The 69,431-nt window shown below is 55.0% G+C and overlaps 2 protein-coding genes across 7 annotated transcripts; one reads left to right on the top strand and one right to left on the bottom strand.

Moving 5' to 3' along the window:
• Positions 1 to 26,524: 26,524 nt before the first annotated feature.
• On the bottom strand, positions 26,525 to 56,355 carry AXIN2 (axin 2). Of its 6 annotated transcripts, none has more exons than XM_029211923.1 (11): positions 56,261 to 56,355; positions 52,802 to 53,737; positions 44,173 to 44,304; positions 36,768 to 36,870; positions 34,439 to 34,579; positions 33,824 to 34,350; positions 33,448 to 33,645; positions 32,954 to 33,178; positions 32,454 to 32,549; positions 31,118 to 31,285; positions 26,525 to 27,746 (listed from the first exon to the last, which is right to left on the bottom strand). In XM_029211923.1, the coding sequence occupies exons 2-11, from the start codon at positions 53,614 to 53,616 to the stop codon at positions 27,620 to 27,622; spliced, it is 2,532 nt and encodes an 843-aa protein (XP_029067756.1). In that variant the 5' UTR covers positions 53,617 to 53,737; positions 56,261 to 56,355; the 3' UTR covers positions 26,525 to 27,619. The 6 variants fall into 6 exon arrangements, with proteins under 6 accessions (XP_029067756.1, XP_029067759.1, XP_029067755.1 ...); XM_029211926.1 differs by lacking the exon at positions 56,261 to 56,355 and adding an exon at positions 55,627 to 55,967 and having other exon boundaries at positions 52,802 to 53,733; XM_029211922.1 differs by lacking the exon at positions 56,261 to 56,355 and adding an exon at positions 55,627 to 55,967.
• On the top strand, positions 54,393 to 56,328 carry LOC114889542 (collagen alpha-1(I) chain-like). Its single transcript, XM_029212896.1, has 3 exons — positions 54,393 to 54,451; positions 54,521 to 55,179; positions 55,334 to 56,328. The coding sequence occupies exons 1-3, from the start codon at positions 54,393 to 54,395 to the stop codon at positions 56,326 to 56,328; spliced, it is 1,713 nt and encodes a 570-aa protein (XP_029068729.1).
• Positions 56,356 to 69,431: the final 13,076 nt, after the last annotated feature.

The raw sequence follows: 69,431 nt of genomic DNA on the forward strand, positions 1-69,431 counted from the left end.
AAGATGACTGTGGGGGCTCCCCGCCACGTGACCAGCCGCCCACACTGAGTTATCGTGGGAATGACGCAAACACCAGTCTCTGCCCCGAGCGGGAACACGTGTCCGTGGTGTGACCTGCTGCAAGCGCCCCGTCGGGGGCCTCACACTCTACCGAGAACAGAGGGGCGCGAGAGGCCCAGGCTTCACCCGCAGTGAGCGGTGTTTTAAAAAGGAGCAATCAGGGCTTCCCTGGCGGCGCAGTGGCTGAGAGTCCGCCTGCCGATGCAGGGGACGCGGGTTCGTGCCCCGGTCCGGGAGGATCCCACATGCCGCGGAGCGGCTGGGCCCGTGAGCCATGGCCACTGAGCCTGCGCGTCCGGAGCCTGTGCTCCGCAACGGGAGAGGCCACAGCGGTGAGAGGCCCGTGTACTGCAAAATAGTTAAATAAAAAATGGAGCAACAAAACCAATTAAATAAGCCCGAATCACCAGCAGGGGGTCAGTGTGAGTTCTAGGGGCAAAAACTCAGAAGGTCAAATCCCAACAGCCTCTCAGGTCTCTGTGACCTCAGTTGAGTTGTTTAAAGACGCTGAGCCTCCGTTTTCTCATCTGAAAATGGGCTCATGACAGGACTGTCCTCACTGGCCGGCGTGAAGCTCAGAAACGAGTGTCAAGCGCTGAGCACAACGCAGGCGTCAGGAGCGCAGTTGCACGGAGCGGCACGGAGAAGAGGAGGGTGGGAACGACAGGCACTGCTACCGGGGGCTCAGTGAGTGGTTGGGAAGACGAGGCAGGGCCCAGGGGCTTCGGGGGATGCTGCCCCACGCGTCAGGGTACCCACCTCCTGATTTGGTCTTTGAGTCAATCAGTGGCCTTCTCCAGCCCACTGAAAGAGTCCCCCCAGCCCCTCCCTGCTTCACCGCATCTGGACGGCCTTTCTCTTCCTCTGGGGCAGGGACCTCGTCTCATTCACATCCCCCAGATCCTGGTCCAAAACCAGCACTGTGGCCAGGAAGCACCCACTGCGTGCGTGTTAACGTAAAGTGAGACCCATGTAGACAGCTCATACGTACCACCTAAGCTGAGTGCTTCGTCATAGACGGAGGTCAGCTGAGGCCCCTGCAGGTTACGGGCCCAGCCCAGGACCGCCCACCCGTTCGTTCATCAGCAGAGCCAGCCTTGGCATGAGCCCCCTGACGCCTGGCTGCAGCCTCACCCACCAGCTTTTGAGGTCCGCACTGGAAGGGTTCTGCTGGCCGTATGCCCCGGCACCCAGAAACCCAAGCATGGTGGGTTGTCAGGAGGACGGAAGGATGGGGTTTACCGTGAAGGAGACCAGAGCTCAGTGGGAAAGGATCTACTGTCCTCTGAGCAAGAGAAACAGAAGAGAGAATTCTAGAGAACCCAGAAGTTCAGAACAAGAATGAAACGTTCGAGTCTTGGTAAATGCTGCGTGTCGCCATCCGGGCCGGGACTTTTGAGGCCTCAGGGGTTTTCCAGGGGCAGGTGGGGGGTGGGAGGGGGGACAGGAGTGTGTGGGAAGGAGGGGGTCCCGGTAGGGAGGCCTCCAGGCTCCCTCCACCCCTGCGCTAACTTTAATCTGAGGGCGCTGCCTTTATCGGTTTTATTTGTGTATATTTCTGGGTACAATTTCCTTTGAACAAAGGGATCTGTGACTCAAAGAATGTTTGAAAACCACTTACTATTTCCAGTACAAGATCAAGGCGAAGAGCAATCAGGAATGGCTGGGAGAGACGGGGCAGGCTTCCAGGAGGGAGAGTTGGAATTCAGACAAGGAGAGGGGCCCTGGGTCAGGCCGATGACGATAGGATGGAGTGTGGGGACCAGCCAGGTGACCGTGGGATAGCCAGGGGCCTTCTCGGATAAGAGCAAGAGGCGTGTTGATAAACAGCCAAGTGGGGAGGGTTAGAAGGGCTGGGGTGAGGGCTGCCCCACTCTCTCTTTTGTTAGGTACCCCAAGTAGCAGGCCCAGGTTTTAAGGTCTAGGGCAGCAATTCCTGAAACCTGGTTCTAGAACGTTCTAGGCATCTCCCACCATCTTCATGAAGTCTACAGCACATGGTGTCATTGGAGAACTTCCAGCAGAGCCCAGTGCTCAGAAATATCCTCCCTCCCCTGCTGTGTCTGACCCCCTTGCTCCTGGGTTTCACGGCCTCTGGTTTCAAAGGCGTTGATCCATGTTCACATACAAACATCCAACCCAGCAGTGGTACGCTTGGGTATTCAACCCAGAGACGTGAGACTCACGTTCACCCAAAAACCTGCACCCGGAAGTCCCTAGCAGATGTGTTTGTACCAATGCAAAACTGGAAACCACCCAAATGTCCTTCAGTGGGTGAGCTGTGGTACATCCATTGCCTGGAATACAACTCGGTGATAAAAAGGAATGAATAATTGATGTGCAAACATCTTGGATGGATCTCTAGGGAATTATGCTGAATAGAAAACCCCCAGTTTTAATAGGTTACATGCTGTGATTCCGTTTACATGACACTCTTGATATAACAAAGTTACAGAGATGGGGAACAGATCACTGGTTGACAGGAGTTAGGTATGGGGAAGAGGGTTAGCCTGCTATAAAGGGGTCAGGGGAACACCAGAAAGACTTGTGCTCCAACAGGAGCAGTCCTGTGTCTTGATGGAGCTGGTGGCTATACCAACCTACACATGTGATAAAAGTGCATAGAACTACACATGCACAAAATGAATGCATGTGAAACTGGCAAAATCTGAATAAGCTTTAAGAATTGTACCAATGTCACTTTTCTCATTTTGATATTGCACTATAGTTATCCAAGGTGTGGTCATTGGGGAAAACTGGGTGAAGGGTACACAGGACCTCCTGTGGATTCCTTTCTTTCTTTCTCTTTCTTTTTCTTTCTTTCTTTCTTCTTTCTTTTTCTTTCTTTCTTTCTTCTTTCTTTCTTTTCTTTTTTTTTGCAAGTTCTTCTGGATCTGTAATTATTTCAAAGTAGGAAGTTAAACAAACAAAAACCCCAAATATCACTGGGAGGGGTCTCTTGTGCTTCAGTTAAGTTGTTGGAAATCGGTCAGATCTTCGACAGCAGAGGAGGTGGCAGGGAAGGGAGGGCTGCTGAACCTCAGCCAGCATCTCAACTGTTTGCCCTGGCTCCAAAGCAAGTGTCAGGTTGCAAAATTAAAGCCAAACAGAACAACACCAACAGGATGTATCCTTGAAAAAGAAAGGTCCAGTGGTGTGCTGGGGCAGGCTGGTTGCACTTCTCCATTTCATGTTCCTTGAGTCATGCTGTGGCTTAAAATCAGCCATGGTGGGAGTATTTACACCACAGAAATTGGCAAACACTACAAATCAGGTTTGTTTTGTTTTTAATGCAGGAAGCCAGTTGTTAAATATTCGCCAGCACCCCGCTGAGAATACCTGGCCAGAACTGTCTTAGACATGAAAGGACACGTATCAGCAACTACAGAGAGGCCCTGAGGCAGGGTGTCCAGGACTGGTTAGTGTGGTCAGCTGAATAACGGCCCTCTGAATATAGCTCCATCTGTGACTGTTGTAGTCATGTGAGCTATGTGAACTGCCACTGGACACTTCATCCTCTGAACCCCCGTTTCCCTTTCTGGAAATAGGTATGGTGCTAATGCTGGCTGCCCTGCCTACTGATGGCTTACTGGAATGAGATAAGAGGTGTAGAAATGAAAGGGCTTCGTGAACAGGCGGAGGCTCTGCTCCAAAATAGACCATCAGTACCCGATGCTCTGCCGGTCCCACGCAGCTGGTGTGTTTACGAGTGTGTCCCTGAAGATTAAGGGCAGGGGCAGATACTCCCCGCTGACGTTAAAAGCCACCCTCTAGAGACCCTAGGTATAAACTCACCGAAGAGGCCATAATGCAGGTGTAACCTATTTGGTCTACGTGACGCTGGCAAATCGTCTCCTGTCTCCAGACTCAGTTTCCCCACGTGCCAAATAAAGGCGTTAGTTGGCTGACGTACTTCTGTGAGTGCCGAGAGACACAAACCATGACGTCTACACTCGCAACCCCGTCTGAGCACCACTGAATTGTCCCTGCGAGCACTGCGTTCTGCCCTTAACCTGCTTCAGCTCCAGTGTCCTCACAACAACCTATTTCACAGGTGAGGCATGAGAGGCTCAGAGAAGTTAACGTTCCCGACGCCGCGGGTCACAGAGCACTGGGCCAGGACTTGAACTTGGGCCTACTTGCTCTGACACCTATGTGACTTCCACTTTCCAAACTTGCCATGAGATATGTTCGTGTTGTTTTGTAGGGAAACCAGATATATTTTCAAAACACTTGAGAGGGTCAAGACTGTGGTCATATAACAGGGTGAAGAGTGAATCCCCCCGACGAACAACACCCTGTACATAAACTGCATCTACAAACCAGGCCTTTCCAGGGGGAGGGGGAGGGGCCTCGGGGAGGACGGACAGACACCCAGTGGCTCCTGCCAGGCCGGTGAAAGACACAGAGGTGGAAGAAGAAAGAGTAGGAAAGAGGTTTCTTCCCCGCTCAAGTTAGAAAGCGGGGAGAGACAGAGACAGAGCTCGAAAACCACTGGAAGTTCCCTCCTGTCAACCTCTCCCCGTCTTAATTAAGCAGCCAGTCACCCCCCCACCCCGCTCAAAACTGCTTTGCACTCAGCACGAGCCGCTGCCCAGCAGGCCCCAGCTAAGCCTTCGAAGTCCAACTGCCTCAGGAAATGCCAGCAGCCCACAGGTGTGGGCAGGGAGGCCCTTCCCGCTCTCCTGCACCAGGCAGAACAGCCGCGAGGTGGCCCGAGAAGCTGCGAGAACATTCCCCAGACCCTCCCCCACGTGCTGGGACCCCCAATAGCATCCCACCGACTGTGACCACCCCTAGGGGGAAATGCATTGACCAGGGAAGCCCAGCCTACACCTGCGTGCACCCACATGGGTAAAACTCAAACAAAACCACCTATACTTAGCACTATGATGTGCAACGCACACGTGTTTTCTACCTTCTTCTTTTAATGCTGGTGGCAGCCTTTGACATTCATTTTACTGCTCATGGATGGCTTTTGAGTTTCTTTTTTTTTTTTTTGGCTGCATTGGGTCTTCCTTGCAGCACACGGGCTTTCTCTAGTTGAGGCGAGCGGGGGCTACTCTTTGATGTGGTGCGCAGGCTTCTCACTGCGGTGGCTTCTCTTGTTGCAGAGCACGGGCTCTAGGCACGTGGGCTTCAGTAGTTGTGGTGCACGGGCTTAGTTGCTCCGCGGCATGTGGGATCTTCCTGGACCAGGGCTCGAACCCGTGTCCCCTGCATTGGCAGGCGGATTCTTAACCACTGCGCCACCAGGGAAGCCCCTTGAGTCTCATTTTTGAAAACCCAGCCCACTGGATGGAGGCACCAAGTCCTCTCTTTCTTTTCTTTTCTTTTTTTTTTTTTGGTTAAATATAATTTTTATTTTTAAAAAATTCAACAGCTATATTTATTTTAAAATTGCACCTAAGTTTGATTCTAAAAAAATGTTTCAGTTATGTGTACTTCCTTTTAACAAGCCAATCTGTAACTTTTTTTAAAAACTTATGTATACATTCTTTTTTTATACATTCTTTTCCGTTATGGTTCATCCCAGGAGATTGAATCTAGTCCCCTGTGCTCTACATTAGGACTTGCTGTTTCTCCATCCTGTATATAATAGCTTACATCTGCTGACCCCAAACTCCCACTCCATCCCTCCCCCCCCCCCTCCCCCTTGGCAACCACCAGTCTGTTCTCTGTGTCTGTGAGTCTGTTTCTGCTTCATAGACAGGTTCACTTGTGCCATATTTTAGGTTCCACATATAGGAGGCACCCAGGCCTTTCAAGAAGGCCTGGCCCGGTCCCCAGGCTCACCGCTCCATTCCAGGGGCCCCGTGCTCCTGCAAACCCTGGCGGTTCCTGAATGTCTCCAGTCCTTCCACACGTCCGGGCCTCTGCCCACGCTCGTTGCTGAGCCTGGATGCCCGTCCTTCTGTCTGCTGATGTGTCCTACAGTTGCGACCACCTTGATGAAGGCTTTCCTGAAGTTCTCATTTGTGCCATGGGCCGTGTGCAAGCGCCTCTGTTCTCCACTGATCACACGAGGTGTGGTCATCCTATGGGGCCCAGGCGTGAGCCCTCTGGGACCTGTTCCCCCTGCCTGGCCAGCATCCCACAGATCAAAGTTTCTCCGTTAACATTTGTGAATGAGAGAGAGTGGCGGGTTGCAGAGGGAGGGCCGGAGGGGTAGGATTCGGACCTCCTCCAACGGCAGGCCCAGCTCCTAAGGAAGGAGAGCAGGATTTATGGGTTCATCGCTGTGTCACGGACAGCGCCCACCTCTGTCTCCAGGTGGGGGCATGATTCATCCTGCAGGTAAAATGTTTAAGAAAACCCTTAGAGATGCTTTGACAAACCTTCTTAGAAGAGAAAAGCACAACCCCTTGACTTAATCCAGAAAGGCAGGAATGAGGTAGAGATAGGGAGATTTGGGGGCAGGGGGCAGTGGGAGAGAAGAGAGAGGGGGCCCCATTTCTAGAGCAGTGATGCCTGACCTTGAATCTAGAGCCCCTCCCCCATGCCCACCCAGCAGAAAGACCCAGCCTTTAGTGTCAGTGGTCCTTCAGGGGACAGAAGGGAGATGGAAGGGAGACCTTCCCCACCGGCACGTGACGATAATAATAGGACCCGTCTCACAGGGTTTTGTGAGGACCCAGCGCGTTAACAGAAATAAAGCACTTAGAAAATGGCCTAGCATGGAGAAAGTGTTCCGTTCCTTGTATTTCATCATCACATCAGCACTTCAAAGCGAATATTATTATTCCCAGTTTATAGAGAAGGAAACTAAAGCGGGAAGTTCTCCAGGAGAATCAGCTCAAGGAGAAGTACATCACAGAATCAACTCAGCGAAGAGTATTTCGTGAGCCTCTCTCACATGAAGGGCCCTGGGAGCGTTCCAGGAAACTAAAGGTCCTCCCTGCCCTGAAGGGCAGAGAAAACCCTGAGGGGAGGAAGGGGCTCGTGGCTGTCAGGGAGAGCTTGGCAGGAGCGACCACACCTGGAAAGTTCTAATCAGGGTGTGTGATTAGGTGGAGAGAAAAAACCATCAACAGCTCAGAGGCGGGGAGATGCTTTAGTTAGATTTACCTCCTCCACCCTCCAGCCCTGCACGAGAAGGTGCTAATTACAGAAAATAAAATCGCTTTGCGTGAGAGCAGGTCACAGGACCCATTTATCATGGGCCCCAAAGCAGGCTTTTGATCTCCAAGTGAGGATGCTACCCCACCTCACTCCACCAGGGTGGAAAAAAGTATCCACCCTCCATCCTCACCATTAAAGGTAAAGCCCTTCAACCTTGGGGGCACATTAGAATCCCCTGGGGGAGTCCCACTTCCCACCTCAATTAAGTCTGAATCCCCGGGGGTGGTGCCCAGGTATCAGCAGGGCTGATACCCATGGCTGCTCCAAAAGCAAGTTTGCAGCTCTGTTTCTTTGGCTTATTATTATTAATTATTATCTTTAATGGAAGTGGCCAGAGCCTCTTTCCAGGTGAAGAACAGAAAGCAGGGAAGAACTGGCTTCTCCTTGTGACCTGTGTCCAAACCTCTTTTTCTCTTGCTGAGGGATTCTTCCCGGCAACCTCCAAGCAACGGGCCGAGAGATGCTGCCCTGCGTTTTCGGTCCTCAGCTACAGGACGAAGAACGCTTAGAGGCTTAGTAAGAGGCTGCTCAGCACTCTGGCCCCTGGGCTAGTAAGATCTAGAGTGAGAATCCGGTGGCCCCTTCTAGGACAGAGCAAGCCCAGAACAGGGCTGGAGGACTGCAAAGGCGGCAGCATCTCTGCCACTACCTGCTGCCCACCTGTCCCAACCTGCAAGGGAAGCCTCAGCAAAACACGGGGCTGCAGGATACAGCAGCCTCAGGCAGCGGGCCACACCCCGAACCCCATCCCTTAAATCCACTTGAATTCGACTGGTTGGTGGGAATCTCTGTCAACGGACTATCTCCCAAGGCCCCTGCTCCCCGAGCTTTGTTCCTCAGGGACGCGACTGCAAGCTCGTCTGAAGTGATCCTTACCCCCTCGTGTTGGGGGTGGGAGGCTAGGCAGTGAGCGCTGAAAAAGACTTGGGTCACGTGAATGAGGCGAGGGGTGGAGGGGACATTGCGCCCACCTTTTCACTCTCTCCAGGAGATGCTGTGTGGCAGGTGGACCTCTCTGAGCCCTAGCGTGGGACCTGTCAGTCACGCCTTCTCACCCCTGCGGTTTCCACAGTTCACTCTTACCTGGGTTCTCTGCGTTTACCTTTGTGAACATTTGTGTCTCTCCGGGGTCATCCTGCCGGAACCCACATCTCCTCCCACCTCCCTTGCTCTTTCGGGGTTTTCACCTTCTGCTCCCGCCCAGTCCTTCCGCTGGACTGGTCCCATCGGATGACTTCCCAGACCTAGTCCACTCCTTTTGCCCAACGTCTCACGGCCTTGGGTATTTCTGACCACACAATGTAGCTGTGGTGACGATCTTGATAGATGGATGGACAGACAGATAGATAGATAGTTGATAGATAAATAGATGGTAGGTAGATGATAAATAAATGATAGATAGATAATAGATGGATGGATAGATGGATATAGGTAGATAGAAAGATAGCTAGCTAGCTAGTTAGATAGATAGATAATAGATAGATGGTAGGTAGATGATAGATAGATGATAAGTGATTGATAGATAACAGATGGATGGATAGATAGATATAGGTAGATAGAAAAATAGATGGTAGATAGATGATAAATAAATGCTTGATTGATAGATAACAGGTGGATGGATAGATAGATATAGGTAGATAGAAATATAGATGATAGATAGAGATAGATAGATATAGGTAGATAGATAGATAATAGATGGATGGATAAATAGGTATAGGTAGATAGAAAGATAGATGATAGACAGGTAGATAGATAATAGATGGATGGATAAATAGGTATGGGTAGATAGAAAGACAGATGATAGATAGATAATAGATGGATGGATAAATAGGTATAGGTAGATAGAAAGATAGATAGATATACATAGATAGATGATAGATAGATAGATATAGATATCACCTAGTGCTTAAAGCATGTTTGCTCTTTTTCCGCCATTTCTGCCTCCCCTCTTGAGGGTTTATGGTGCTGGGTTTACCTGGGGGGCTGGTGCTGTGTGGGTCAGCAGTGGCTGGAGGGGGCTACAGGCAGGAAGGTGTTCAGAGACGACAAATCACTGGTCTGAGGCCCCATGGAAGTGGCCATTCCCAGCCTTCTGGGGCCGCCATCCCTGGGGTGGAGAGAGTTAGTGAGATGGTCCCTGCCTCACCTTCCCATAGAAGCAGCACGACCAGGAGGTGGGACGCTCTTGCGACGGAAGTAGCTACAGCCCCGGCTTCTCCCGCGGCTGCGCTAATAAGGAGGCAATCTTTCTTTTCCTCTGTCCTTTGAAGATTTGGGTCTAATTTGCAAGGGAGCTGCTAGCCTGATTGTTCCATTTTAAGGACGTGTAGCCCTGGAGGAAAACACCAACTAAGGAAATGGATTATCTTACAGAGGCAGACAAAGGAAAGAGAAGAAATGGCGAAATTTATAATTTTTTAAAATTTGGTAAGAGAAACAGGAAAAATATTTGTGATAGTTATGAGGTCAGGTAGGGAAGCATTTCTAAGCATACACATATTAAGAACATATAGGACTTCCCTGGTGGCACAGTGGTTAAGAATCCGCCTGCCAATGCAGGGGCACAGGTTTGAGCCCTGGTCCAGGAAGATCCCACACGCCGCAGAGCAGCTAAGCCTGTGCGCCACAACTACTGAGCCTGCACTCTAGAGCCCATGAGCCACAACTACTGAGCCCACGTACCTAGAGCCCACGAACCACAACCACTGAGCCCATAAGCCACAACTACTGAAGCCTGTGTGCCTAGAGCCCGTGCTCTGCAACAAGAGAAGCCACCACAATGAGAAGCCCACACACCACAACGAAGAGTAGCCCCCGATTGCCGCTGCTAGAGAAAGCCTGTGCACAGCAATGAACACCCAACGCAGCCAAAAAGAAAATAAATAAATAAATAAATAAACATACATATTTAAAAAAAAGAACATATAATGGAAGGAGTGAAAGATTTGAATACTTTTTTTAAATGTAAAATTTCTCTGTGTGAAACAGAACAATTTCTATGGGTAAAAAGAAAAATGTGTACAATTATATATTATATAGGTTAACAAACAAAATATTAGAACATATATGACAAAGTAAATGCCCTTCACATATAAAGAGCTCTTAAAAGTGAATAAGGAAAAAATGGAAAATTCCAGTTAAAGAAAAGTTCAATGAACATGTAATTTACAAATGAAGACATACAAGAATACAAAGTATATCCTGTCTAGTAATAAAAAAATACAAACTAAAATAACAGTGAAATTCTATTTTTTTCACTTAAATAAATACTCAGTGTTGCTAAGAGTATGGGAAACAGGAATTCTGATTCAAAGCTACCAAAAATATAAATACATTTCTGGGGGCAGTTTGCTAATATGAATTAAACTCTTCACATCCCTTCACTTAGTCACTCTCACTTTTAGGAAGGTCGCTTAAGAAAATAAATATGAAGATTTGCATATGAAGATGTTAATCACAGAGTTCTTCATGATGATTTTATTTATTTATTTATTTAATTATTTAATTTTATTTTATTTATTTATTTTTTTTGCGGTACGCGGGCCTCTCACTGCTGTGGCCTCTCCCGTCGCGGAGCACGGGCTCCAGACGCACAGGCTCAGCAGCCATGGCTCACGGGCCCAGCCGCTCCGCGGCATGTGGGATCTTCCCGGAACGGGGCGCGAACCCACGTCCCCTGCATTGGCAGGCGGACTCTCAATCACTGCGCCACCAGGGAAGCCCCTTATTTATTTTTTAAAAATTTGTATTGGAGTATAGTTGATTTACAATGTTGTGTTGGTTTCAGGTGTACAGCAAAGTGAATCAGTTATACTTATATGTCCACTCTTTTTTAGATTCTTTTCCCATATAGGCCATTACAGAGTATTGAGTAGAGTTCCCTGTGTTCTACAGTAGGTCCATAAAGATCTTAACATTAAGAACAACCTAAATGTCTGAAAATAGGAAATTGATTTAATATAGTTTAGCATAAATATATTGGATAAAATACAATACAGCCAACAAAACCCTATTTTCAAAGAATATTTAGGGATACACAAAAATGCTCACAATATAATATTAAATTTTTAAAAAGGCAGGCTACATTGACTTCCCTGGTGTTCCAGTGGTAAAGAATCCACCTTCCAATGCAGGGGACACATTTCCCTGGTCAGGGAACTAAGATCCCACATGCTGCAGAGCAACTAAGCCCATGCGCCACAGCTACAGAGAAGCCCACACACCACAACAAAGATCTCACGTGCTGCAACTAAGACCCGACACAACAAGAAATAAATTAAATAAATAAATAATACATCTTTTTTAAAAAATTGAAAAGTAAATTAAAAAGGCAGGCTACGCACTTTGTATGCATTCGAAGGCAAATATGCCTTTTTAAAAAAACAAACAAAAAACAAGCTAAAGGAGTCTGGGAAGCTCTGTGTATCCCTGAGCCAAGCACGGGGCCAGATAAACTGAGTGAGTGAGTGTTCCACCTGGACCCCTTACCCACGTCTTTTTCAGGGGAGGAATAGCCCCGTGATCAGCAGCTCACCAGAGTCACATGGAGTCGGGCAAGGAGATTCCCCATGGGAGGGACTTGGGGAATACAGATATAGCCATCCTGCCTACAATGACATTGACTGTGATGATGGCAGTGGCGAGAGGAGGAGGGGCTAGAGGGGCACTGAAGGTATGCCACCTGCCGTGCTGGGGTTCCCAGGGGCAGTCTAAGCATGTACTTGGTCACTGACAAAGCCGGGCACCAAAAACTAATTTTTAAATGTTTCCCAAAAGCTTTGAACTAGAGAAAGACCAGAAATGATTGATTTCTTTATATTTATTTTGTAGCTATTATATTGAATTTGCCCTTGAGTATTGTTTTTCTTTTGAATTAAATAGGGCAGGGAGAGGAGTGGGGCTCGTCTGGCCCTCATTATCACTCTGTGTCACCACCAGACTGCTGGGAGGGGTCTGATCTCCAGCCCACCCAGAGGAGGGGGGCTACTGGCTGCAGGACTGTGGCCCCTCCTGCCTGGGAAATGGAAGGCTGGAACCAGAGACAAGGTCAGGAGAGCCTGCTGGTGGGCACCAAGGCTCCCAGACCAGAACTCAGCACAGACCCTACTCAGTGCATAAGACAACTGTGCACCTAGAAGATATTCAGGAAGCTAAGAGAAATGAGTGAGTTCTGCAAGAGCACAGGATATGAGGTCCAAATTAATACTCAATTATTGAGACTTCCCTGTGGTCCAGTGGTTAAGACTTCACCTTCCAATGCAAGGCGTGAGGGTTTGATCCTCGGTCGGGGAGCTAAGATCCCACATGCCTTGCAGCCAAAAAACTAAAACATAAAACAGAAGCAGTATTGTAACAAATTCAATAAAGACTTTAAAAATGGTCCACACCAAAAAATCTTAAAAAAAAACACCTCAGTTATTATCTATAGACTATCAAAGAACAATTGGAAAGTAACATTTTAAAATGCCATTTATAATAGCATTTAAAAAAAAACCAAGAAATACCTAGGAGTATATTTAACAAAATATATCCAAAATATGAATGTTTTGAAAACAACAAAGCATTACTGAGAAAAATTAAAGACCTTAACAAATGGTAAATTATGCTGTGTTCATGGGTTGGACGACTCAGAGTTTTTAAGATGTTAGTTTTACCCAAACTGATCTATGGATTCAACTCAGTCCCAATCAAAATCCCAGAGTCTCTGGTCAGAAATTGACAAGCTGATTATAAAATGTGTATAGAAATGTAAAGGACCTAAACTAGTCAAAAATATTTGAAAGAAGAATAAATTGGAAAGACATACCATCTGATTCCAAGACATTATAAAGCTACAGTAACCAAGACAGTGTGGGACTGGCATTAAAGAAAGACAAATTTATCAATAGAACAGACTAGAGAATCCAAAAATACACCCACAAATTTATGGTCAGTTGATTTTTCAATGAGTATGCTGGAAAAGCAACAACAGGGAAAGGAGAGCTTTGGAAAAACTGGGGATCCACATGAGAAAAAAAGAAGTGAAACGTAAATCTAAACTTACACCATAGACAAAAATTAACCCAACGTCAATCAGAGAGCTAAACTTTATAAAAGCTAAACCATAAAAATTTTTGGAGGAAAAAGTCTCTTTGACTTTGGCATAGGCAAAGATTTTTTTTAGAAAAAACACAAAACGCACTATCAAAAAAGGATAAATGGGTCTTCCCTGGTGGCGCAGTGGTTGAGAGTCCGCCTGCCGATGTAGGGGACGCGGGTTCGTGCTCCGGTCCGGGAAGATCCCACATGCCGTGGAGCAGCTGGGCCCGTGAGCCATGGCCACTGAGCCTGCGCGTCCGGAGCCTGTGCTCCGCAACGGGAGAGGCCACAACAGTGAGAGGCCCGTGTACCGAAAAAAAAAAAAAAAAAAGAATAAATGGATGTTTGACTTCATCAAAGTAAATACCTGGTCTTCAAAGATATTTCTTATTTTTCATTAAAGAATTGAAAACGAAAGCCACAGACTGGTAGAAAATATTTGAAATACAAACATCTGACAAAGGACTTGTATCCAGAATATATGAAGAACTCTTATAACTCAATAATAAGAAAACAAATGACCTAATTTTAAAAATAGATAAAGATGCTATCAGATATTTCCCCAAAGAAGATGCATTAATAACCAATAAGCAGACTAAAAGCTGATCAATGTCATTAGTTGTCAGAGAAATACGATGGGATATACTATACAGGCACTAGAAGACTGAGAATTAAAAAGCCTTATCACTCCAAATGGTAGAGAAGACATGGAACTCTCACACATTTTCATCCATTGTTAGTAGAAATATAAAATGACAAGACCACTGTGGAAAACAGTTTGGCCTTCTCTTATATGGTTAAAAACATACTTATATAAACTAACGCAACATTTTAAATCAACTATAATTCAATATAAAATAAAATTTTTGAAAAAGGGAGATTTAAAAAAACATATACAACTCAATGATTTCACTCCTTACTTAAGTGAAAACATATGTTCACACAACTTATCAATGGATATTGAAAGGAGACTTACGCATAATGTCCTCACACTGACAACAACTCAAATGTCCATCAACAAGTGAATGGACACACAAGTTGTGGTACATCCATACAATGACTAAGACTCAGCAATAAAAAGAACGAACTAGACACATAACAGGGATAAGCCCTCAAAACTACCATGGGCAAAACAAGCGGACACAAAAGAGTACTTACTGGATGATTCATTTATCTGAAATTCTGGAATTGTCAACTGTGGATGATTTTGTGCTCCCAGGGGACATTTAGAAATATCTGGAAACATTTTTGGTCTGTCTCAAGTAGGTGTATGCTACTGGCATCTGGTGAGTAGAGGCCAGGGTGTGCTAAACATCTTAAAATGCAAAGAATTATCTGACCCCAAATGCCCAAAGAAACCCGGGCAAAACCAACCTATAGTGACAGAAAGTGGATTGCTGATTGCTCCTGGCTGGGCAGTGGGAGAGGGAAGATTGACTGCAAAGAGGAAAGAGAATGTTTTATATCTTGATTGCAGTAAACAGAAGCATTTCATTTTATGCAAATTATACCTCAATAAAACTGATTTTAAAAAATGACCCTTAATACTACCTTGAAATACTTTTCTGTTGTTCTCATGCACCAGGTCACTAAAAATGCATGGTTCTAAGTGTAAAGTACCCTGAGCAATCTCTTAGTTCTGAAGATAACCCTCCCATCCTACAAAACTGAACCTATGTTTCCTAACTAGAATTTGAGGAGGGTGAAACCAGGAGGAGAAGCAAGAACAAAGACGTCTGCGGTCAATCCATAGTATTATAATGTTCGATTATTACACACACACATAGATGCAGATATGGACACATACACACATCCATTTCCGCAAATGCCGTTTGCATGGTGCCTGACATCAGGAAAATACATGTGTTAATAACCTTTGCTGCACCCCCACATTCTTTATGCTTTGATCTCTCCATCCATGGATGTTTTCATAAAGCCAAAAGACGCTTTAACCTTTTGGTGAGGGTGCAGGCTTTGGGAATGGAGGCAGGTGAGGACAAAGCAGTTCTATGATAATCATCTTAGAAACATTCATTTTGGAACCCTTTTCCGTGGTGTCCTGGGACCAGCTCACATAGGCTTGTGAAAGCTGACCTCAGGTTTCAGTCTCAAAGCAACCGTGGTGGGAGCATTTACACCATGGAAACTGGCCGATGCTACAAATCGGGGTTGACTCCCCGGAGAGCTGGTCGTTACACGTCTGCTGGCACGCCACTGCCTCTGACTCAGAAAGAAATGAAATTCATACCAAAAAGAGGATGCCCACGGGGTGTGAACATGGACATTGCGGTTTGGAATTTTTTGCCTCTTAGGTCATAAAGACAGTTGCAACTGCGCTGAAGATCCATCTTCCTGTAAGACAGAGGGTGGGAGTGGGAGGTAGGGAGGAGCCTGGACCACATTCCATGCAGAGGTTTAAATGAAAATTGTCCTTGGTAGCATGGGGGCTCCTGGTTAAGCAGAACACCGTGTTTATTTTACAAACCTGTTCTTTGTACTGCACTGAAGCTGGATGCAGCACAGATTTGGGTGGGATCTTGGCCGTGACCTCAACGCGAGGGCAGAGAAGCCCTCATTTAGGGAGGGTCCCACCCCAGCCTCTGCTCACTGTGTTTTCCGACGGTTCATGATCCTGCAGTGAGGCCGAGGAGACAGGATTGCTCGAGGGGCCACACGGTGAGCCCCAGGCAGAGCTGAGGCGTCCTGCGGGGCTTCTGGGGCCTGACTCACTGTCTTTTTTTCCACGCGAGTAAGGCCAGGAAGGAGAGAGCATCCCCAGGGAGCAGCTTCTGGGGAGCTGTGGCTCTGCCTCTGGCTTTCTGGGTGCCAGCCTGGCCCACGCGGAGAAATTCATTTCTTCCTGGTGCGGGGAGCAGCGAGATGACCAGACGAGATCCCAAGTCCGGGCAGTCAGTGGCAGCCAATGGAGGCCTTGGGGGCGGGATCCATGCAGTCCTGTGGCTTGAGGGCCCTCCTAGCATGCATTTAAATCACCTTGAAAATGGGACCTCTATTTTTTTTTTCATCAAGGAGCAGTTTGGTGTCCCGGCAAGATACCGGCCCATGTCCCTGGGCTTGGAAATCAGACCTGGAAAGCTGAAGACCTTCCTGCCCTTCCGAGGGCAGATGCCAGTGCCAGGTCCCCTCCGTCATGCTGGGACACAAGGAGGAGCGGAGGGGGGCGGAGACGCCCACCACCAGCAGCCCCGCTGGGCCACCAGAGCTGGGCACAGAGTCTAGGCTGCCCCCCTGGCCTCCTAAAGGACCCTCGGCTACTTGGGCTCCCATGGGACCTGGGATGGGGGGTGGGGAGTCTTCAGCTCCGTCCCCACCCTCCCAGCAGAACAGGATGGCAGGGCAACCTGCTCTCCTGCGTGAAACTGTTGGAGAAGACCCCCCAACCTCTCTGCCGCTGTCTGCCTCTGATAGCGGGATCTTAAAAACTTGATAAAAAAAAAAGAAGAAGAAAGCAAGCATAAAGGATTGCAGGGGGGCAGGGGAGGCAGTTTGAGGAGTGGGGAGACCCTAGGTAGAAATCAATGAAGCCTTGAAATCTTCTGCACTGGAAAAGCCTGCACTTCTCTGTTGTCTTTGGGAAGCCGCGGAATGGCTGGGAAACTGTTTTTAATAAACAAGAGTTCAAACGCTGAGGCTCCATCACCAACAGTCACGTCTTAAACTCTAAACTTTACATGAAAACTCTCGCAGTCCCTTTGAACTGGCCTCCCCTCTCCGGCAAGCATTCCAGTGTTTATGCATTTTTCGAGATTGCTGGCAGGATCTCAGGGCGCTTTGAATACTTTCTCTCTCTTTAGCAATCGTCTGCTTTCAGAACCCATTAATGCTCCACTCAGCAACATCAAGGTATTGCTTTGAAGTCCCTTCTGGCTACAGGCCTCTCACACTCTTTGGTTACTGTGCAATCAAATAATTAAATGGATTCTCAGGGAAAAAAAAAATCATTCTTTTCCTTGGTAATTAAACACTCCGGGTTGGACAGGAGTGCCGGCTTGCCAAGGAAGTGAGGCTCTGTAAAGACGTGGAGCCCAGCAGTCTTTTCTCGTGGTCCCTGGGGAGAAAAATAATCACAAGCACTCAGCTCGGTTCTCACTTCCCTTCTGCACAAGCAGCTTCCCTGGGCTCCGGGCTCTGGTCTCAGGACCTCCCTTCCAGGGCTGGGGGCGAGGGGGTCCCCGCCGGGAGGCTCCCTTTGGGGGTGGGGGATGGCTGGGGTTGTGGGAGGGGCATCTAGAGGCCAAAATGGGCCTGTGAGAGATGGTAGGTGCAGGAGGGCAGGGACCGGGGCTGCCCCAAACCCCCTGTGAGTACTGGGAGGGGGAGACAGAAAGAGGAAGGGGAGAGGGGAGGGGGAGGGGGAGGGGAGGAGGGGGAGGGGAAGCAGGGCACGGGGGCAGAAGAAAGCTGCTGCCACCGGTTCTGTGTCTCCATCTTCCATGTCTCCATCTTCTGTCTCCATCACCTGTCTTCCAGCCTCCACCAGGGTTAGCTTCTCCCAGAACCATCAACCCCCCACCTTTGATGGGGGTAGAGCCCCAACCTGGAAGACCCCAAGGTCCCCTTCATCACCTGCTCCACCTCTAGACCCTCCATTCTCACTTCTGTCCCACCTTCTGGCCTTGGCCAAAGTGGTCCGCTCTCCCATGACCACCCTCCCACTCTTTTCCTGATCAATTCCTAAGCCCCAGTGAGTCTCAGCCCCGAAGTGACCTTCCTCTGGGGAGGCCAAGCCAGGGTGTCCTCCTCTACGTCTCCAGACAAGCTTCGTTCAGGCGACAGCTCACCCTGAATTACATCAGAGCCAGGCCCTCCTCTAGGGCAGGGACCATGTCTTCACTGTCTGTGTCCCCCACCCCAGTACAGGTACAGAGTGGTTCTCACTAGGTGCCAGCGATGCTGGCGATGAGAAGGTTCAGCAGAAAAGAGCCAGAGTGGGCTTAGGTCCCAAGAGTCACTTTAAAAAAAGGACATTACATACCCTAAGCCTCTGGTTGCAAGCATCTAAACGTGGCATCCTCTAGAACTTGAACTTGAGATATCTCTTCATCACTCCATCCTGTTTCTCAGAGTGGCAAGCGTCCCCCCCTCCAACCTCTCTCTCCCCATTTCGGACCATGTGGTGTGTGTTCTTGGTCTTGAGAACACATCCGCCCACTCCAGGGGCAGGAGCTGTACTATTAGAAGCCTTCTGGTTGAGCAAAACAAAACCCAAGTCAAATTGAGTTAAGACAGAAAAGGGATGACAGGATTTATTGACTCACAAGGCCAAGTTTGGGGGCCGTTGAATCTGAGGATACAAGTGATGTCATGGAAGTTGGTCAGTCTTTCTCTCTGCCCCCCATCCCTTTCTCTGTGGCTCTGAGTTCTTCTTTGTTGGTTTCAACCCTGGGGGTGGGGTTGGGTCACTCTGCACACTGTGGTCTCCAGGAGCTCAAGGATTCAGCGCCCATTGCAGAAGCCCCAGCAGAAGGAGAGCATTCTCTGAATTCCTGGCACGAGCCCGTGTCTGACTCTTACTGGATCCACATTAGTCACGTGTCCGTCCTCGAACCCGTCATGATAGCCAGAGGGATGGAATGTATTAATTGGCCAGATCCTGTGCCGTTTGTATAGCTGAGGGGTGTTCCCCAAAGGAAAACCAAGGTACTATTATCAGGAGACAAAAACATGGACGCGGAGCCAGCTAAAATAACAGCGGGGACAAATGCAAGAAAAACATCTCACCGGTGTCATTTATGGAGATTCTCCAAGGAAGTGGGGCCCAAAGGGTGGAAATCAGCCGGGATCAGAAACAAGACGTCATCAGGTGTGGTACAAAGTGGGAGACGCAGAGCGGTGGAGCCCGGCAAGCAGCTGACGAATCAAGCAGGTGTGATCCAGAAGAAGGACCTCCCAACAGGTAAGGGGCGGGGCGAGGCAGGCAGGAACCGCAAGCCGTCCCTTCCCCGTCCAAAAGTGAATTCCACAATTCCTGGGGAGTCAGGAGCCTCTGCTGGGCTTAGCCTACCGCCTGCCTCCGAGCAGGAGAGCCTGTGAGAGGGGCTCTCGTTGGAAGAGGAGGTCCAGGTGGCCGGTCTTCACAGTGACCAGGGAGGTCTGCAGAATGGCCACAAAGTTTGCTTGCAGCAATACAAGTCTTCACACATGTAGGGATTTATCCTCAAAAACTGGGAGATGCTCAGAATACTGAGCAAGAGATCATGCCATATATTGGAAGGAAATGCACGAAAGTATTATCAATTGGTGTCTATGGGTAGTGGGATTATAGATGGATTTGGAGGGTCTTTTCTTGTCATTCTATGTATTTTTCAAAATTTCTACCATGACTATTTATTTCTGTGGTTAGCAAAAAAAAAAAAAAGAAAACATTTAAAGGACAAATCTCTAAGTAACTCATATCAAATGTTCTATAAGCCAGGCTTTTACTATCATAATCCACTCTCCCATTTAATTCATTTTCTCACCATCTCTCTGTCCCTTGCCCTGGGACCGGCTATCCCTCAGTCTGGATAATTGGCCTCCGGCTGACAGGGAAGCAGGTGGCCCGAGCAGCCTTGCCCCCTAAAGCAAGGCTGGGAGGCGTCTCTGCTTCTCCAGGTGGCCTGGCGCTGCCGAGGGGACAGGGCTCAGATGCACAGCAGCTGCGCCCCTCCCCCAGCTCACGCCCCTCCCCGTTCTCTCACCCCCTGGGCGTTTTCGGGCGGGAGGAATGGACAGCTAAGGCCTGCAGCCGTCTCATGTCTGCCAAGCAGTGGGTGTCATCTGGCGGCCCTTCCGCCCAAACCTTTTATGTTGACAAACCGTGTCCATCAGAGGACTAATTGCGCCTTGCTGTCTCCAGCCCGGCCAAGGGCTCCACAATGATTCACAAACCATCTACACAACTGATGATCGCAAAAGACTTCACCTCCGTGGAAACAGATGCCCGAGCACCCACTGCCTGGTTGAGGATGGGAGCTGAGGCTCGTTTTACCGATGCAGGCCCCTGCCAGGACAGAAACCATCCCCTAAAAGTAAGACTCCCCTGCCACCAGCTCTACCTACCCCCATCCCTCCCAGCTGGCCCCCAGCAACCAGGGAGCCGACCGTTTCCCTTGGGAAAAATACAGTCACCCAGGCCCGTGCCAAGCTCAGAATCCCAGGGAGGAAGAGACGTGGAAAGCCCATCTAGTCTCGGGCGCAGCCTTCGGGCCTAAAGCTGACCACTGACGTCGTCTTCTCAACCTGACAATCTGTGGAGACAGAAATTCCGCAATTTCTCCCAAGGGTTTTATATCTTGGTAGCCAAGAGGGTTTTTTGGAAAGATGGCGGCATCCTGCTTTTCGTCCTGTTGTGCCTTCCAGGAGAACAGAGGGAAAACGCCCAGATCCTGGCTTCATTTTCGGATGGTCAAGGATTCGGACAACCTGGATTTTCCAGCGTGACCCAGGCTGAGTGGAGATGAAAATCACAGGTGTGTGTAGTAGTCGGGATAGAGCGTGTGGACGAAAAGCCGGCAGTCTGCTGGGGTCTGTGACAGCAGGCAGGCTGGGAAGATGCAGTTACCAAGTTGACGGGCGGGCGGGGGAAGTGTGGAGGTCTTTCACGCCGTCAGGAGGAAGTTTCTCCTTGAGACGATGCTTCAAGTTTTTCTCTTTGAAAGATGTGTGCTTTTCTTTTTCTGTTAGGACAAAATGGTAGGTGTCCCCATTCTATCGGTTGGGAGACAGCCATCACTCTAGGTATTTGTTATGGGTTGAAGTGTGTCCCCCCTACGGGGAAGTCCTAATACTCGGTACCTCAGAATGGCACCTCACTTGGAAATAGGGTCTTTGCAAATGCAGTCAGATTAAGATGCGGTGATGAAGGTGGGCCCTAACCTAAAATGACTGGTTTCCTGATCAAAATGGGACATTTGGGCTTAGTCACAGACAAGTACAGAGGAAGGGCTGTGTGAAAAGACACAGGAAGATCGCCATGTGAAGACTGGGCTCATGCAACCACCAGTCAGGAGCACCTGGGGCCACCAGAAGCTGGGAGAGGCAATGAAGCCCACTTCCCTCCAGGTTTCAAGGGGAGTCTGGTGCTGCTGCCACCTTGATTGGGGACTTCCAGCCTCCAGAACTGTGAGAGGATACATTCTGCTGTTCTCGACTACCCAGTTTGTGGTATTTTGTTACCGCACCCCAGACTAATGTAGCGTTTTAACATAAAGTAAACCCTGATACAGGGTAGGAGATGCTTAGAAATTTGGTGAACTCAGTAACAGGCCAGGCTGAGCCTGTGGTCATGACTTCCAAAGCTCCGCAGAGCTCACCTGCCCAGGCAGTGTTCCTGGGTCCACTGCTATGATCCTACACGTCCTGCACGCACCACACACCCGCGAGCTGGTGGCCGGATGCCACCAAGGGGAGTCGGGCATCTCTCCCAGCTCCAAGCCCCTCGGGGACCAGGGAGCCAAGAACGGGCGCCCACGAGGCTGCAACAAGCCCTGTGTCTCCACCACTTGGAAGTCAGCCGACGAGCCAGAGGGAAGATACCTCTGCCTCCTACTGAGAGAAACAAAGTGGTGGAGCCCACTTCACATCCAGACCCAGAGGCATTGGGAGAATGCGGTGCTCAGCTTTCCAGCCTCTGCCGTAAAAGAGAGCACGTCAGCAGCAAAATGGGAGGAGGACCAGGTGAGAAATTCACAGCACCCATCACAACTGGACTTGCCAGGTTAAACGCCCGACGCCCCGCTACCTTTGAATTTCAGATACGTTTTTAGTATAAGCATATCCCGACTGTTGTGTGAGATATACTTACACCAAAAAATTATTCATTGTTTATCTGAGATTTAACTGGCGTCCTCTACTTTTATTTGCTAAATCTGGCAAACCCAAACACAACGCTGTAGGGAGCCGACCCCCGGCTTCCTCTTGTTGGTAAGATCACTTGGAGAGGGTAGGAGACAAAGCCAACCCTCAACTTCCTGACCATTGGACTGTCCTCTGATCCTCTCCGTGCACCACGTCTGACACGTCCGGGGCTCCCGATGACATAATTGGCGCCAAAGCTGAGTTTGGGAAAACGGAGCGAAGTTGGATATGGGGTTCAGGAGGGTGGTGTGGTCATGGGATGTCTGGATGAACTTGCCTTCGCACTTTCTCTATCACTCCGGGTGACCTTCTATCCGTAAAGTTCTTGCACATTGAGGTCTGAGCCACAGGCCTTGCTCTTCAAGTGGCTTATAGCTCAGGGGAGGAAAAAGAAAAAAATAGCCGATGTGAGCACAGGCTGAGCGAGCTCTGGGGTTCTGAGACGGAAGGCTGGGGAAGGGGGGAGCAACGGCAGGGGGACAGGGCTTCATTACAGGCAAGAGGAAGAAGGAAGAGGGCTGAGCAGTCAGGCCTGAACCCAGACGGCAGGGGACAATAGCAGCCGACGTGTACGAGACCCTTATCGTGGGCCAGACTCTCTCCTGAAAACCGTGCACACCTCAGCAACTGCCATCAGCACCCTGAAGGACGTTCGTGACTCTCGTTTTACAAAGAGGCAAAGCCAAGTAGAGGGAAATTCATTGCTCACGACTACCCAGCTCGCAAGTGGTAATCACGGCAGAGAGACGGGCTGGGCTCAGATTAAGGCCAGCCTCGACTATCCAGGCTTGAGAGGGAAATTGAAGCCACAAACCCGGCTTGAGTGTCGCCCGTGAGCCAGTCACTGGGGAGTCACAGTCAAGGGTTCACAGACAGGATGTGGCCAAAGCCCTAAAAAGGACCTTCCGGGCTTCCCTGGTGGCGCAGTGGTCAAGAGTCCGCCTGCCGATGCAGGGGACGTGGGTTCGTGTCCCGGTCCGGGAAGATCCCATGTGCTGCGGAGCGGCTGGGCTTGTGAGCCATGGCCGCTGAGCCTGTGTGTCCGGAGCCTGTGCTCCGCAGCGGGAGAGGCCACAACAGTGAGAGGCCCGTGTACCACAAAAAAAAAAAAAAAAAAAAGGTAAAAAAAGAGGAACTTTTTTTTTTTCACGAAAGAAAACAAACAAACCAACAACCGCAAAAAACCCAGTCTTACTTGATTATTCAGATATACTGGACTATTTTCTTTGGGGTGATTTCCAATTTCCTTCCTTTTGACAATACGATTACGGTCCCTGAGGTTGGGGGAGAAGAAGACGGGATCCTTTTCCCCAAACCCCACATCTCCACGTGAACCGTCCCCCTCCGTGAGGGTCCGCACAGATTTCCCAGGTACCGTGTAGGGTCAGACTTGATAAAAGAAAAGTTTAAAGACGCACTGGGGCCAAAGCGAGGCTCCGGCTGAAAAGTCTCAGTTTCCGACTCCAGCAGCCTGCCAGTGCCTTGCCCCCCACTTCTAGGTTCTGTGCCAGGGCAGGAGAAGCCGGACGCGCGCCCAGATGTTGCAGCAGGAAGAGGGGCAGGGCTGGAATTTCCACGCCAGGAGCTAACTCACCCAGGGAGCGAGGACGGAGCTGTAATAGCTCCAACAAGCGCAGCCCAGAGTGGACTCAGCCCCGTGGTCCGTGTTGCCCCTCTGACGAGCTGGTCAGCAATTAATCAGGAAAATGAGGCCGGAGCGCCTAGGAAATGAAGATGAGGTTGGTGAGCCCGATTTACAGCTGGGGTTTTGAGAGGGAAGGTGGAAGAGGACCAGAGAGGTGAGGCTCCATCGCAACCAGGCCCCCCCGGGGCGTGGACGGGGGGCTGGGGGCGGATCTTGGTGGGGGCAGCTGTGTCTCACCAGCCCCCTGCTGAGACCGGAGGGCCCGGAGGAGGCAGGGCTTGCGTTTTAGCTTTTTCTTTCGAATATTCTAGTAAAGCCATAGACCCTCTCGTCAGAGGAAGGCGCAGGTGATTCTGCAAACAATGTCAAGCGTTCGGGGATCCCAGAAGCCCATCCCCGCCAGGTGAGGAGCCCCAGACGGTGAAAACAAGAAGCAGAGGTACGGGGCCCCTGCGAAGAGGTACAAGCACGAGTGGTCACCTCATCTGGTTTCTGTCCCACAGATGCTGCTGGGAAGGTGCCCACGGTCCCCCAGGAGGTGGTGGCACCGGGACTTGGGTTCAGGTTTGTCCGAACCCCAAGCCCGTGTTAGACCTCATTACTCTCATGAGATGAACCCAAAGGCCTGAAGACCAAAAGCCCTAACCCCCCACGCCCCCCCAGGCACAATGGCTTGAGCCTCTTCATCCTTCCGGATTGGACAGAGCCTTACGATTCTGGGAGTGGGTCTGGGATACCCCGGTATGAGCCCCCATTCCAGCAGGAGGGGAAGGGTGCAGCCACCTGCATCCTGAGGACCAAGGTCACCGAATCCTGCAGCCCGGACTCTCTCAGACTCTCTCGCCAGCTCCCCTGGCAGCCGCCCCGTCACACCGCCACGCGAGGCTGCGCAGTGCAAGCCGGCCCCGCCCCCATCCCCCGCGGCCCCCATCCCCTGCCTTCCTCTGCCTCTTCGGCCCTGAACCAGCTTACAGAGGAGCAAAAAGTCAACCAGATCCGCCACAGACCCCGCTCCTGAGAAGTGAAGTCCAGCTGCCATCACAGACACTTTTTCTTAAATTTTATTGTAGTTGATTTTCAATGTTATGTTAATTTCTGCTGTACAGCAAAGTGATTCAGTTATACACAGATATTCACTCTTATAATATATTCTTTTCCATTGTGGTTTATCAGAGGATGTCGAATATAGTTCCCTGTGCTCTACAGGAGGAGCTTCTTGTTTCTCCATCCTGTATACAATAGTTTGCATCTGCTAACCCCAAACCTCCCACTCCATCCCTCCCCCACCCCCTCCCCCTTGGCAACGGCAAGTCTGTCCTCTGTGAGTCTCTTCCTGTTCCGTAGATGAGTTCATCGTGTCTTATTTTAGATTCCACGTATAAGTGATATATGGTATTTGCCCTTCTGAGTTACTTCACTTAGTATGACAATCTCTAGGTCCATCCGTGTTGCTGCAATGGCATGATTTCATTCTTTCGTATGGCTGGTTAGTATCCCACTGTCTAGATCTGTACCACATCTTCTTCATCCGTTCATCTGCACATCTGTACGGCGGACATTTAGGTTGTTTCCATGTCTTGGCTATTGTGAGTCACGCTGCTATGAACACTGGGGTGCAGGTATCTTTCTGAATTATAGTTTTGTCCAGGTATATGCCCAGGAGTGGGATTGCTGGATCATATGGCAACTCTATTCTTAGTTTTCTGAGGAACCTCCATACTGTTCTCCATAATGGTTGCACCAATTTACATTCCCACCAACAGTGTAGGAGGGTTCCCTTTTCTCCACACCATCTCCAGCATTTATTATTTGTAGACTTTTTTAAAGATTAAATTTTTTTTATTTTGAAGTATCCTTGATTTACAATGTTGCGTTTCAGATGTACAGTGAAGTGATTGTCATATATACTTTTTCAGATTCTTTTACATTATAGGTTATTACAAGACAGTGAGCAGAGTTCCCTGTGCCATACAGTAGGTCCTTGTTTTTTTATCTATCTTATATATAGTCGTGTGTATCTGCTAACCCCAAACTCCTAATTTATCCCTCGCTCCCCCACCTTTTCCTCTTTGGACATTTATTTCAAAAAGGGTTCATCATAGGACTCCTTTACATGGACTTGCCCTCCGGGATCTGAAATGCAGCCCAGCCCTGAGTGCTCTGAGCACGGGGACGGGACATGTGTTTGTTGGATGAACAATGGCCACACGAAACAAACTGTTGGTGAACAGTGCACTCTTCTCACTGAACCGTCTGGTCTACCCAGCCATTGGGAGGATGGCTGAGTAGCACCGAGATCAAGGTTCACTGACCCCCACTGGGCATTCACGACCTGCACACCATTTTCAGTGGCTTTTCACCCCCGAGACACCTATGAAAACACAAGTACTCCTGGGAGGACCCCATCCCAGCTCCTCACCTGTACCTACCTGGCCAGATGGCAGGCATCTGCCTGGGAGGAAGAGGCTGAATCCAGGTGGCAGACGGGGGGAGGACATCAGAGGAGATGTTGTCCACACCTGTTCCACGACGAGAAAATCCTCAGCCGGTCAGCAACCAGGTGATTTTCAAGAAATCGTTTTTCGAAACACCAGTAGGGTAAGAAGAGCTCCAGGTCAGATAGAAATGGGCTTGAGCAAAGTGGGAAAAATCAAGCGAAGAATGTTCACGTACAAAAGGGTGCCTCTAACCCACTTCCACCCCAGGGGATTCAAAGACGAGACCGATATTTTGAAAAATATAAAATTTTAATAAAGGCTACATCTCTTAATTACAATAATTATTGTACCAAGTAATTTTCCTTAAATGAACTCTTTATAATGCATAATTTACAGTACAAGTAGAACAAGATGCCATGGCAAAAGTCACCGAGTACAAGACTTGTAATAAAAAGGCATAAAATATATTTATACATAAACCCCTTTCAAAAAACAAGGGAAAGCTGGAGCCCTCAATATAGGGCGACACACGGCATGGACACCGTGCAGGTACAGGTACTGTACGGATTCAAGGTCAAGCACTAGAGATAGTGGATTAATACTCTTTTCCGTACAATATATACAGACGTATGGTACAAGGAACGATGGCAAAGAGAATGCACAGATTAAGTTAATGTAAAAACCCGAACGTCACGATGAAGGTGTCTGGAGGAAAGGTGCAGCTAGGTCTTCCCACAACTGTTCGCTTCTTTGCCGGGCAGGGCGCAAGGGGAGGGGGTAGTTTCCAGAATGGCTGGGGTCCAAAGACTACTTTTAAAAGACTCCCAAGGAGTTGTCATCTCAAGAAAAGCACGAGTCGAACCACATGGCTCCAGAAGGCCTCAGCCGTCGGGTGCTGGGCCCTGATGGGGAGCTCCAGGAAGTCACAGGGTGAACCTGGGGCCCCAGGGAGGCTCCCCCTCCTCCACAGTGAACCATCCTGTCCGACAGGAGGGCCCCCAAATCAAACCTCAAGACCTTTATGACAAAATAGAGCAGCGCTGGGGAAAAAAGATGCACCAATTTCTGTGTGTGTCAACGGCAGGACACCATTGTTTAAGAGTCTACGTTCACTTGGAGAAACGCACGGCACAGCTTAAATCCTCTTTCCGTGAAACAGAACCACGAAAACTTCCTCTCTCCCCCTTCCGTGTTTAAAGCAGCATATCCACAAACTGGGGGCGGGGGAGTCGACTGTCCAATAAATAGCAGGAAGGATTCCTGTCCAGGTGAGCTACACACAGTCTCTCCTAGCTGATGGATCTGGAGCCCTAGGAAGTCATAGGTTATGCACGGTGGTCTCTCCAATACCGTCAGCGTCTACAAGAGCCAGGAGCCGTCCTGTCCGAGGCCGGTGGCCCGAGCCAGACGCCGAGGCTCAGTCGATCCTCTCCACCTTCCCCAGGATCCGGCCCTCGTACGTGGGCAGCACCACCTCGTCGTCCCAGACCTCCTCAAACACGGCTCCACACGCGAACTCGTTGCTCGCTTTTTTGAAGTAATACCTTAAAAGGAAAACCCAACACGCGGCTTGGTAAAGCTGCATTTTCTACTGGGTTTGAGAGGAGAGTCTGTCAGCGCTGGGGGCGAAGGGGTCTGAGAATGCCGCTACCGCGGGCGGCAGGGAAGTCTCCGCCCGGGTGTCTGCTTCGTGCGGCTGGTGGGAGGGCAAAGCCAGGCAGGGACCCCGGAGGCGGCGGCGGCTGGGCACCCCCAGCTGCCAACAATGCAGAGGCCCAGCACCGTCGCCCGACACACACGGTGAGAGGTACCCTTTGCAGAGGACGGCTGCTTCTTTCTCCCCATTTTTGGGGGGAGGGGCGGGAGAGCGCAAGGCGTGCCTGGAGGGGTGGGTCCCTCAAAGAGACCCCCGACTCAGCCCCCCGACCCGGTAGGAGCCTGCGGAAGGCTGGCACCTCTCAGGCTCCCTGCCCTCCAGCGCCCAAGGGCCAGCCCTCCCGGCTGGTGTCGGGCACAGATCGGGCTGGCGGGGCCAGGACAGGCTGCTTCCCCTGTGGTCACCGCAGGAGGCGGGCAGCCCACTGCTTCCCGGGGTTGCAGCCACCGAGAACCCCGCTGCTCTCCCCTCTGCCCGGCCCCTTCCCTCCCCTCCTCCAGGGCAAACGCTAAAGGCCCCTATTCTGCCCGCTGATTAAAAAAGCTCCTTCCATCCCACCCCGGCTTCTTGCTTGAAGCCTGTTTAGCTGTAAGGACGCAAACGACCAGCCTGTCCCAGGAGAGTCATGTGTGAAAACTGCTGTCCCGCTCGGCCAGGCCCACCCGAGACCCTTCCCAGGACACGAAGCCAAGGCCTATCCCTCCCCGTCCCAGGCCAGGGAGACCCCTCAGACGCTATAAACTCGCCCCTGCAAGCTGTCATCTTCAGCCAATAAAAGCCACTCGTGGAGGGAGGGTCACGGTCCCCTGGGGGGAGGGTAATAGCTTCCCCCAAAAAAAAAAAAAGTAATTGTGTCTCAGGGTTACAGTGGTTTTCTGTTTTTGTCTTTTCTCCTTAAAAAGTTTTTTTCAATTCCCCTTGGTCAGAGCTAAATTTTTTTCCTCTTTAATGAAGGCCAGCCAAGTACTTTCATACGAGATAAGGCTAAACCCAGTGAAACAGCTGCATTTAGTCAAGGGTCTGGGTTTCTGGCGTTCCCGGCTGGGCTAAGGCATCGGGGTGACCGCCCAGCTCGAGGGGGTCAGCGGAGAAGACGCTCTGGCACGAGGAGGGCAGAGTCCCGGGGGGCCCGATGAGAGCTGGGGGAGGGGCGCCGTGCACAGGAGACCCTGGGCAGCGGGGGGAGTTCTTTCTAAATGAGAGGCTCCAATGCCTACGCCACCCCGGGCAGGCCTCGGGCCCAGCATGGGGGCTCTCCCGGCCCCTCTGAGCAGAGACACGCAGTGAGTGACCTTGTTCCTGACTGCGACCTCCTCCCCGGCCCTCCCCTGCGCCCCCAGACTTCAAAGGCACTGAGCTGCCCTCAGCTTCTCCTCCACTGCGACCTGCTTTGTGGCAAACTCTGCTTCCTTCTGCCATCTGGCACGTCTGCAGGGGCTGCTCTGAAGCTCTGCCACGTTGAGATTGCTCAGCGCAGCCCAGGTCCCCGCTCCCCGCCCCCATCCTCGCTGGGCTCCGGATGGCGGGCGGCGGAGAGGGGTGTGAGGAGAGTGTTGCAGTGCCACCCCGCCGGGAGGACGAGGCGCGGCGCCCGGTGCCCTCCCGACCAGCGGGCAAAGGGTCCAGCTCCGGCCCGGGGAGCCGGTGGAGCCGCCTAAGGCGGCTGGGAAGGGCCGCAGCCTGACCCAATCAGCAAGGAATGTGCCAGTCGCCCATGTGTGCGAGTCTGTGCATTAAAGGGGAGGCCGGGGCTTCAAAGCCAGGCTTGCTGAGTGTGCCTTAGAAAACACTCCGAGCCAGACGGGGCTCGAGTGGCTGCGTGTGGAGCCGTCCCTGCAGCCTCTGCTCAGCGCCCCTCGGCCCTGCTCCCCTGAAGGTCACCTGCGGTTCCAAAGTCCAGCCGAGCCAAAGCTGAGATCAAAATGAATCCCTGGGGGGCACACTTGTGTAATTAGTTTCACCTTGTGTCTGTTCAAGATAAAAAAAGAAGAGGAAGAAGGAGCCAGGCCCGTTCCCCAGTCCCCTGGTTCATTTCCAGAACTGTCTCTGCCCGGGCGTAAAAGGGAAAGATCTCAGCCCAGCTCCGGGCCCCGCTGTCGGTCACCTGCAGGGTCCCGGCCCTGAGCCATGTCCCTTCCCTGCAAACAGAGTCACTCTGGGCCACTGCCCAAATCAGCACCTCCCCTCCCCCCGCACCGGCCCCGGTGGAAGTGGCTGCTCTGGAAGGGCTGGGGTCACGGGCCCCGGGGGTGGGCTTGCTGGGGGTCCAGAGCCGGCACGCGCCCAGCAGGTGGTGAAGTGTGTTAGAGCTCTCCGTGCCATCCCTGCTCGGGGCAGCAGCAGGGGAGCACCTTCCGGGCCCGGGCTGTCTCCTCTCTAACCTCCTGCCTCTCCTGTCCCAGCCCTGCACACGGCACTCGGGACACAGCGGGATGGAACCCACGGGTTCCCTTGGGACGAAGGCTGCCGAGAAGGGGCAGGTAGGACTCTGGTCATCACCTGCCCCACGTCAAGGGGAAAGTGACCGAGAGACGCCCAGGGCCAGCGCCCGGCCCTTGAATCCCCTCCAGGGTCTGGCAGGCCAGGGTGGGCATCTGGACCGTGTAGAGGGGAGAGGACACCGGGAGGGAGGACGGGTTCCCATCCCGAGGCCCCAGCAGGAGGAGCGGCCAGCCCTGACCCCGCCCCCCCCCATGCCCACCCACAGGTCCTGCCCTTCCTCTGTTACAGGCAACCCTGTCCCACATGACTTGGGACACGGAGGCTGAGGGAAGAGGACGCCGCCACAGTGCAGGCAGTGGCCTCTGCCTGTCCCTGAGCCTTCGGTGAGGACGGCCTCTCCCAGACGTGCCAGGAGGGCAGCCTTTCAGCCTTCTCATCAGGCAGTCTCTCCGTCTGCCTGTTCCCTCCCTAGCTTTCCCCCGCACCCCTCGCCCCTTTCAGGCAGAGCCTCCACGAGACGGCCCCAGCCCAGCTCTCCTTCTGGCAAAGCCAGCCGACCCCTTGCTCCTAACCCTAACCCTCAGGCTCGTCCACCTGGTAAAAAGAGCCCACCCAGGTGCCCACAGAGCCCTCCCTGCCGCCGCTGCTGCCGTGTCATCTCGGGGAGGGGTGAGGGGACAGCGTCAGTGAGACAGAGCGAAGCATCGCGCAGCCCCTCCAGTGGCCCCTTCAGGTCTGGCCCGGCCAGGAAGCGACCCTGGCTCTTGGTTCTGAGCAAACCAAGTCCGGAGCAGAAAGAAGCCATGGGACGCTTACCTATAATTTCCCTTTTTGCTGAGCTGCTCTTTAAAGTGGCCCAGGGTCAGGCTCTGAGCCTTCAGCATCCTCCGGTACGGGATTTCCTCCCCGCAGAAGAAGTAGGTGACCACCAGCTCGCTGGCCTGGAGAGCGTGCACCCCTGCCAGCTTCTTTGGCTCTTTGTGACTGAAAATAAGATGGAAAAGCAACAAGTCCCACATTTGAAGGCAGCAAGCACGTGTGCACGTACGTGCACGTACACACCCGGGGGCGCTGTCTTCAGAGATAAAGTCGGGCTGCAGCTGTACACCACGAGGGTGCGGGTCCCGATTCACAGAGGCAGCCATCTCCGGTGGACACACGGTCCTCCCTCGGGTCATCTGTGTGGGGCAACCAGGAAGGGACCGTCTCCTTCCACCCAATGGGAGGACAGAGCAGTGTCCATCAGGGGGGCACCAATGGGGTGCTTGCCAAGGAAGATGAGAAAGAAGAAACCCACCCAGGGGCCACAGGGACACACCCAGGAGTGGCATGAGCCCGGAAAGCCAGAGCCCACTGGCGGGGGGTGGGGTCAGCCCTCAGTCATCTCAACTTCTGCGTTTTTGTGGAGTGGCTTAAAAAAAAAAAAAAAAAAAAAAAAAGATGCAGGCCCAGACAGCTGGTTAACTTAAGGTCCACCAGCTATTAACAGGGTGAAGGTCTTCTCAGTTCGAACACTGTTCATTGCTCACAATGAACAAGCTAACCAAAAAAACTTTAATGATTTAGGCCACTTTAGATCTCTGCAACCTAACGCTTTTTCAACGCACCACCCTGGAGTGAAACGAAGCCTGGCTTCCCTGCCCAGTTTACAAGAGTGTAGGTTTAGGACAGGAATCATGGGACCAGTGGGGAAGATGTGCTGCTCCCCCCGCAAAACAGCAAAGATGGTCCCCTCTCCGTCCCTGCAATGGTGGAGAGGCACCCTCCCGCTCAGTGTGACACAAAGATGGTTTTCCAACTCGCTAACTTTCTGGGCTAATGGGGACAACTTTTCCATCTGGGTTTGGGGTCCCTCTACCCGTCAGCTAAAGGCTTCCCGTCTGAGCTTGAGTCCAGGAACCCTGAGCCATCCACCACTTCAGGAGGGAACACTTGTGTACAAGTCATGATGCGTTTCTTGGTGCAGATGGGGTTTTTCGAGATCCTAATTTACGGCAACATCTGGGTTTACTGTTCCTTGTCGCTAATGTGAAAACGAAGGTGATTTTATAGACTAAAAAAAAGTTTTCAAAAACCACAGCCCCCGATAGAGAATTCCCTGAAAACTAAAGCCTCTGGGCGGATCTCAGCAACACCAGGTAAAGACACTCACTCTTCCGAAGCCAGGCTTGGGCTGGAGAAGGGCGTGGCTCCTGGCTGACCAGTGGCCGAGTGGTGCCTGTCCCTCTGCTGACTGGCCACGCAGCACCTGAGGACACCAAGGACTTAGACGGAAGCCTGCCGTCCCCGGGGCCAGTGGGAAGCAGTCAGAGAAGCGCTCTCCCCGGCCTCCGACTTCCATCCCCGCGGAGACCCAACCAAGGCCTTGTGTTGACGGCAGCTCCTGGAGACCTGGCAGAGCTGTGCTAAGCCCCCGGCAGCCCAGCACTGGGCGTTGCAGCCCAGGCAGAGGGCTGAAGCCTCTAGAAGCCCCATCGGCCACGGCTCCTCGTAAGCTCACCTCACCGTCGGGACCTTCCTAAGGGAACGGGAGCTGTGAGGGCTGCCTCCTCCCACGCCTCGCCAGGTCCCGGGTAGCCCTTCGGCTAGCTCAGGGGAGCCGTTCCTACAGGCCGGCAAGGGGACCCGCCACCGGCCGCCCCAGCCACTCACCGCTGCTTTGGGGGCTTGGACACCTCCGCCAGCCGGCGGCAGGCCTCCTCCAGCTGCGCCAGGGTGTTGGGTGGGGTCAGGGGAGGCACCGCAGGGTCCTGGGTGAACGGGTGGGCGCGGGGGGTGGCGCGGGGGTGCCCGCTGCTGCCCACCCACAGGTGGTGACGGCCGGCTGGGGACGCTCGGGCACACTCCAAGGGATAGGCCCGCTTGGTGCTTTGGGCACTGAACGGGCAAGGGCAAGAGAGAGCCGAGGGGAGACACGGGGTTAGGGGGCCGGAAAGCACGACTTCAAGAGAAATCACAGAGACAAGGGGAGAAAAGAAAACGCGACGGTAACACGGCTAGGCGCATGGCCCCAGCGCGGCACTCCTGCGGGCCGCCCAGTCGGACGCTCACGACTAGAAGGGCGGGAGCCGCCGGCCGTGGTCGCGCTCAGCGCAGAGGGCCCCCCACCCACACCCCGCCCCGGGCGGCGAGCCGGCCGTGTTCACCTGTGCGGCTTGGGCTTGCCCGGACGCTCGCTCTCCAGCACCCACTGCCATACGTCCTGTGCCCGGTCTCCCTCCTCCCCGGGCGGCTGCAGCGGCCCCGCTCCGCCGGGGGCCCCTCCTTCCCGGGCTGGCCCAGCCGGGCCTGGCTCCGAGCCTCTCCCGCTCCGTCGGGGTGGGACGGCGCCTCGGCCGCGGCCGCTGCGGGGAATGAGGAGCGCATCCATCCCTGGGACCCCGGCCGCCTCTACCTCCGCGGCCCCTCCAAGCCGGCGGGCAAGGGGCACCTGCTGCCCAGCCCCACGCCCCCGCCTGCCCCGCCGCCCTCCCTGCGGCCCAGCGCCTCCGCCCCCCGACCCTCCGACCACGGGACACCTACCCAGCCTGCGCGGCCGCTGCGGGCTCCGGCGCCCCGGGGTGGCTCTTGCACTTGGCGCAGCAGGGGTAGTCGGCGCCCCCGGGGGTGGGGACGGGGCAGGGGCAGCGCGCGCGCTGGGCGGCCTCGGCCTCCACCTCCTCCCGGGTCCGGGGGCCGGCATGGTGGTGGATGTAGTGGTGGTGGACGTGCTTCGTCGTCTGCCTGCTCACAAAGCCCCGGGCCCCGAGGAGGGGGCAGCCGGTTGCAGCGGCGGTGGGGGGGAGCAGCGGGCCCCCGGGGGGCGGGGGCGCACGGTGCTGCAGGAGGTGGTGGCGGCGATGCTGGTCCGGGGAGCGCGCGCGGGGGCTGTAGCGGCCCACGCCCGGGGACTGGCAGCCGGGGGTCTTGAGGACCCTGGACAGGTGGTCGTCCAGGATGGTCTGCGGGTCCTCCTCGTAGCTGCCCGATGGCAGGAGGGAGAGGGGGTGCTGGGTGGGCCCCGCCTCCCGGGCGCTCAGCGCCAGCTCGGAGCCCTCCTTCTCCTCGTCCTGGAAGGCAAGGTAGCGGTGGGGGGGGGCGCCGGGGTCAGCAGGAGGCCCCCCACCAACCTCGGGCAGGGGGCGGGGCGGCGCCCACCTCTCGGATCTGCTGCAGGCGCTCCTCCAGGCTGTGCCGCGTCTCCAGCTCCAGCTTCAGCTTCTCCAGCCGGGAGATGAGCTCGGCCGCGAAGGCAGCGGGCTCCACGGGGGTCATCTCCTTGGGCAGGCGGTGGGTTCTCTGCGGGGCGCGGGGAGGACACGGGGCGGACGCAGTCAGGGGGCTGCCCGGGCCTGGGGACGGCGCGTCCATGGCCGCGCGGAGAGCGGTCGGCGCGGGGCCCGAGCTGCTCGGCCGCTTTATGCGCCGCGGCCTCGGCCTCATGGAGAGCCATGGTCCCGGCAGCGCGTGCCGCAGGCAGGAGCAGTTGGTCGCACTGCGAGGGGCCCCGCTTGCCCTCCCTCTGGAGTACAACCAGCCCATCAGACGCTACTCTGAACTAGAAAATCTTCAAAGACTGTTGTCAAACATCAAAAAAAAAAAAAAAAAAAAGGCAGCTCTCTGCGATGGGGAGGGGAGAGAGCCCACCTCAAGGAATAAAAAGTAGAGCCTAAACAGAAAGGGAGCTGGAAATGTAAAAAATAAGATTGGAAGGGCGGTGGGCGGGGGGAGGAAAAAGGGAAAAAAGGGGGAGGGGGAAGAAAAGAGGAGTCACAGGGCCCAGATGAGACGCAGCGGTAACGTCTCTCCTGGCCGCACACTGTGCACGTTTGAGGCGGCGCTGTCTACGGCCGCCCTGGATGCCCTCGTGCTCCCCGCCCCTCCTCCCGCCTCTTTGCACAGAAAATGAAGCAAGCTGCTGCCGGCTATAGCAGAACTCTGCTGCACTCAGCTGCCTGAAGCGCATCTACCGAGGGAAAGGGCGCATCTCCAAACCGGGTATGGGATACAAACAGGCACGAGCACGCCGGCCACCGCCGCCAACAGAGAGGACCCCCGCGGCCGGCTTTCTGTCCCCCTGCCGTCGTCTGGTACCCGCAGCCCCCGCCCCTCATGGTTCTGCCCCCTACCCCTCGTTTGCCTCCTGCTTTGGCCCTTTTCTTTGGGAGGGGCGGGATGGGGGCAGCAGAGAGCCAGCCTGCAGAGGCTAGCATCTCCCCACCCGAGCCGCAGATGAGAAAACAATCGCACACCCCAGGACAGAATCACCTAATTCACAATCCTGGGGGGCCGTACAGCTTTCCTTGAACACACATACCTCTCCCCAGTGCCCCCACCAAGTCAGAAATATATATATATATATATATATATATATATATATATATATATATATACATACACACACATATATGAATACATCATCGATAGTGCTGTACGGGTGGGGGGGATGTTATTGAGGGGGGGATGCTGGAGGTCCCCAGAAAAGCAAACTTAGTAGGCTAATTTTACAAATTTAAGTCTTCCCTGGACTGTCTGAGGGGCTTCAGAGAGAAGCGGCAACAGTCCACACACTAACGCAACGTGGGATTAGCAACTCGACGTGTCCACTTCCGACGTGTGACAGCACCGACGGACAAATCGGATTCTCTGAAGCTGGCAGGAAGGACTCTAAGCAGAGACGCTGCTCTAAGCTGGCCACTCTCTTCCCCTCCCTAAGGAGCAGCTGGACCTCCGGGTACCACAAGAAGCACAGCTTCTGAGACGCAGATGGGGCAGCTCTCTATGTGCGGGGGCCACGGGCTGGCTGCCCCCCGGGACTTGGAAATCGTAGGGGAGGACCCAGAAAAGCCCTCCACACCACGCTGGCCTCTCATCTCAATCGCAGGAAGGAGCTGTTCACGGGATGCTCAGACACTTATTGGGAGTAGATTCAACAAGCAGGCACTAAGCCACGTGCTGGGGTTGGAAACAGACAAGAAGAGGGACAGCCGACCTCCAGGGCTTTGGAGGAGAAATGGCCGAGCACAGAGACGAATGGTGACTGAAACGACACAGCCACGCGGGCAACGCAAGGAGAACATCCCAGGATGCGACCCTCACTCAGGAGGCAGATCCCTCCAGCCTCATCCTCTCTCTCTTTCCTTCATTCAGTCGACCAGCAAGTGTTCAGTGAGGCACTGTTCTCGCCTCTGTGGTGGGATGGACTTAACGGGATAGCCCAACGCAAAGCTCCGGTTCCTCCCACCCTCTCACCCTTCGCTGCTTCGCTTCTTTCTCATGGAGTTTTCTTTTTTGAATCGAGGAAATGGAAAAGGCCGACTAGGGCATCGTGGGCGCCCCTGCTCTGGGTTACACCCCAGTGAACCGCAGATCGCCCCTTGCGTGGCCCTCCCCTGCCCTCCCTCCCCCCCAGGTCCCAGGCGCACCGGCCCCCAACCCCTCACTCTTCCTCCCAGAAAAGAGCTGCCGACCGACCGACCGTACTCACCGGGAAATGAGGTAGGCACACCTGGCCGTTGGCCTTCACGCTGCGATGCATTTCTCTCTGGAGCTGTTTCTTACTCCCCCCGAGGTAAGGAGGGATTCCATCTCTAAGGGAAAGGAAAGGGCAGAACCCACCGGCTCACGAGGAGGCCTTAGTGCACGGGCCGACTCATGCGCGCCCGCCTGAGACCCCGCCGACAGACGGGGCCGCACACCTCCTGGAGCTGGGAGCGCCCCCAGTCCCCGGGCGCTGTGGCCGTCCTTGCAGGGAAAGTCAGTCCAAGGCCCAACCGCCACATGTCCTGCCCCTCAAGCCTCTCTGCAAACGGCTCCCGCTCGGATGCAGGAGTATCAACCTGGGAAGAGCTCGTGTCTCAGAACTGCACCCACCGCAGAGTGAAGGTCCCCCTATTTTACAGGTGCCCCAAGCAGAAGACTAAGACCCCTTTGGTCCCTCCGACGGTCTGTTACCACGGCAACCAGGGACCAGACCCACAGAAGACTAAGCCAGGCGCCGGTGGAGGGTGTGCATTACCCTCCAGCAGTCAACCTCCCAGGCGTTCCCGAATGTCTCCTTTTTATCAGCCACCGGCAGGCATCTCTGGGCTCCTTCCTTCCCTCAGCTCCAAACCCTACTGCCCCCAACCAATGGATTCTCAGATCCGTGACCAACGTGGGCATAAAGAGAAAGCCCCTACTCCACGGTACTCTGTGCAATTCATCCAAATATCTGAGTACCTACTATGTGCCAGACCTTGTTCTAGGCTCCGGGCAAGAGAGCAGCGAAGGAAGGGGATAAAAATGCAGACGACTGCCCCGAGGAAGCTTGTGTTCTAACGGAGCGGAACAGGTAATAGGCAAAAATTAAAAAGCAACATCTATGGTAAGTTCGAAGATGGTAAAAGCACTGTGACGAAACACACTGCGGGAAATGGGGAGTGAGGACGGCTGGGGCGTGGAGCTGCATTTTGAACAGGAGGCGGTGGTCACTGAAATCCTCTCCACGGAGGTGATTCTGAGCAAAGACCAGAGGCCAGAAGGGCCCCTTAACGTTCTTCTTCACTATATTTTTAAAAAGCAAATGGAAGAAGTTTAAAAACAACTCTACCACCACCACCTCCACTCCAGCTAGTCTGCACTAAAAACAGGACCCGGAGTTGCTATGATTTTGTTTTAAACTTTTGTTCTTGAAAGCAGTCGGACGGTCAAGGTGTGATTATCTTCCCATTGCTGTTCCTTCCAGATGCCACTTATTGACAAAAGCCTCAGGGTTCACACATTTCCGCACTGAATCATCCTTCGAGGCTGTAAGTGTTGAAATTAGCTGCTTGGCTATTTCCCTTTCCCTGGTGTTTTGTTCATCAACGGGTGCTGGCTGACCAGCAGTGGGTGACAATCAGCTGTGCCTAAAAATGCCAGGAGCGGCCTGGGCCAACTGGTCGACCTCCGGCTCCTCTGCATGGCCGCAGATTCCGGAAGGCTGCTGACCTGGGCGGGAGAAAAGGGCTGCCGCCTCAGGGATGCAGTACAGATACAGATGAACTGACCTACGAGCCAAACCTCGGAAAAGAAGCACTTTATAAAGTCCGACCGTACCAAGGGTACAGGCGGGGAAGACAGGTCAACGTAAGGCAAGGACTGACGCGCGCGTATGAGTCCTGTGTCCCAGGGAAAGGCTGAGGGGGGTCAGACAGCAAGCGCTGTGGAAATGGTCAGCCCGTTGACCAGTGAGGTCAAGTCTCCTAGGCAGCCTCCTACTCACTAAGGCCTGGGACGGAACTGGGCCCATGAAGGTCAAGTAGGAGAAAAGGTTCTAAGTCTAAAATCTTCCTGAACCACGTGGAGCTTCGTTACAACTTCTCACCCCAGGATCACTCACAAGACGTGGGCCGGTCGCAAGCAGGCCTGGCTTGACCAGCAACTAAGGGTCATGCCCGCCGACTCCAACCCAAGGCTGCCGGCCCCCCATGGACTGAGTGATGTATAATCCAACTGCACCCTCACAAAACCCCTAAATCGCCACAGTTTATGGATGAGCAGAGATGCTCCAAAGCTCTCCTGGAATCAGCCGGTAGGTCAGATCCAGGCTTCTAATCCAAGCCACTGGTGGACTCCAGAACAGGCATCCTTAACTCAAACATGTACAGTCCAGGCCCAGCTGGAGAAGCCAAGCTTCCCAATGGTCTGAATGCGGGGGACACCACTTCCTACGCCCTACGGGGTCACCTGGCATTCTGAAGGGGTGAATGGGGGGTTTGGGGAACATCCTGAAAGTCCTGCTGACCACTTAGTGCTCGCTGGCTATGGGGCATGCCGGCCCCCCATCTCCCACCTAAAATCCCTTGTGGGGTGTGGGTAACGGCAGGGGACCAAGAGACTGGGTCTCACGATGGCCTGAGCAACAACTTCTGCTGCCCCAGGGCTGCAAGACAAGGTCCACGTTCCAACCAGCAACTCTTCCAGGGCCGTAATAAGAGGATGGCTCTGCTCCAGGCCTCTTCCAGGCAATCCTGGGGGTGGGAGTCAAGCACCCCGTGGATCCCACCGTGACACACACGGGGCTGCACGAGTCCCAGGAGGCCCCCGCCTGTCCCCTCCAAGACTCTGACCTTGAGTGTCCCCCAGAAGCCTTTGCTCCTCCCCCTTGCCTCCCAAGATGAAACGAGCGGTAAGGCTTTCACACCTCTCTCTCCTTCTCTGTATAAAGCAGGAGAAAGAAAAGTGAACTGGGGGAGGCAGAGGGAGCAGGTCCCTGGCCACTTGAAGGCAAGAGGAACAAATGCGTTTTTAAACCACTCCTCCAACCAAGAACGTGCCCACCACAGCCAGGGCAGGTCAAGGGTCCAGCTGTAGGCAAGGAAACGTGAGACCAGCACAGAAAAGGGAGACCGACTCGCAAAGGCTCAGAGGCTCAACAGGCACCTTCAAGGAAGTGTGCCTTTAATCCCACCCCCACCCCGACCCCCCAGCCAAGAATCTTCTTCCAACACAGCCCCTCATTCCAGAAAGGGGCCTCTCTTCTTTGTATCCAGGCTCTGAAAGCCTGTGATCAGTTTCCTGGCTTCTCAGGACCATGAGCTGACCCATGTCTGCGTCTCGGTCCCCGGACGGCCTCCTTTAATTATAAACATTTTAGTTAACGCGCCCGCTGCTGGGCCCAGCTGTTTCTGGGGAGCGCTGGTTTCGAAGTGTGGACTCCACTTAGTTGCCATTTAAGCTGAGCCAATTAGTTTAGCCTTTTGACTCGGCCGTGCGCGGCCTAACCTGAATGTCGCTTTCCGGTGGCTTTGAAATAGCGGGCTCACGTGCACACGCGTCCACTCGCATTTTCGTTTGGCCACCACTCCGAAGGCGGCCTCTGGTCACAGCCAACATCAAAAGGCCGGTTTGTAAGATAAGGCACTATTTGAAGTTCACTCAGATGCTTTCCCCGGGGTCCAAAGTAAACCCATAAGTAAGATATAAGGAAATAAAAATAAATATTATAAAATAACCTGGGCCACCCTCTGTGTGAAAGGCGACAAGAAGGTCTCGGGCTGATTCTGTGACACCCTGAGCAGAAGCACCCTCCAATCGCGCGGATGCCGATTTCAGGAGCAGTTCTGCGCAGAGAGAGGTGTCTGCCACCTCCATGCTGTCCTCCTAGCTTTCACTTCCTAACGGAGGCCACACCTGGGCGCCAGGAACCTGCTCCTTCTGATGTTTCTAGCGTGCCCCCCGCTCCCGCCACTGCAATCCTCCTACAGCCCCCCGCAGTCCTTTTGCCCAAGGGCTGGGGTTGAGGACTTGGCTGGGAGTCTAACTTTCCAAACAATAAAAACTAAAAAAGCCGTTTCTTCTGACAATGTAGGTTTCAGAGCAACGGGCTCGTGAGAGGGCCTGCTCAGAGGCCTTGTACGAAGACTCAACTCCCCAGCCATCTGAGACGGGGCTTTCTGCATGGCGGGGAACCAGAAGTCGGCAGCGGGCCCTGGACTCGCCAAGGACAAGGCCCCTCGGCCCAGCTTCTCCCGGGCCTCGTGCAAAGGCCCTGGGACTTCACTGCTTCCCTGGCAAGTGAGACGACTGCTTGTGTCCGATGAACTCCACCTTCTGGAGTCTACTGAAGGCGTCCCGTGACCCCCGCGCCTCCCGCCCCCCGCCCAGCTGTGCCCCTTCCCCAGCCCCCAGCAGGGCAGCCAGCCCCGCCCCCCGGCCTCTGTGCACACGAGAAACGGCCAGGGCTCCTTTCATGCCTTACGGGGCGCTCCTATTCACTAGTGCCAGGAGGTTTCAAAGGGGCCTGCTGCCCTCTCGTCCTGCTAAGCTTCCCCGACTCGGTTCAGCTCCGCGTCCCCCTCGCACTCCATCGCTCGCTCGGGCTCTGCTCTGTGCCGGGCCCCAAACTGGCCCGGCCGAAGAGGGCTCTAATCCCGGCCCAGGACCCCGGGGGACCTGCCCGACGGGCCAGCCAGCCAGAAAGCACCTCGCCCGGCCCGGCTTTCAGTGCCTGCCAAGCCTGCGGGCCCGCTTGCGCACCATCGGAATGGCTCTTGTGCCGAGACCCCTTTCCCACGCTGATGGGAAACGTGGGCCCGGTGGCACCAACATGCCCACGTGGGGTGTGGCTGCGCCGGCTGCATCCAATAAGCTGCCCTAGAGGCTGGGAGGAGGACCAGAGGCCCCCCAGCGCTGACATCAGAAGACGGGCTCCAGCACACAAGCCCCAGGTCCCCAGGGACCCTCCCTTGCCCCTTGGGGTCCTGGTTTTCTCATCCCCAGCCCGAGAGAGCTGCGCCGAGGGAAGGGCTGGCCACGCCCTGAGGTTCTGCCACCTGGGACCCGGGGGCACCTGCTGTGCCCCGGAGAAAAAGCTGCCGAACGAGGGATTTGCCCTCTGTCTCGATTACCAACACGGACCCTCCTGGCCCACACGCTGACCCTTGCCGCCCAGGACAGCTAGCTTCTCTGATCCCGGAACGCGGCTTCCCCGGGTGGTGAGGGCCTTAAGCCCACGATCGCTCTAGCTAAAGGCGGGAAGGGCGGGCAAGGGCTCTAAAGTCATCGCTCGGTAGAACTGGGGGTTTTTCTTCCGGGCATAAAAGGGGGTTAAAAAAAAGAGAGGAGAAAGCATTACTTACTCCTCCCTCCCCCTCCCCCTTAAAAAAGAAAGCTGTGTGGTCACTAATAAATAAAAACAAAAGAGACTCAAGGTAGCTCAAAGGTCTCATTATCAACTACGGGGCCTCACGTTCACGTGGGGCCGGAGGGAGCAGGCCAAGGGCAGGGGCCTGTCTGGCCCGGATCTGAGCTCTGTCTGTGACGGGAGTAGTTACGGGAGCGCTGGGCGTTCCCCCCTCCTCTGTAAAAGTCACAAGCGTCGGCCAACCTTTCCGACTGGGTCCTGCGGGGCTCACCCGGGTATGGGGACTACACCCGAGTTATCTCATCCTGAACCCAGAATCGCACGTCCGTGACGGGGAGTCGGAGGCCAGCCAAAAATAACCTCGCAGAAAACTCAACAGAAGCCTCCTCGCCTAAAGGAAACTACATCTGGTGAAGGAGGGTCGCGCGATGCCCTCGTTCAAGTCCAGTTCATTCTTATTTTACACGTGACGCTGACTACCTCATCATCCAGACACTAGTTCAAAGCTAGAGGAATGGTGCTGCTGGAGACAAGCGCACGAGCGAAAAAACGACAGCAGGCAGAAGGGCAGAGAGAAGAAAGGAAAACCGCCGTAAAAAGGGGGTGAGGCACCAATATCTCCAGGGGCAGAAAGCCTTACACAATTTTGAATTCTGTGAGATGATATTACAACGGAGAATGAAAACAGACCTTGGGATTAATTATTTGAATCAAGAAACAAATTATGCCTTGCCTGATACTATTGGATAAACACAGAGCGAAAGCACGTTGCTTTAAGGAATACGTCTGCCTGATACTATTGGATAAACACAGAGCAAAAGCACGTTGCTTTAAGGAATACGTCCGCCAAAGGATAATATTTTTCAAGTACAGTAACTTAGAGTTCAGTCGATATGGAAAACTGACCTCTGTGGAAGCCCTCATTCCTTCACTTTGGATGAAAAGTGTGTTCCCTCCCTCCATTTTCACTCCTGCCAAAGGGCTATTCTCTTATTAAACTGGAACTTTTCACCTTAAACATCTCCCTCCTTTTACTAACAGGGGAATCTGAGGTAACACAATAAAAGCCACCAGGAAAATCAACAGTCAAGTCCCAAACCAACCCGTCAACTTTCCTTTCAACTGGTTCCACACCGCAGGCCAAGCAACAGATCACTGGCCAATGGAAACCAGATCATTTCAAACAAACTGGAAGAAGAGCCGGTCCCGTTTTGGGAAGCAAGCTAGAAGGAACAAACTCGACACAAGCGTGCCAGAACTTACAATGGCTCCACGGGCCTGCCTTGCAAAACGGTTCCCCTAGCAGAAGATCCTCCTCCAAAATGTTTGTAGAAAAGCCTCCAAAGACCACTTTTAGAACGGTGGTTCTCAACTGGATGCTGGGAGACGTGCCCTGGGGAGTCTCGCCCAAGCCCAGGCCCTACCTCCTCCGAGCCTCCTGAGTCAGAATCTCCAAAGTTGGCAGGAGACGGGGACGCCTGGTCCACCTCCCCACTCCACTCCCACCCACCTGAGACTCACAGAGGATCACTGTTCTCCATCCACAGAGGTCACCACTGCGTGACCTCAAATGACCTCCAACTCAAAGCATGACCCTGCCCCATGGCCTGCTGACCACATCAGACCACCCTGATGGCTTGGATTGCATCCAGAAATGCCAGCCGTCCATGTGCAAAAGAGCTGAGGTCAGAAACTGCTTTGGAGAAAACCCCCAGTTAGGGGCAGAGCCCCAGCTGCAGAGGGAAGACGCCCGCCGACACCTGATGAGCTGAGCGACGGCCGCTTGAGCACATCCGTGAGCGAGCCTGGCACGCAGTGTCCTGGAGGGAACCCTGGCTTTCTGACCCCACCTTCACTGAGCCCCCAGACACATAACCTTCCCAGGCCACCCCACCTCCCCACCTGCTGGCTCTGCAGAGGGACACCTGGATTCAAGACCCTCTTCTGCCCACCGGGAAGGCAGGCGAAATGATAACTGGAAGAGGGTCTTTTAAACTCAGGGAATCTGTGGATATTCACCTTAACCTCCTACCTTAGTTTGGCTTTCTTCTGTGAAGGTACCATTCAACCCCCTTCCAAGAGTCTAAGCTTCACTCCACCCAGGCGACCACGGGAGCCTCCTGAGCCAGACCAGGCCCACCCCTGGGGCATACTCCCCTCCCATCCAACAAACGTCCACGCGGACACAGGTGGGATTGGCAAAGCCGGGTGAGGACCCTGCCCCATGGCCTGGCGGGTCACACCACCAGCCGCGTACGTGGTGGGGAAACCAGAATATACTTACACGCTACTGTCCGTCATGGACATGGAATCGTCGGTCAGCGCATCACTGGATATCTCGCTGTCGTTGGCGCTGGTGGCTGGCGCGAAGATGCAGCCGGAACCCACGTGGTACGGATTCACCGGATCACTCCTCCTGAAGGACCACAGCACAGCATCACCGACTCTCACCCAAAACCCAGGGAACCGGGGGGCCCCAGGACAATCCCACAACGTGCTCCAGGCCAGCCTGCTGCCCAGGGCTGGGTGCTCCTCTGGGCAGAAAGCAGGGGCCACAAAGGGGCCTGCTGAGCCGCAGCTCTGCCAGGGGACAGGGGACCCCAGGGGCTCTTACAGAGTTCTCGAGAGACACCTGGAGGGAGGACCCTGCTCTTAGAGGGGAGGCTAGGGAATGACCGACGGGATGGAGTGTCCTCTCTCCCTGCGCCCACCCCCAGGCCTGTACGGGGAAGGAGACAAGAGGACAGCGAAACTTCCACACTCCCCCGCCGGGCTCTGTTAGCGGAGATCTGAGAGGCAAACAACTAGCGGCTGGGCCTGGCGAGTGGACAGACGGACAGATAGGCAAGTTCAGGATGCGGTCTGGGGCTTCCGTCCTGCACCGAGCTGGGCCTCGGCCCACAGCCAGGCTGCCCCCCCAGGGCCGCCGAGGGCCTCCGGACGCAGAGGAGCAGCACAGCGGTTTCCAAGGAAGGTCCAGGCGCTGCTCCGGTGCCTCTGCCCCTGTTCTGCCCCACCGACCTCCTCCCAGAAACACCAGTGTGCCGGCCCAGCTGGGCTGCATTCCTCTTGTGTCACCTGCTGTGTCTCCGCGAGGGCCTCAGTGCGGCCGGGAAGGGAGAGGCAGAACCCGCCATGGTCGGTGGGCTGCAGGAAGGGCCCTCGTCTGCAGAGACCCAGGCCCGCTCTGCCGGGGCCACCGAGTCCAAGTAAGGGAACTTACTCCATCAGGCCGCAGCCGCCAGTCTGTAAAGATGGCCTTGGGGTTGGCGGATGAAAGGGGCCCCTGAAAGGTGACGGCACCTCCTGCCCGTGCTCACCGAGCCCCAACCCTTTCGTGAGGTGCACAGCCCCGGTCTCTGGTCCCCTGGCACCTGTGGCTTGGCAGGCAGGTCCCCGTGACGGGGTTTGGGCAGGGGTACCAGAAAGAAGGCATGACGGCGCCCCTGACACACGCCACCTCCTCCGGCCCTCACTGCCCCTGGGCGAGGAGCGCGTGTGCCCGTTTGACAGATGTGCCCGGGTGGCCCCGCAAGCACAGCAGCCCTGGATGTCAGAGCTGGAAGCAGCGGTTGTGGGATGGATTCGTGCGGCTCCCATTCAGCCTCTCTCTCTGCCCCTGTTCAGAGACCAGCCTCGACGTTTCAAAAAGCTCTCGCATAAGAGGCAGGATGAGTGACCTACCTGGAAGAGGAAGTCCTGGCCCTGCAGTGTCGGAGGGGGCGGGCCGGGAGGCCGGGTGGCTCCCCGGGACGGTGGGAGCAGATGTGAGGACCAGGGATGGGAGAAGCGGTGGACAGTCCTCCCCAGCCTGGGGCAGGAGGGCATCAAGCTGGCTGGGTGAGGGGGAGCCGGAGGCTTCCCCAGCGGCACGAGGGGTCTGGGGGGGCCACCAGGCTGCACTGAAGTGGCCATGGGGCAGGCAGGCAGCCGCTGCACAGTTTGGCGGGAGGGAGGGCAGCGGGGCTGGAAAAGGTGGGAGAACAGCTCGGTTGCTGTCCTCAGGGGGCCTATCCTCTAGCTGCAGTGACAAAACAAACAAGAGTGACACTAATTATCCAGCCCAACCCCACCGCCCCGAGATGTTAATGAAGCCCGAGGGCCACCAGGACTTAGGGCTCGCTGTGGGCAGGGCCTGGTTTACTCCCTGCTGCACCCTCCCCTGGCCCACAGCAGGGGCTCGAGGACTGTCTGTTGCCCGATCGTCTTCACGACCCCCCAGGGAGGTAACGGGCCCCAAGCAGGGGCCAAAAGTCTTGTCGGAGGCCACCCGCTGGAGGCCCGGCCGCGTGGAACCCACCTCCGGTCACCTGGAGGAGGTGACGGCAGCAGGGACCCCGAGGCTGTTGGTCTGAGCTAGGCCGGAACGTCAAGCCAGATTCCAGGAATGTGGCGTGGTGGAGAAGTGACCAGAAAGTGCAAACGAGGAACATGGCGCTTGAACCCATTGACCGCCACGGCCCAGCAACCTTGACCTGTCACCTGGACACTCTGGTCATTGAATACCACGGGCCAGCGACCTTGACCTTGTCACCTGGATACTCTGCTCTCTCCCACCCCGCTCCGCCCCCAGGATTTTCTACGATGATGCAATGAGGCTGGTGAGATCTTCCATGACGTAGAACTGGTCCCCACGTCCTCAGTGTGGGATCTCCAGACACCAGGGCAAGAGAGAGAGGAGGGTGGTGAGAACCAAGGAGAGGCAGTTGGTCTTTCTGGAGAAGAGACGAGATGAGGGATGATTTAGTGAGAACAGTCTCCTAGCCGATAAGGAGGAGGGTGGCTCTGGTGGTATTGCCACTGAAGGTGGGACAAGAGGAAACGGCGTACAAGCCAGAAAGAAGAAATCACTTCTCCACGGCCAGGGCAGCCCCAAGGGGCGGGTGAGCGCAGGTCACGGGGTCGCCCAAGGCCTTAAAATGGCCCAAAGCCCCCAGCTGCCTCAGTGGGCCGCTGCCTCCAAGCAGGATGGAGAAGCTGATGGACTTCAGGAATCAAGTAACAGAAATCAAGAGGCCGCGGGCTGGTGCCGGCCTGGCTCCCGGCCAGCTGGGTGACCCCAGGTGTCACAACCTCCGTGGACACAGGGCTCCACTAAAACAGCGTGCAGTTCAAACACGGCCACCTGCACGGGGTCCGTATGTTCTCCGAAAGGCCCAGCGAGGGCACTGTTTACGGGGTTGGCATAGGAACGCTCCAAAACACCACCCGCCAACAAAAACAAGACTTCTTGGGTGACACTGATCATGACAATTACATGTCATCAGTGCGTTTCCATGGTGAAGGCCTGTCCCGTGTATGCGACTACAAGCTCCACGAGGGCAGGGACAGGTCTGTCTTCCCCATCTGGGTCTCCCCAGCTGCAGGTAGCGTGGGGCTCGTGGCAGAAGCTCAAAGCTTTTTCCACTCAGGACCAAGTAGGCTGCTGAGGGGTGTTTTCGCCTAAGAGGCGTAGCATGGAGATCAAAAGAGCCAATATGGCCTTAAACCGCCTTCACACACTCTTTCCATCCCTTCAGGGTTGCTATCTTCGTGGTATTAACACATTAACAGTGCCCCAAGTATGAGGGTTGTAACTCAGCCTCTGCAGGGAGAAAATGACGCAACAGAAACCCCTCCCTCCCCAACAGAAAAAGGCACCTCGCTCATATCCCAAGTGTGGACAGAATTCTGTGCTCCCAGTCAGACACACGGGTCCCAAAATAAACTCGTCTCCCTCCCTTCCAAAATAGAGGGCTACTGTGTGACCGGTAATTAAAAATGGAATATACTGCTCTTAGCTCAGCTGCCTGCAATAAAGTATTGGGATTTTCCTACCATCATAACAGGACAAGGCAGACGAAGGTGGCAGCCTGTGGGGAGAGACAGAGACTCAATTTTTTAAGAACTCAGAACTTTGTCAAAATCATCACGTAATTTCAAGAAACTGAATTAGAGCTGCTTTCTTGTGATCGCTTTAAAAAAAAAAAAAAAAAAAGAAGAAGGGAAGAAACTCAACCACACTACAGTAATTGTACCCAGATGCTCTGAGTATTTCTTCAGGACTGTTGTGCTCCCAGTTGCTGCAAGGGTTTTAAATTCCTCTGGAGAGTAAAGGCCTATGTACAGATTTTGCACTGGGCATCCATCCACAGACCTGGTTTGCAATTTCAATATGCAAAGGGCTTTCAGCTGTCAGGTAGCAGAGGCTCCTGGGACCTTAAGGGAAGGGAAATGTGGGCTCCTCCTCTGCCCCCCACCACCATTCTTATCTCTTATCTCACTGAGATGCTGCAGGCCCCCGCCTGCTCCCCAGACACCAGGGCAAAGCCCATACAGAGAGCACAATAGACGTGACCTTTGGGACCCCTTTCTGGGTCCCCTCTCACAACAATGCAACTTAAAAAGTATTGGCTTCTAAGGCTGTGTGCTCTTCTTTTCAAAAGCCCTCTGACAGGGGCTTCCCTGGTGGTGCAGTGGTCAAGAGTCCGCCTGCCGATGCAGGGGACACGGGTTCGTGCTCCGGTCCGGGAAGATCCCACATGCCGCGGAGCGGCTGGGCCCGTGAGCCATGGCCGCTGAGCCCGCACGTCCGGAGCCTGTGCTCCGCAACGGGAAAGGCCACAGCAGTGAGAGGCCCGCGTACCGCAAAAAAAAATTAAAAAAAAAAAAAAGCCCTCTGCCTGGAGCGAGAGAGGCCAGGCACGCAGATGGCATCAGGCAACACCCTTCTGAGAGCAGGCAAACTTCGACAAGCGACAAGCGTGTCCCAGCAAAGCGCCCTCCTCAGAGCCTGCATCCGCTCGCTGTGGCCCGCTGCTTCCAGCACAGCTTTCCTCTTGCGTCATTTTCTTTGATGATGGAGGCCAAGCTCGATTCCAGTGGCTTCGCATAAGCCGGCCCCATCAGCGAGCGCTCTGGGGTGACAGGAAGTGCTGGGAGCCGGCAGAGGGCCACCTGCTGGGGCCCCCTGACTTTACGTGAGGCCAGAGCAGACGGTCCAGTGAGAGACAGGTGAGACCGCCCAGGGAAGGACAAGGAGAGCATCCCGACCCCGGCTCCGAACTCCACAGCCCCTCTGCACACGCCTCCATGCTCCAGGTGTTGTGTGTGTCTGTGTGTAGTCTGTGTATGTGTGTGTAGTCTGTGTCTGTAGTCTCTCTGTGTGTGTAGTTTGTATGTATGTGTGTGTGTAGTCTGTGTGTGTGTCTATGACTGTGTGTGTCTGTGTGTATGTGTGTGTAGTCTGTGTGTGCAGTCTGTGTCTGCCTGTGTATAGTCTCTCTGTGTGTGTAGCCTGTGTCGGTGTGTCTGTGTGTGTAATCTGTGTGTAGTCTGTATGTATGTGTGTGTAGTCTGTGTGTGTGTAGTTTGTATGTACGTGTGTAGTCTGTGTGTGTGTGTGTGTCTATGCCTGTGTGCCTATGCCTGTGTGTGTCCCCGTGTGTGTGTTGTATGTGTGTGTGTCTGGGTATAGTCTGTGTGTGTAGTCTGTGTGTATAGTCTCTGTGTGTGTCTGTGTGTAGCCTGTGTGTGTGTGTCTGTGTGTGTCTGTGTGTAGTCTGTGTGTGTCCCCGTGTGTGTTGTCTGTGTGTGTTGTCTGTGTGTGTAGTCTGTGTGTGTGTCTGTAGTCTCTGTGTGTGTGTAGTCTCTGTGTGCGTCCGTGTGTAGCCTGTGTGTGTGTGTTGTCTGTGTGTGTCTGTGTGTGTCTGTGTGTAGCCTGTGTGTGTGTTGTCTGTGTGTGTCTGTGTATAGTCTGTGTGTGTGTGTCTCTGTGTGTGTGTGTAGTCTGTGTGTGTCTGTGTGTAGTCTGTGTGTCTGTGTGTTGTCTGTGTGTGTCCCCGTGTGTGTGTTGTCTGTGTGTGTAGTCTGTGTGTGCGTCTGTAGTCTGTGTGTGTGTGTGTATAGTCTCTGTGTGCGTCCGTGTGTAGCCTGTGTGTGTGTGTTGTCTGTGTGTCTGTGTGTGTCTGTGTGTAGCCTGTGTGTGTGTGTTGTCTGTGTGTGTCTGTGTGTTGTCTGTGTGTGTCCCCATGTGTGTGTTGTCTGTGTGTGTGTCTGGGTATAGTCTGTGTGCGTAGTCTGTGTGTATAGTCTCTGTGTGTGTGTGTGTAGCCTGTGTGTCTGTGTGTAGCCTGTGTGTGTGTGTGTCTGTGTGTGTCTGTGTGTAGTCTGTGTGTCTCGCCCTGGCTCTGGGTTATTTACAGGGACCATCAGAAGCCCAGGCCTCCTGCTGGACCACTCTCCAACCTGAGCCCCTCCCTCTGAGGACCATGCCTGCTCTTAGGCTCCAACTCTTTACATGAAACCTGACACTACGGTCAGTAAGGACACAAACAAGTCATTAAAACGAGGCTGCTCTAAGCGCTCAAGGAAATCAAAGGGCTTAAAGACCAGCCATGCCCTTGGCATCCAGCTGCCCAGACCGCTGCTCAGCAGCTGGTGACAGGGACCGACCCCTCGGCAGGGCAGGACTCGGGGCTCCTGGTTCATTCACTGCACCTGGCCTGACAAGTGGCGGGGAGGCGGACTTGACTTGGGGCCGATCCCAGACCGAGCTGCGAACGCGAACGCGCTCAAGTTCCGCAAGCAGAGAAAGCCACGGCGTGGGGAGGGGACATGCTGACACTTCACAGTGGACACGTGCTACAGCCCAAGGCTCACTCTCTGAAAGTGGGACCCGAACCTGCTTGGCCCTTCTCACACAGCCGGCGATGAGTGCTGTTCAGACATTTCCCTTCGCAACGGGCTTTCCTGTTTATTATTTTGGTCCTAATGTTATAGCAACCTGTGACATAAACTGAAGGGAAGGTTGTCCGCTCCCTTTACAGAGGGCACACGGGCTTCAGAAAGACTTCAGCCCAGGTGGTAAGAGGCGGTCAGGGCTGCAACTCGGGTCTCTGAATAACTCGGGGCAGCTCCTAATAATACACCTCAGGCACCCTTGAATACCTCGCATGTTAAAAAAAAATATCGGGGTGTGTCCTAATTTCTCTCTGATGATGCCCAGGTAAGACATGTACAGTCCAGGTAAGATATGTCGTCTCTTCCCGACAGTGGGAGAAAACACACACACGAATCTAGTATGGAAAGCCCAGAGGCCAGCGAAAGGTGTCATTTGTATATGAACACCCACAGTTCCCAACCAAAAGGCAAGCGCCGACACGCAAAGCACCCCAGGCCCTGCATCCAGGGTCCCTGATGCTCCCAAGGGCCCGCCCCATAAAGCTGAGCCCTAGTGACAGCCCAGCGGGGTGGGGGGGGGCTGTGGAAGGGGGAGGGGCTCGCCAAGGCTGGGTCCTACTGTCCACCCGCGAAGGGGAGGGGTCACAGCAGGGTCCCACCTGGGGAGCCTGTCTCGCTCCAAAACCACACGGGGCGCTGTTTACAAAGGTGGTGCTCTGGGCCCTGACACTGGGGGACACAGAAGCCCCACTGTCTGAAGGCTCCCGGAGAAGCTGCCTGACCACAGGCCTTAAGTAGCCTTGGCGACCGCTGCCAACCTGGAGGGCATGGAGGCCAGCGGGGTTTACCCAAACGTCCACCTAACAGAACAGGGCAGGGGTGGCAGGTGGCCCCTGACTGCCAGCCACAGAAGCCAGAGCCAGTATCTTCCTCCAAAACAGCCTGAAGCCATAAGCTTAAAGATGCTGAAACAACTCCGTTCACGTGATCCTTGGCTCCCTCGCAAAAGCCAATCCGTTCCCACTTAAGGTGTAGACCAGATGACTGCACGCAGACGGCCGGCTCCCGAGGCTGCAGGCGCGCCCCCTGGTGGACCCAACACAATCCTTCCCTCCCTGCAGGGCCACCCCGAGATCACAGGCTTCCAGGCTCAGACCCCGCTCCTCTGCCCCTCCTGCCTGCCTCGGACCCTACAGAGGGAGGGTAACCTCCAGAGAGACAGCCGCCAGATCGCGTCTGCCTTTCCAAACCCACGGAGCCGGACACAATGGACAGCGAGATAAGCGGCTCCCGGCCAGGCCCTCCCCTGCATGCTGTCCGCAGCAACCTGGGATTGAGAGGCTCATTCTCTTTTTGGACATTTGGAAGGGGAGAGCGAGAAAGAGACAGAAAAACTCATTCTAACAGGAGGTCTGAAGTTGCCTCCAAAGGTCAAGAATCTTGAAACTTGGCCATTCTATAAAGAACCATTTGTCTTTGAAGCCTCGAAGGAGAAGGTACTCTTCCCTTCTCCAGTCTTCTCCGGCCAAGACCTCTTCTCCATCAGCACCAAGGAACGCAATAATCAACTGGGGTCTGATCCTCGGGCCGCAAGCATTGAAAACCCAGAATAATGTATCAGCAGGCTCCAAAGCTAAGGGCCCTGCATTCGGGAAAGTCACAGGGCCTCCCCTCCTTAGGAGGTTTCTTGCAGGGTTAATATCTCATCCCACAAAGAGAATCGCAAGCCCAGCTGTTAAGCCAATCGCTGGCTCTTATCTGAACTTAAAGCTCAATGGATCCCACTTATCCCCACGGTCGGTGGGCACGCACGTTATTTCCTGGGGCTCCGCCACAAGCCAGGTGCCTCCCTGGCCACATCCATCCTACTCCCTATGTCTTAGCTGTGAACAACCCCTTCCCAAACCGGTGCCTGGTAGCTGGTGAGTCATCGGCCTCAAAAGCTGCTGTCCTCTCTCCACACCCCCCCAAGACTGGCCCAGGATGGTAAGTGACCCGCATTAACGCACACTGCCTGCCCCTGTGTGAAGCCAGCACTGGAAGACTACAGGTATTTAGCTGTGTGTGCATCGCTTTCCCACCCCTTTCAACAGCAAAACGCAAGATCGAAGCGTTCGTGGCCAGCGGTCCGAGCTCAGGACAGGCCTCTGTGAGCCTCAGCAGTCCATGCACCCGTCCATGCACCCGTCCATGCACCCTACTTAACTCAAAAACATCTGCAAAGGCCGTCTCACCCTCCATCGAAGGCTCACCTGTGTCCATTCTCCACAGTTTCTGTGGACCTCACACCGACTGTAGCCCTCAGGGTTTTGCTGGACAAGCCGACCACGCTGGGCGACAGTTTGCACTTGAAGTCGGCGCAAGTCCACTCTTCCTCCTCATTCAGCGTGGGGAGGTAGCCACACACGAGCTTCAGGCTCCCCAGCCCCCCGCCGCCCACGCAGGCTGGGTTTTCACCCCCACTCCTCACGTATTCGAGGTATATATCAGAAGTCAGAAACATCTGGTAAGCATTGTCCTCCATCACCGCCTGGATCTCAGTCTGCGCCTGGTCAAACATGACAGAATCGATCTGCTGCTTCTTGATGCCATCTCTGATGTAGGTCTTGGTGGCAGGTTTCAGCTGCTTGGAGACAATGCTGTTGTTCTCGATGTACCTCTTGTAGATCGCTTTGGCTACTCGTAAAGTTTTGGCATCCTTCAGGTTCATCTGCCTGAATCCATTGCAGGCAAACCAGAAGTCTAAGGTATCCACGCATTTCTCCCTCTCCAGGAAAGTCCGGAAGAGATAAGCACCGTCTTGGTCACCCAGCAAGGAGTGCAGGGACTTGGTCCACCTGGTCAGAGGGGAATCCGGAGACGCCCGCCCCTCCGGCTCCCCCAACCCGTCCTCATTCCTTCTGGCATTGGAGGAGACAGGCAGGGGTTTGGCGACCGGGCCCTTTCCCACCCCGGGCTGGCACGGTGGGGTCTCCCCTTCTTCGCCCGGCACTGGGGGCCGCGGGGCATCCTCGCGGAAGCTGCTGCTGGGGTCTGGGAGGCGAGGCACCAACACAGCGCTGCTCATGGCGAGTGAGTTCTTCTCGCTGAGTTGAGGAATTTTTTTTTTCTCCTTCCAGTTCCTCTCAGCAATCAGCGTGGTCTCTCTTTCTCTCTCAAGTCAGCAGGGACTCATCTGAGCCTCCTTTCTGGGAAGAAAAGGAAGGGGGGGGGAGGTAGAGGGAGAGAAGAGGGTATTGATATAATCAAAACCAGATCTACCCAACATCAAAGCAAGAAAGTAAACAGGCTTTTCAACTCCTCAAATTCAAATCAAGCAACCCAGCTATCTGCGAGGTGCTCATCTAAAGTATCAGAGGCTGCTTTTTCAAAGGCGAAATCTGAGCTCCCTGCACGCTTGGGGGGGAGGAGGGAGGAGGAAGGGGCGGGGAAGGGGCGCGGGGAGGGGGCAGCGGGGGCGGAGGGCTCGCGAGGTAGAAGACACCAGCTTCCAAAAACCCACCGGCCCGGGCGCACGCAGGGCGGCCCTCCCCTCCCTTGCCCTCCCCTCGCCCCGACAGCATCCACTCCAAAGACGCGCAACCCCGCGCCGCTGGGCTGTGTGCAGGTGAAACCAATTTCGGTAAATTTCCCCACTCGGCTCTCCGCACAGATAACTCGAGCTCCAAACGCGCCCGTCCCCGGCATCTGGTTCCCATTCCCCCCCACCCACCCCTTCCCCCTGCGCCCCCCCTCCCACTCCTTAAAAATTCAGAAGAGCCTCGACCGAGGAGGAAAGCCCGCCCAGCACAGGGCGGAACGGGCGCCCGGACTCCCGGCTGCAGCCCCCGCCCCGCAACCCAGATGGAAGCGTTCGCTGCGCCCCCACCTCCCGCCAAGAATCCGGCTCAGTCTACACCTCGGTCTTCCGGGCTCCCCCAAACCAGAAATCCACTCACTCAGACAAGGCTTTGATCTTCCAACTTTGCCAGGGAGCAGAGAAGCCTCACGACCCGTCGCCCCCGCGCCCCCCGCCTCCTGGAGCCGCAAACCCTACAAAACCGGATCAGAGACCATCTCACGCTAACACTGCCTGTGCCAGGAATCCCAGACTCGGCTGACCTCAAGCCTCTTTTTCCCAAAAGCAAAAAGTCTTATCTAACCAGTAAACCAGCCGCTTTCCCCAGCAAGGGGAGGATCAAACTCGGGAGAGGGCAGGGGCGGGGCGGGGGGCGCGACCCCGAACCGGGGGCGGGAACCCTGGGCTCCGGGTGGGCGCGCGTGGCCCCCGTGCGGGGCCTCAGGCCGCCGGTAGCGCCGCGTTCCCCGGGCGGAGAGGAGGTGGGGCGGCCCCGTTACCTGGAAGACCAAGGCGGCCCGAGGCCCGGCTCTCATCTCCGCCGAGCCCCCCCGGCCCGCCCCCCGGCCCCAATCCACCCCGACACGTCCAGAGCCCCGGTGGGCGCTCGCAGCCCCCGAGCCCGGGTCGGAGGCGCCCGCAGGAGAAGCGCGGAAAGCGGCAGCCGGTCCAGCAATGGCGACGCGCGGAGGCTCGGCCTCTCTGCACGAGGGGCCGGGGCGGCCGGGGGCGCGGGGCCGGGCGGCAGGAGAGACGCGGGGGACGCGGGCGCCCCGGGCTCGGGCCGCTCGGGCGCGCAGACTGAGCCTCGGCCGGCGCTCGGGGCCCCTCTGCGCTGACCGGGGCTGGGAGGGGAGGAGAGGAGGGGAGGAGAGAGAGGCGGGAGGGGGCGGGGGGAGGGGAGGGGGCGGGGGGCGCCGCCACCCTTTCATCCCACCTCCCAAAGGCACTCCGGCGCACACTCGCACCCAGACTCCCACCCAGCACCGCCCCGGCGCGGCGCCCCCGGGGGAGGGGATCTGCCCCCGCTCCGCCCCCGCCGCGGCCGCCACTCGCACAAGTCTCTCCGCCGGGCCCCCGCCACCCCGGCCGAGCCCCCCAGAGCGCCGGGCGCCGCGCCCGCCGCCCCTCTCCGCGCCCGCCCGGAGCGCGCCCCGAAATAGCCGGCCTGCCCACTTCAAAGGGCCGCCCGGCACATCAAAGCGCGCGGGCCGCCCGCCGCCTCGGCCTCGCACTCACCAGGGGTCCGCGCGCGGGCTCAGCGCCCAGACCTCGCGGGCGCCCTGGGCAGGGCCTCGGCCCCGGCCCCCGGATCGGCTCGCCGCCGCGGCCCCGGGCCCCCCCGGGCCGGTCCCGGCGTCGGGGAACATGGGGGAGTCGCGCGGCCGGGGAGGGAGTGCGGGGAACCCGGCGGCGAGGGAGGGGGCAGAGGCGCGCCCCGCCGCCCCTCTTTCTGCGGAAGATACGAGTGGGCCTCGCCCCCGCCGCGGCCGCCCTCGGCTCCTCCGGCCCCCGCCCGGCCCGGCTTTCGACACGGGCCCCGCTTCCAGCAACCACTCCGGGCACCCAACGTCCTCCGGGCGCTTCCAACAAAAACTGCGCCGTGGATTTCACTGTGCACTTCAAAGGCGCGAGCCGGCGCACGGTCCTGAAAGGGAGGTACGCGCCCGCCGCGCTCCGGGCCGCCCCCGGCGCCCCGGCCGCCCCTCTCCGGGGCCGTCCGGCTCGCGGCCGCCCTCCCGGCCGCCTCTCGGCCGGGCCGGACCCTCTCCCGCGCCCTGCGCCCGCGACGCGGCTGGGCGCGACCTCGCCCCCGGCCCGGGGGGGACCCGGCTCGGAAGCGGCTCGGCCGGGGCCGCGCCTCCGCCCCCACCTTTTACAGCACAGCTTTCGCCGGGGGAGACGGGCGCCTTGGACGCCCGGCGGCCCGGCGATCCATGACTGCGAGGGGTTATTTTTATTTCCCGGCGCTCGGGTGGTTACCGAGTTGCCAGGACCTTATCAAAGCGCAGCCGGCTCCAGCCGACTCCCCCGGGCCGGGCCCGGGCCGCCAGTGATCCCGCCGCGCCAATCACTGCCGCGCTCGGCCGGCCCGCGCCTCCCGCCTTAAAGGGACAGCGCCCCGCGCCCGCCCCGGCCCGGCCCAGCCCGCCCCCGCCCCCCGCCAGGCCCCCGAGGCCACCCGGGCGCTCCCGGCCCGAGTTCTGATTCCGCCTTTCAAGTACTCTGGCTTCCTCCCCCGGCCTGCTCCGTCCTCCCCAGCTCGGGAGAGCAACAGTTTATTCTGGCATCCCGGCCATCGCAAGAACTGCAAGCAGGCAGGTTTTTTTGTTTGTTTTTTTGTTTTGTTTTTTTCTATCATCGAACACTTTTCTACCTCTGTTCAAGTTTCCCTGGGACTTTGGGCTTGGAGTGGCTAGTCCCCGGATGGGATGGCCAAGTGTCACAGGAGGGACGCGGACCTGGACGCAGAAGGCAGGGACGTGCTTGTGCGCTCCTGCCTCCGAGTGTGAGTTAGGGTCAAGGTGCGTAGTTTGTGGATGTGTGAAGATGGGGGTGTGACTCTGCCAGCAGAGGCCTGAGTGCTGGAGAGGGGCCCTGACACCTCGCTGGGAAGCAAGCCTCAGTGTCCTGAAGATTTAACCCCAAATTCCCAACCTGGCCATCGGGACTCTCCCAGCACGTACATTGACCGTCTTTCTGTATCAACTGCATAGGCAACGCTCTCTTGGAAGCATCCCCCCATCCTCCCATACGTTACATATTAAACAGACATGGGATGTCTTTTTTCCCCATCGACTCTCAGTTTTAATGTATTGAAAACTCTTCACCCCACTGCCACCTTTGAATCCTTCCCAACATCCATCCAATAACGTATAGGAGGTACAAGCTTCTTACTTAAAGTAATAAGAAAACATACCACAAACCCAGAACATTATTTACTTGTCTGTTGCTATAGAATGATCTCTCATATGATGAGCTAATAATTGATTTTTCCTCCTCTTAAAAAACATAAAGGTGCAGCCCAAATTTGTCCCAGAGGTGAGAGGAAGAGCTTGGCATCCTCAGAGCTGCGGCTTTCAACTCTACTCACTTTTTCTTTATTTACTTCCTTAGTGAACTGAATGGGCGACAAACCCTTTTCAATGCAGAGGTGCCTCGAACCTTCATTAGGCCTTTAGGACTTTAAAACATGCAAGAAGTGTGTTTCTTTGTCTGTTTAGGTTTCCGTAGGAAAAGGGGAAGAGGATGCACCACCCCGTGACCTGCTGGAACACGACAAGCAGCAGGGAAGGTGCTCTCCTGGCTGTGACAAGGGACCAGAGTTCTGGAAAGCCACGCTGCCGGACTTGTCAGCTCCTGGGCACCGTGCGGGGGTGGCATCTCCCTCCCCAAGACCCGCCTCTCTGTGTCCATGCTCTGCTCCTTGGCTCACCTCCCCAGGTGGCCAGGCTAGCATAAAGCCAGTGGTCCAGGCTATGAAACGCATGGCCACCTTGGGGCAAACCAGGCAGGCCAGTGAGCGGGTGTGGCCAGATGACTCAGCCCTGCCTTGGGACAGCTGCTGGGTGCAAGGAAACTGGAAGCCGGTCCACTTGAGGTCAGCTCCCTCCAACAGCCCAGCCTTTCAGAGTGCTGCACACCCACCCCCTTGGGTGACCCGGGAGAGCCAGGAGCAAAGCTGTCCCTGTGGTTCCCAGGAGTCTTTCAGCCACAGAGGGTGTGATCCTAGGGCCAAAAGTGTATACAGAAGGGGATGAATTGCCATAAAAGCGTCTGCAATATAAACAACAACAGCATGTGTGTGTGTGTGTGTGTGCATGCACACACACACGCACACACATACACGCACACACGTGCGCACGCAATGTGAGGGAGGGGGGGTTGCAAACTCCAAACGTCCAAAATCAAAATAAACAATGATCAGAAAGTGGAGGCTTTCAAAAAGGAAGTGGAAAGCTGGTCTTCATGGGTGGTTTTCCTCCCCTCCACTGCCCACCCCCCCCCAGCCCTAACCATCACAGGCTCAGCTTTAACCCAAGGGCTCGCCTTCTGCTCCCTCGTTAGCCCAGGGCTGTAGTGACAAGAAGGGCGGATGGAGATAGCGCCACAGGAGCAAGGCTGAGTTCAGTTTGGTCCTCTCAGTGATAACCCTTCGGAGAGCCTGGTTTCCAGAACAGGTGCTCGGTCACCTTGGGCCAGTGACTCCCCTCCCCCCAGTTTACCCCTCGCCTGTCCCCTGGTGGTACATTTGCCACCCAGCAGTGGGGCTGGACTGGGGACCCAGAAGCCGGGAGCCCTCTCAAGCCTCCAGGTCTCCGACTACTTGTTGATAACATTTCTGGAGGAGAATCCAAAGGCTTTGCTCATACCCGGCCCCTTTCTCAAGATAGCACAGTTTTCCATTCTCCCCTTCTTCCTGGCAGCCGCGAGGTCACGTGACTTGTTGTAATCCTGCGCGGTTGCCTGGAAACGGCAAAGCAAGGTGATGGATTTCTGCACATGCTCGCTCCCCCCTCCTTTAAAGACAAACCCTACCCAGGATCAACAGCCCACTTGGCCTAAGTGCAGACAAGTTTAATAAAGCAGAGAGTAATTCTTTTCTGCAATTATGTACTGGGCTGAAATCCTAGAATCCTAGAAAACTCAGGGCTCCCTGAGAGGCATCTGGCCAGATCTCCAATCTTTAGTCAGCCCGACAAAAACCCCTCTGGAGGGGAAGTCACACCAGCTGCGACTTCAGAGGAGCTCGGACCCAGGACATCACTCTTTAAGACTCCATGACTTTGTCTTTTATTTCTTTGGAAAAGTGGCACCTTAGACAATGTAGCTTTGTTTGGGGAGGTGGGGGGGGTGGAGAGACACTCGGGTAGCCTTTCTAGAGACTGCAAGTCACCTAAACGCTCTGAGGCCCTGTGAAGTGCAGGGAACACCCCTCAAAAGGCTGCTGTGAGGTGAACACACAGCACCATGCTTAACACATCGCAGGTGCTCAGAACCCGGCAGTCATTTCCGTGCAGTCACCCATTTCCTCAATAGCCTGTTAGCTGTTCTGGGAAGAAACTCCCATCTCCGCAGCAAAGATGCCCTCCAGTTAGGAGCCACACTCTGGGCTGGAGGCCTGGAAGCTGAGCAGGGGGGTCCTGCTGAGGTGACACCCCCCACCCCCTGCTGACTTCCCAGGGGAGAGGGGCAGAGCTGGGTGGCACAGGGGGCTGTGCTGTCTGCCGGCTCTCAAAGGCATCCTATCCAGTACTCCCCCAATATATCAGCATCTTCTAGCCAGGGGAGCCCTTAAAATGTCATTGAACCCAACCCATCATTTAAGAGATGAGGAAAATTAAGCAAAGAGGAGGTGAGATTTCCCCAAGATTTCATGGCCCATTTCCCAGCTGAGCTAGAACCTCCGAGGGCCCGCACTCCTGCTGCACCCTCTTTCCTCCCATCCTATGGTGAGGAGACCCAAGGCAGGGCTGTCTAAGAGGGGGTGCTGAGCATCTTGAGTCTTTGGCTGCCTTGGCAGGGCTGATAAATAGAATTTAGCTAACACAACATTGTAAATCAACTATACGCCAATAAAATTTAAAAAAATAAATCGCCAAGTTAAATGATCACAAAAAAAGGTGAAAAAAGTCATCAGCCATCTTAATTACTACAATTATGAAGGTAATCAAATATTCTCAAGTGAGTTAAATAAAGGAAGGTTGCTACTTTAAAGAATAATAATAATAATAATTTGGGATGCTTTCCTAAAAGCATCATCACAGGGCTTGAGCTGGAAATTCCGCAGAAGCACATGTCATTCAGCACCTACCAATGAACAGCCTCGACCCCCGGAAGTGGGCTCCCTTCAGCCGGCTCCGGGGGGAGGGGGGTTCCACCAAGTCTTTAATGGTGACAGACGTTTCCACGTGCATCTCAGTGGGGTTGGTGCACCTAAGGGAGAATTGGCTTTTACAGAGTCTGGGAGGAGGAAAAGAACAGGAAAAGACGGGTTCAGCTTCCTGCCACCCTCTCCCTACTTCCTCCCATTTGGAGAGGGGTGGGGGAGGAGTGGGGATGTCAAGGTGGAGACTTTGAAGCCACAATCGAAAAAGTGAGGTTTCCTTAGGAAATCCCATCCCTAGCAGTACTGGGCGGGGGAAGCTTTTTTTTTTGCGGTACGCGGGCCTCTCACTGCTGTGGCCTCTCCCGTTGCGGAGCACAGGCTCCGGACACGCAGGCTCAGCGACCATGGCTCACGGGCCCAGCCGCTCCGCGGCATGTGGGATCTTCCCGGACCGGGACATGAACCCGCGTCCACTGCATCGGCAGGCGGACTCTCAACCACTGCGCCGCCAGGGAAGCCCAAGGGAAGCATATTTTTAATAAAAATGATCGTCTTCGGTCTGTTCAATTTAAAACACAGTTAACCAAAACGATCATTTCAAACTTCCTAATCTGATTTACCTTCAAGTGCTTTTAATACTTATTATAAGTGGAGCTACAAACGGCTGGCATCGTTGGTGTCCCACCAGGAATCATTGCGGAGTTTGACTTTCAGGGGTTGGTCTGCGTGCGGAGCAAGAAGAGACCATCAATATTCAAACAAATCCAGAAAGAGGTTCTGATTTCCGCACTTATCTTCTCCAAAGGGTCAAGCACATGCACACACACACAGGTTATTTTCAGAAAAGGAAGTAAAAGACAGATAGGAAAAAAAAATCCCTGAAGTCAGCACTCCAGCTGGCAACATGGGAAACTGCAGATAAATAGGTCTGTGCTCGTAAGCTCTCTCCGCAGACGTTTTTGTTTTCTGCTCCTGAGGTTTCGTCCTGCTCCTTTTCAACCACGTCTGGAAAGTGAAGTTGTGCCACAGGCTTGACATCGGCTCCTTTATTCTTTCACATCAGTGCTTCTTGACTGGTTCTCAGCATCTCTGCCAGCTACGGGTGCCTCCCCGGCTCAAAGGATGGGCCACGGTGGCCCAGCACGCTTGGCAGGGCCCCAGGCTGCCCCAGAACACCTGGGAGGGTCTGGACTTTGCTCCCCGTGGAATCTTCCCTCCGTCAGGTCTGCGCTGATGCTCTAGCGAGGTCCTCATCCCCTGCCCCCCTGGCATGAAAGCACTGGGAGTAAAAGGTGGCTGACGGACATCTTTCAAGAGGCGTCTACACTTGCGTCTACACTTCCTCCCCCTCACGGTCTCCTCCACCCGCAAAAACCCTTGGCAGCCAGGTAGAAGGCGTCCCACGTGAATCACGTGGGCCCACCTGGATCTGTGTATGTGGCTTGGCTTGCCTGCAGCTCCCCTACTTCTCAAGTCCCTCGCGCTTCTCTGCAGGACTTTCTACCAAGGACCGACTCCCTCTCCTGCCTCTCTGGGTCCTGCCACCTACGGCGTTTTCTGGGCCAGTCTTCTGTCCCCATCCACGGCTCCGAGGCCCGCTCTCCCGAGACCCGGACCTCCCAGCCCTCTAGCCCCACCTCTTTCATGAGCCTCCTTCATCCTGCCCACTGTGGACTGCCGGCCACAGGTTCTCGAATCTAAGGCTCTTGAAACAAAAGGAACTTCCTTTGTGCCTCGTGGAAGCCAGACGTCCTCCGTCAGGCAGTGCCCAGCATCCCCGCTGCCTCGGCGAGCAGCCCGGGCTGCGTCCAGACTCCTTGTCCCTGATGCACCCCCGTCCAGCGCCCAGCCCTGACCATTCTGCCTCCTAAAAATCGCCTGAAAGCACCACCCTCTCCCCATACCTGCAACCACCACTGGGCTCTGACCCTTCTCATCAGGAAGAGCGGAATGTTCTAACCGTCCTCCCCACCTGCAGTTTACAGCCCCCGGTCCCAGGGCCGCCTTCCGTGATGCTACCACGGAGAGCGCTCTGTACTCCCAAGTTGACCGCGGCCTTCCTGGCTTCAGATCCTCTCCTGGCTGCACATGACCTTCAGGATGAGGCCCAGAGCTCTGAGCATGGCGCCTGGGGGGGTCGGCCGGGCTGACCTCCGCTCAGTCTCCTGCTGTCCCCCACGCCCACCAAGAGCAGCCCACACGGAGCCACCGCTATCCTTCCTCGGCGCCTTTACGCTCAAGGGTCCCCCGGCCACCCGGCCACCCTCTTTGGCTTCCTCACTCCTCGCCCGACCCCTCCCGCCCAGACTGGGAGCATCTCTTCCTGCCTCCACGGCACTCGGGCTGCGCCTCTCAGCAGAACATCCAGGTTGCTCTGCTCTGGCTCCACCACTCCACCATGAACCCCAGGACGAAGGGGCCGTGTTTTATACTTGCACCCCAGCCCCTGGCACAAGGTCGGGACTTAATAAATGGTTGAACTGCTCTGTGGGCAGAGGTGACCTGTGAAATAGTGAACAATTGGTGAAACATGTGCACAGGCCGAGCAGCGCGGATGCTGGCCTGGGCACTGGAGCCGGGTCTCGGAAGCGCCCCCGTCAGAATCAAGCCTTTAGTTGCTGCGTCAAGGACAGCCGTGGTCGGCAGCCTCTAAGGTGGCCCCCGATGACCCCTGCGTCTTGGCCTTCATGCCCTGTGTAATTCCTTCCCGCCGAGTCCTTCAAGTGGGACTTACTGACTCACTTCCAACAAATAGAATATGGCAGACGTGACAGGATGTCCCTTCTGAGATTAGGTTATGAAAAGATGAGGACTTCTGTCTCGGGTACATTTTTAGGATTATAAGGCAGCCCTGCGGAGTGGAGAGGCCCATGTGGAGAGAGATGAGGCCTGCTACCCACCAACCTAGTGATCTTGGAAGAGGATTCCTACCCAGCCAAGCCTGGAGATGCCAGGAGGCCCAATTGGTAGCTGGTCCGGAACTCCATGGGACACCTCGAGCCAGAGGCAGCCAGCCAAGCCATGCCCAGATTCTGGACCCACAGACTGAGATGCATCCTTTGTGAAGGGGAATGGCAAAAACAGACCCGCTGATAAGACTTTTGCCCTGTCAGTCAACATTGCTGATGCTAAGAACCAAGTTGCAATATACACAGGTGACAGGAATCTTTTTTGCACCTCATTACATAACAGCACATTGATGGGGGGCGGTGACCAGCATGAATTGGCCATAATTATAACATGTTAGAAGTTCTTCAAAGGTCACTGGAAGTTTCTATAAGAAATATATCAAATTTCTCCAAGAAGTTTATGAAATGAACACCAAAATCGTTTTGAGATTTCAGTGGGTTATGGGATAGTGACATTTGATCACACTCAGAAACATTTACTTTGTTGTCACATTTTCCCAAGAATGTTCTCCCCTAAATGGAGACACAGAACTTATTGGTCTAGAAGGTAAATATGAACGTTACTGGTTAGTTATCACATTCGAATTTAGAAGAGGGAAATGAATCTTCCCTCTGGAGTGATGGGAACCTCGAAGAGAGATGCTAATGAGAATATCTTTGGGATTAAAAACGCTGCCAAATGTAGCACAGAACAAGATACAGTCATGACTGAAACTGGCAATCCGTCTTGACATTCTCGAGGAACCACCCCAACACTGAGAAAATGTTAGGGAAAAACTAAGTGGAATATTCGATCTTCTTGAAAAAAAAAATTCAATTCTGCAAAGAAGAAATACTCAGTCCAGGGGGAGGGGACTAGATATTATCAGCTACAAGCCTGGTGTCCGGGCCTCAGGCTTCTGCTGAAGTTGGTGCAATCTCACTCCCTATCTTCCTGTCTGAAGAGTTGGGCCAGAACTGAGTTCGTTTTTTCAAGAAGACCAAAACTTTTCACGTGAATCCATTAATTCACAAATCAGAAAATGATCAAGACCTCTTACAGAAGAGTCAGTTTTAAAATGATCATTTGTGAGACCAAAATATAAATTTAAAAAGTTTCAAGAATCTAAAACAACAAAAAAGAAAATGATCAAGACCTGGTGGCTTGATTTGGGGGCCAGAAAATATGGTCACCAATCGGGAGTGAGTGAGGGGCTCCGTCCCCTCCCCCCTCTCTATTCCAAGCTCAGAGAAGACCTGAGAACAGTGGGCCAGGTGTTCCGGCAGGTGTGAGACGGCTGCCTGCTGAGTGGAGAAGCCGGGGCGGGGGGGGGGGGGAGGGGGGGGGGGGGGGGAGGACGGGAGGGGGGTGTCAGGGTCTTCCTGGTGGATGCTCGGCCCCCGGGGGAGCCCCCAGCTTCAGGAAGGCTTCCAGAGGCCAAGACCGTGAAACTGGCGAGGGCGAGCTCTGCCACCAGGGCGGGCAGGGCGGGGGGTGGCCTCGAGGGCTTTATCCGCTTGGGCATTTCCTAGGCAGCCAGCGGCTTCGTGTAGGTCGGGCAGCTGCTTCACCCAAACTTGGCTTTTCTGCGACCGACCCGGCCCTCCCCAGCCCCCCACCCTGAGCGCCGACCTTTGCGGCCCGACCTGGGCCACGCCCCTCCCCCGCTCCAGCCCGCCCCAGGGCGTCCGGACTCTGGATTTCCCTGTGAAAAGGTGTCAGCCTTAAACTCTACAAGACAATGGAGGTCCTGCGTGCCCTTGGCCTGCCCCAGAAGCCGGGCCTGCTCTCAGGATCCAGGACGGGAAGAGGAAGGCGGGCGTCCACCCCTGGGCAACGAGGCCCCGGAGTGGAAGGGAGGCCGTGGTGCCGGACCTGAGCGGCCTGTCTGGGGGCGTCAGGGAAGAGGGAGACTTCATAACCCGACAGCTGGGTCGGTATTTTTTGTGCAGGCGCCGGGCAGGAGAAACCAGGGGCACAAGATGGGGCTCTGATCGCCCTGGGAGGCGAAGCCGGGGTGGGGGTGGGGGTTGGAAGAGCCGGGACCCCAGAATCTTCCCCGGAGTCGGTGAACTGCAGCCCAGGGTTGGCTGGAGCTGGGACAGCTGGAGCGGGACCCGCACAGGCCCCAGGCAGCAGGATGCTGCCCTTTTCCGGAAACCCGTAGAAAGCAAGAGCAACGTGGGCAGACTGGCCTCGTAGGCCCCGGGGAGGGGGTTTTCTTTAATCCTGAAGTGTCACTATGAACCAGGAGAGTGTGGCTCACAGGTCAACACGGAGGCTCTGAAAGTCCTCAGCTCCCCGCCACTGGAGAGCTGTCGCGTCCCCAGGCCTCAGTTTCCCCAAGCATGGAATGAGAGGAGCGAAGTCCCTGTCATGAGGATGAAGTGAGGTGATACGGTGAAGCGGTGAGAACCCCGGTCGGGGACACGGAGCCCTGGGTGAGAATTAGTCCTGTGGGCGGCTGGGGAGGGCAGCCCGGGCTGGGCCCGGCTCCCCGACGAGGAGGCCTACAAGTCTTTGGGGCTGAGACTCTTCCCTTAACTCTAAAATGGGAATAAAATCCTGGCCCAGCTAAGGTGGCGTTTGCGCGGACACATTCTAGCCGGTCAGTGGAGCTTCTGAAAGATGTGCGTGCTCCGCTTCCCGGCGCGGAGGTTTCCCAAGGTGGACGCATCTCATCTTCCTGAGGGTGCAGCTCAGGGCTGCAGCCAGCTGACTTCCTACCGCGGCGGCCGTGCGCTTTCCTGCCGCTTGAAAACGGTGCCTCCTTCTTTGTACAGCCTTGCACGGCATCAGCGCCCACGGCTCTGCCGTGTGTTGACGTGTTATATGATTCTTGCTGCTCGTCCCAAGAGCAGGGAGATGGGCCCCACGGGGTGAGGTCGGGGAGCCCGGGGACCAGCTTCAAGCCGCGCCTTCCACAGAGCTTCGCATAATTGGCAGCAGATACCCACCTCAGCCTGCTGGATCTCTTCATTTTAACAATTTTTTAATGATCGAGGTTAAAATCCTGCGGGATGCTGTGTGTCATGGAACCTTTTGGGTGGAGATTCCAGCCTCCTTCATTTTCTGCGTTAGAAAAAAGGCCTGTCTCACTAGAACCCTCGGGTGAGTGTCTCGGTGGCCATCGACGTGTCACGTCTTCCTGCCGGGGCGCACGTCCTGCCGCTGGTGCAGCCGGTGGGATGCAGGCGGGTCTCACCCACCCAAGGCCTCGAGTGCCTCTGGGGCTCCTCTCCGGCCCTCTGTGCTCTCCTCCTGCTACAGGTGCCTGGTCTACGCGTCCTGGCCCTTGGTTTCCCAGAGGCCTCTGGGCAGAGCCTTGTCCACAGACACCATAGTGGGTACGCAAGCCCACCTGCATCTCCCGCCATCTTTGAAGCCAGCCCAGTGCCCTGCATGGCGGGCGTTTACTGCTGCCCCTTGGAGGGAAGCGAGGTGGGAGGGAGGCCCTGAAGGGATGTCTGGCTGCCCTGCGGTGACCACCGGCCAGCAGTTGTCAGATTTCAGTTCCCTCTCTAGGGAGAGGGGCTGGGTGACCTTACCGGGTGCAGTGGGCCCAGCGCGGGGATTCACTGTTTTTCTGACTCTGGAGGGACGTGCGGGGAGGGGGGGCAAGGGGGACAGCTTTGGGTTTTCCATGCGTGGCCTTGCCCACTTCTGTGAACAGAGCTCAAAGACTTAGGGACGGAGGCGCGGGGAGGTCTCCTCGCTGACCACGTCTTCCAGCCACCCTTGTGGACACAGGCGAGCTCCGTCCTCTGCTGGTCAGCTGGGGGGCTGCATCCTGGCCATACGCCCTGCAGGGGGGCACGCTTGCCTTGCCTATTCCTCTAGTTTCCAGGTGGGGGGCCCTGGTCCCAGAAGATGATGGGGCTCTCCAGCTCTGCCCCTTCCTCTTCGGGGTTGAGCTGCAGCGTGCCCCCGTCACCCCGTTCCCCCAGGACAGGCCCGACAGGAAGGTTCGAGGTTGTCTCTCCAGCCCAGTGTCAAGCGGCGAGTGTGCCTGCTGGGGACCTGGCCCTGGGGAGCCCTGTCGCTGGTCCCTGCTGGGCACTTCACCTCCATCCGCCTGACCCTTGTGTCTGCTCTCCCTCCGCTGTGCCCTGGGGCAGAGGAAAGGGGTGCTATTTCTTAGCCCCCCCTAAAATTCCAACACCCAGTTTAGAAGGTGCTTCCCCTATAAATATACTCTTTGAGGTGGGCCTTACCCAAGGGCACCCAAGGCTGGGAAGAGATGGAGACAAAGGGGGACACACGGAGGCAAGAAGCCACGGTCACCCATCACAGAAGTATTTTTTCCCACACTTCACCACGCAGCCTGCGCTGGGCTGTTGGGCACATACACAAAGTGCCGGGCCTGTCCAGGGGTGCTCGTCAGGACAGCCTGGCTGACACGGAGCTCCCAAAGCTGCCAGGACCAGCGTTCCGTTTCTCCCGAATCCAGCACAGTGGAATGAAGGAAGGACCAGGGGAATTAACGAACGGCACATTTTGGACTCAGGAGTCAGGAAGATAAATCAAGTTTCAAATCCTGACCCCACCACCATTGAGGTGTGACCTTGAATAAGCCCTATCTATCTATCATCTATATCTATCATCTATCATCTATGTATCTATCTATCATCTATATCTATCATCTATCTATCATCTATATCTATCTATCTATCTACCTACCTACCTACCTATTTATATATCTTTTTGAGGCCTTTATTTTCCCATCCATAAAATGGAGCTAAGGACAAATAACTACTTGCTAAGGGTCGTTCATGACCTAGTTTTCAAGTTGTCCTTTTTGGTTTCTTTGCCACTTTTCCGTGCTGGTGCCTGATAGACCCAGGACGTTATGAGGATCAGGAGAATACACCCAAAGCGCCTGCCGCAGTCGCGGGCGCGGAGACAGCAGTGACGCTAGTGCTGGGATGTTCCTTTCCTGGAGCCGTGGGCAGGGTGACCACCCTCAGTCCAGCAAATGCTGCTACGGGGCCTCGCCAGGCGTCGCCAGAGCCAGACCCTGCCCGGCCGCAGGGACTCCAAGCTGTCCCTGTCCCCTGAGGGAAGGTGGGGAGGCTCCCTCCTTGGCGCCATCTGAACCCTTGGGGCTGGGGCAGTAAAAGGGCCATAAAGAGAGCCAGCGGCCATAAACCAGAGACAGAGTCGTTAGCAGTTTCCTTTCTGATAAGGGCTTCAAGGGCTCCGAGGAGACGGCTGTGAACTCCACGTCTGGGTCCCTGTGCCCTAGATATTTGAACCCTTGGTTCGGAGTCCACGGAGATAGAGAAGATCAAGGAGGGGACGCCCTCCGAGGGCACCGGAAAGAACGGGAGGAAGCATCCCGCCCAGGGCAAGCGACAGGTGACACCAGCAAAAGACGGCAGAGGTGACGCGGCACCTCCTGGCGGCCAGGCCCCCTGCGAGCGGCTCACCTCACTCACCCCTCAACTGACCACCACCGTTATCAGCCTATTTCACAGAAGAGTATGTAGCGGGACCTGCCACAGTAAAAAACACAACTTCAGGCCCTGTCCAACCGTTATTAGGAATTTCAAGATGGCGACAGTAGACATTAAACCCAGCAGGGGCCCTCCCATCACGGGGCCGCGTGGCTGCCCGGATCACAGACTGAGAAGCCATCCTGTGCAGAGGGTTCCAGACTCCTCACGAAGGTCACCCGTTCAGTGGTGAGCGGCGGGGGCTGGGTGGGAACACAGCGTGTGGGAAAGACCACCCTCTGCGTCGGTCTCTCCATTCCCCCCAGCCCTTCTGCAAGGTGCACAGGGCTGCCGCCGGCCCAGCAAAGCTGAAAGCTCAGAGGAGCTAAGTCAACAGTCCGAGGTTGCCCAGCTCCCTGGGAGGTGGGCTCTGCTGATGACACAGGGACTTCGGTGGGGGGGGGGGGGTGCGGCGCGGTCTGGGAAGATGCAGCCCCACTCGTTTGGGTGCCCTTCTGGGGCAGTGCCAGCTCCCTGGCTGGAAGCAGCTGCTGCATGAACCTCCCTCCAGGACGGTGGGGGGGCCTGCCAGCTGTGGCCGGCCGCCTTTAGCAGAGGGGCGTTTTCGTAAAAACCCTGGTCCAGCATCAGCGTGCCGTCCTCTGAGTGAAAGGAGCCAGGGCTCATGGGCCTACATATCCGAAAGCATCTACCCTGCACTGCCGTTTTAAGGATGGGATCCACCGAACTGAGAGGACTTTTATTCCTTGTCCAGTTGGCTACGTGTTCTCACCCACTGAACGTATGATTGCGGAGGGTGAGGGAATTCCCTGGCGCCCACCACTAACCCTCCCTAACTTTATTTTTTTAATATTTTTGGCCATGCTGTG

The sequence above is a fragment of the Monodon monoceros genome, unplaced genomic scaffold, assembly GCF_005190385.1.
Source record: "Monodon monoceros isolate NGI ecotype Baffin Bay Population unplaced genomic scaffold, NGI_Narwhal_1 Super_Scaffold_9, whole genome shotgun sequence".
Classification (NCBI taxonomy): Eukaryota; Metazoa; Chordata; class Mammalia; order Artiodactyla; family Monodontidae; genus Monodon; species Monodon monoceros.

Coding starts and splice junctions, on each gene's coding strand:
- AXIN2 (XM_029211923.1), bottom strand. CDS start 53,616: ATGAGCAGCGCTGTGTTGGTGCCTCGCCTCCCAGACCCCAGCAGCAGC. Junction 44,305..52,801: donor ACTGTGGAGAATGGACACAG/GTGAGCCTTCGA, acceptor GTGGTCCTTCAG/GAGGAGTGATCCGGTGAATC. Junction 33,646..33,823: donor GCAGCGGCCGCGCAGGCTGG/GTAGGTGTCCCG, acceptor CATTCCCCGCAG/CGGCCGCGGCCGAGGCGCCG.
- LOC114889542 (XM_029212896.1), top strand. CDS start 54,393: ATGGAAGCGTTCGCTGCGCCCCCACCTCCCGCCAAGAATCCGGCTCAG. Junction 54,452..54,520: donor CCGGCTCAGTCTACACCTCG/GTCTTCCGGGCT, acceptor CAACTTTGCCAG/GGAGCAGAGAAGCCTCACGA. Junction 55,180..55,333: donor CCCGGGCTCGGGCCGCTCGG/GCGCGCAGACTG, acceptor CACCTCCCAAAG/GCACTCCGGCGCACACTCGC.